The sequence below is a fragment of the Rhinatrema bivittatum genome, chromosome 19 (assembly GCF_901001135.1).
Source record: "Rhinatrema bivittatum chromosome 19, aRhiBiv1.1, whole genome shotgun sequence".
NCBI classification, from domain to species: Eukaryota; Metazoa; Chordata; class Amphibia; order Gymnophiona; family Rhinatrematidae; genus Rhinatrema; species Rhinatrema bivittatum.
Window position 1 is genome coordinate 40,343,501 of NC_042633.1, and position 59,046 is coordinate 40,402,546.

The following is a 59,046-nucleotide window of genomic DNA, read 5'->3' on the forward strand; positions in this document are numbered from 1 at the left end:
CCTCACATTCACAGACTCTAATCCCCTCTCTGTCACTCTCATATGTCAATGAGACTACTCCTCATATTCACAGGCTCTAATCCCCTCTCTGTCACTCTCATGTGTCACTGAGACCCCTCCTCACATTCACAGGCTGTAATCCCCTCTCTGTCACTCTCATGTGTCACTGAGACCCCTCCTCACATTCACAGGCTGTAATCCCCTCTCTGTCACTCTCATGTGTCACTGAGACCCCTCCTCACATTCACAGGCTCTAATCCCCTCTCTGTCACTCTCATGTGTCACCAAGTCTTTGATCTGGCTTCAGACGCACACCCTGGCCTTCTCCCTGGGGGTTAATCTCACTGGAGTCTACACTGGAAGTTATCTTAGGGTCCTATCACCTGCATGCACACAGGACTACCTCAGGGGCTTGCCCAATGTAAACACGGAGCCATTCATGCATACTGAGTCCATGCATCACACTTCTACATCTTTACCATAGAAGATTAATTTGAGCAATAAGAGGATAGAACAGAGAATAAATAAAATCTGATAACACAGAAGAGTTAATTGCAGAAAATGTATGTATTTCCAGCTTTTGTATTCTGTACACTTAGCAAAAATATGACCGGAACATGCAAAACACAAAAACACTAATAAAAGTACAATAAAAATATAATAAAATACATTAACTAGAGGAAGCCATTTACCCTAATCAGGGAAGAGAATACCTAATATATAGACAGATATGTATAGGTATTCTCTTCCCTAATCAGGAAAGATCTGGCAAACGGTAAGCGTTGTAGTTTCATGCTCTACTTCCTGCGTTAATTTTGTTTTCCAGATTTGTGGCTGCCTGAGAGGAGGGTTTGACCTATTGGCCATTCCTTTATTGTTTGGTGAAAAGAGCTTATGGCCCTCACCTTAGTTTGGCTCGGCCTGGAGTCCGTGTGAAGTGGCTCGGGCTCCGTGGGATGCGATGGAAGCAGCTCCTCCCTCTCGTGCGCTCCTCGCTATCCAAGTGGACGCCTCCGGAGGTTCTGCTCGTTCACCTGGGTGGCAACGACTCGGGGGACTGGTCCTGTCGTCAGCTGCTGGGCGCAGTCTGAAAGGATTTGGCTGTGCCGTCGTCGTCATGGTCGCCTAATATAACATTAATCTGGTCGGACTTTATCCCAAGGCCTGTCTGCATGGATCTGAGGATTCGCGGCTGCAGTCGGGTTAAACTGAATAAGCAGATTGGGTCCTGGTTGTTGGCGCACGGTGGGATTCATGTTACTCACATCTGGTCCTGGGATGTCTGTCCGGGCCTTTATGGCAGGGACGGTGTTCACCTGTCTAATGAGGACAATGATTTATTCCTTAACTCTATTCAGGAGGCCCTGGAGTCGTTTGTGGGGGGTGAGGGGGCTGTGAGGATTCTCCACCCGACCCCCTCCCTATGGTGGAGTTACCAGATCCCTGATTCTCGGCGGGCAGGGTTTAGAGCCAGGAATCTGCTTTTGTGACTCTGGCGTTAGTTGCATGTGACTTGGGGTTCAGGCTCGTGGTTGGGACCCCCTTGTTGGGCTGTGGTGGGGGTCCCGGTTAGCAGGGGGGGGATACTGCTGGATATTGCAGGTTTGGGGGCCTGTGAGGGGGTCATCTTGCTGGGCTGTGGTGGGGGTCCTGGTTAGCGGGGGGATACTGCTGGATATTGCAGGTCTGGTGGCCTGTGAGGGGGTCATCTTGCTGGGCTGTGGTGGGGGTCCTGGTTAGTGGGGGGGATACTGCTGGATATTGCAGGTCTGGTGGCCTGTGAGGGGGTCATCTTGCTGGGCTGTGGTGGGGGTCCCGGTTAGTGGGGGGGATACTGCTGGATATTGCAGGTCTGGTGGCCTGTGAGGGGGTCATCTTGCTGGGCTGTGGTGGGGGTCCTGGTTAGTGGAGGGGATACTGCTGGATATTGCAGGTCTGGTGGCCTGTGAGGGGGTCATCTTGCTGGGCTGTGGTGGGGGTCCCGGTTAGTGGGGGGGGATACTGCTGGATATTGCAGGTTTGGTGGCCTGTGAGGGGGTCATCTTGCTGGGCTGTGGTGGGGGTCCCGGTTAGCGGGGGGATACTGCTGGATATTGCAGGTTTGGGGGCCTGTGAGGGGGTCACCTTGCTGGGCTGTGGTGGGGGTCCCGGTTAGCGGGGGGATACTGCTGGATATTTCAGGTTTGGGGGGCCTGTGAGGGGCCCCCTTGGGCTGTGGTGGGGGTCCCGGTTAGCGGGGGGGATACTGCTGGATATTGCAGGTTTGGTGGCCTGTGAGGGGGTCATCTTGCTGGGCTGTGGTGGGGGTCCTGGTTAGCGGGGGGATACTGCTGGATATTGCAGGTTTGGGGGCCTGTGAAGGGTCACCTTGCTGGGCTGTGGTGGGGGTCCCGGTTAGCAGGGGGGGATACTGCTGGATATTGCAGGTTTGGGGGCCTGTGAGGGGGTCATCTTGCTGGGCTGTGGTGGGGGTCCCGGTTAGCGGGGGGATACTGCTGGATATTGCAGGTTTGGTGGCCTGTGAGGGGGTCATCTTGCTGGGCTGTGGTGGGGGTCCCTGTTAGCGGGGGGGGATACTGCTGGATATTGCAGGTTTGGTGGCCTGTGAGGGGGTCATCTTGCTGGGCTGTGGTGGGGGTCCCGGTTAGCTGCGGCCTTGTTTTAAACCCATTGATGTCTGGAGAGTATTATCTGTGGGACGGTTTCTGTAAGGAGCCACCAGTCCTGGCTGCCCCTAACCTGCAGGTGCTGTCCCTATCTCCCCGTCCCCAGAGGGCTCACAGCCTGGGGTAAAGGAGGGGGAAGGGACTTGCACAAGGTCACAGGGAGCAGCAGCAGGATCTGAGCCCTGGTTTGTAGCTGCTCTCACCCCTCGGTGACTCCTCCACTCCTCCTTAATGATTTGCTCCCCAGGTATTTTACTCTGATTGAGGTCCCTGTACAAACAAACAGCCTTGAGCAGGCACAGGCCTGGGCTAATCTCAGATGCTTATCTTTAGGGACATTTTCAGCCCCAAATTAATCATCTAAATCTATCCAGTTACATCCACTAACTCCCCCCAAGCAAGGAATCCTTCCCTCCCCTCCAACTGATTTTATTTAGGAAGGAAAGCCCCTCTCCCCCTCCTCTGTCCTGCGGCCCTCCCTGCAGACTCTCATTAGGAGGTAATTTCATTACCCCCTGGGTAACTGAGACCTCCCAGCCCCCAACTCCTCACCTCCCACCCTCTCAGGTCCTCTCCTGTTGCTGGGCAGTGATTTTTCATTCACAGGTTTAACACAAATCTGGAGCCTCCTTTCCCCCTTTCCCCCTCTCACCATCTCCCAGAGACCTCAGCTGATACCCCTGAGCCCCGCGCTCTCACTCCCACCCTGGCACTGGCCGGATCCTCAGAGGATCATCGAGGGTACAGAAGTAAGGCAGGAGAGGGTCAGAGAAGGTGTCAGAGAAGGTGAAGAGATGAGATTTATTCTCTGCATCGTAAAATGAAACTTCCCCTGCCTCATAGTCCAGGAAGATCCCCACAGCCCGGGGGCTCTCACTCAGGCGGAGCTTGGTCTCGGGGGAGGTGAGGGCACGGTATTTCCCTCCATACCACAGCTCCATTGCCCAGTATCCCTCCTCAGGTGATCGTGTGATCCTTCCCTTCCTCCTCACGGAGTCCCTGCACACCCCCAACTGCCATAACCTCCCGTCCCCCACCTCCACCTCCCAGTAATGTCTCCCCGAGGTGAAGCCCTCACGCCCCAGCACAAAGGGAAGAAAAACATCAAATCTCAGTAGATTGAACAGCAGGTCCTCTCCTATGCCTCCAGGTTTCACAGTTTTCCCCGCGTCAGTCAGGAGGAGCCAGGGATGAGCGGTTTCAGGATCCAGAGTCACATCCACTGCAGAGAGGAGAAACATTAATAAACATGAGCTCACACTTCTGATTGGCTCCTCACACACCCACATCTAACCGTTATTGGCTCCCTCCCCATCCCCTGGCCCTCATTGGCTCCTGTCATTGGTTAGGTCCTCAGCCATTCAGCCTATCAGAAGCTCTGCTCACTGGCAGGTTCTAGCAATCCTATTGGTCAGAGGCTCTCACTCCTGAGCTGCAGGACATAGGGCTTCAGACTGCCCCTCTCTTCTCCCAGTATCTTCTTGCTTTCAGCTGAGGGAGAGAACTTGCCCCCAGATGGGGAAGCTGATGCCCTCAATACTACAAATCCCAGCATGCACCACGATAAAGCCAGGACTGAATCAGACTGCTCACTAAGACATGGAGGCAGGTGACAGTGGCACAGGGCAGTAGCAGTGATGAGGGTCACAGGCACTGCCCTGCCTGTCCTGTACCCCCTGCACTCTCTCTGTACCTGGGCACTTCCTGATGAAGGCAGAAGGGCTTCTTTCAGGGACAGCGGAGGCAACGGGGAAAGCAAGACTGCAGGCCCCCAGGGTCCCGGTGCTGCTGCTGGTCCTGGAGGGCTTGAGCAGGGAGTGAGAGGCACTGCTAAGGAGTGAGAGAGAGAGCAGGGGTAGGAGAGGAATGTGAATGAGGGGAGGGGGCAGGGGAAATGAGTGAGCAAAAGACAGAGGGGAGGAGGCAGGAACAAAGGGTGTGGTAGAGAGAGAGATTTAAGTGTCCAGTGGTGAGGTGTGTGTGAGGAAAGGGTGAGCGAGTCTCTGGAAAAGAGAATAAGTGAGCAGCAGGGGGTAAAGGGAAGTGTGTGTGAGTGAGGAGGGACAGTGAGGGGAGGGAGGGAAGGATGGGTATGGAGGAGAGATATAAGTGAGGGGGGATGTGTTACGTTTCCCAGCGAGTAGACAGGTGAAGGATGGGTATGGAGGAGAGATATAAGTGAGGGGGGATGTGTTACGTTTCCTAGCGAGTAGACAGATGAAGGATGGGTATGGAGGAGAGATATAAGTGAGAGGGGAATGTGATACGTTTCCAAGCGAGGAGACAGGTGAAGGATGGGTATGGAGGAGAGATATAAGTGAGGGGGGATGTGTTACGTTTCCTAGCGAGTAGACAGGTGAAGGATGGGTATGGAGGAGAGATATAAGTGAGAGGGGATGTGTTACGTTTCCTAGCGAGTAGACAGGTGAAGGATGGGTATGGAGGAGAGATATAAGTGAGGGGGGATGTGTTACGTTTCCTAGCGAGTAGACAGGTGAAGGATGGGTATGGAGGAGAGATATAAGTGAGAGGGGGATGTGTTACGTTTCCTAGTGAGTAGACAGGTGAAGGATGGGTATGGAGGAGAGATATAAGTGAGGGGGGATGTGTTACGTTTCCTAGCGAGTAGACAGATGAAGGATGGGTATGGAGGAGAGATATAAGTGAGAGGGGGATGTGTTACGTTTCCTAGCGAGTAGACAGGTGAAGGATGGGTATGGAGGAGAGATATAAGTGAGGGGGGATGTGTTACGTTTCCCAGCGAGTAGACAGGTGAAGGATGGGTATGGAGGAGAGATATAAGTGAGGGGGGATGTGTTACGTTTCCTAGCGAGTAGACAGGTGAAGGATGGGTATGGAGGAGAGATATAAGTGAGGGGGATGTGTTACGTTTCCTAGCGAGTAGACAGGTGAAGGATGGGTATGGAGGAGAGATATAAGTGAGGGGGGATGTGTTATGTTTCCTAGCGAGTAGACAGGTGAAGGATGGGTATGGAGGAGAGATATAAGTGAGGGGGGATGTGTTACGTTTCCTAGCGAGTAGACAGGTGAAGGATGGGTATGGAGGAGAGATATAAGTGAGAGGGGATGTGTTACGTTTCCTAGCGAGTAGACAGGTGAAGGATGGGTATGGAGGAGAGATATAAGTGAGGGGGATGTGTTACGTTTCCTAGCGAGGAGACATGTGAAGGATGGGTATGGAGGAGAGATATAAGTGAGGGGGGATGTGTTACGTTTCCTAGCGAGTAGACAGGTGAAGGATGGGTATGGAGGAGAGATATAAGTGAGAGGGGAATGTGTTACGTTTCCTAGCGAGTAGACAGGTGAAGGATGGGTATGGAGGAGAGATATAAGTGAGGGGGGATGTGTTACGTTTCCTAGCGAGTAGACTGGTGAAGGATGGGTATGGAGGAGAGATATAAGTGAGGGGGGATGTGTTACGTTTCCTAGCGAGTAGATAGGTGAAGGATGGGTATGGAGGAGAGATATAAGTGAGGGGGGATGTGTTACGTTTCCTAGCGAGTAGACAGGTGAAGGATGGGTATGGAGGAGAGATATAAGTGAGGGGGGATGTGTTACGTTTCCTAGCAAGTAGACAGGTGAAGGATGGGTATGGAGGAGAGATATAAGTGAGAGGGGATGTGTTACATTTCCCAGCGAGTAGACAGGTGAAGGATGGGTATGGAGGAGAGATATAAGTGAGAGGGGGATGTGTTACGTTTCCCAGCGAGGAGACAGGTGAAGGATGGGTATGGAGGAGAGATATAAGTGAGAGGGAGGATGTGTTACATTTCCTAGCGAGTAGACAGGTGAAGGATGGGTATGGAGGAGAGATATAAGTGAGAGGGAGGATGTGTTACGTTTCCCAGCGAGTAGACTGGTGAAGGGTGGGTATGGAGGAGAGATATAAGTGAGGGGGGATGTGTTACGTTTCCTAGCGAGTAGACAGGTGAAGGATGGGTATGGAGGAGAGATATAAGTGAGAGGGGGATGTGTTACGTTTCCTAGCGAGTAGACAGGTGAAGGATGGGTATGGAGGAGAGATATAAGTGAGGGGGGATGTGTTATGTTTCCTGGCGAGTAGACAGGTGAAGGATGGGTATGGAGGAGAGATATAAGTGAGGGGGGATGTGTTATGTTTCCCAGTAAGTAGACAGATGGACTCGGGTGATGCTCCCCTGCCAGCAGATGCAGATATTTGCATAGTTGCTCTCATACAAGTTGCTTTATGCCTTTCCTCCGTGGTCCTTGCTGGGCAGGAGAGTTTGCAGGATTGAAGGCCACAGGGGGTTGGTACTTCTAGTGGCACCAGACTGGCCCACGCAACCGTGGTTTGAAGATCTATGAAGTCTCCTGGTGGAGATCCCGTTAGCCTTCCAACGCATGTGGATCTGTTGCGGCAGGGACCAGTTCTTCACGAGGATCCGACTCTGTTCTGTCTTGCGGTTTGGCCCTGGAGAGGGTTTGGCTGCTGAAGCGAGGATATTCTTCTGCGGTGATTGCCACCTTACTCCACGCTCGCACGCTCTCTACTTCCTTAGCCTGTGTGCGGGTTTGGAGAGCGTTTGAGGCCTGGTGTGAGGACCTCTGTATCCTTCCTCATTCAGTTAGGATCCTACTCCTTCTGGAATTCCTGCAGGATGGGATAAATAAAGGTTTGGCCCTTAATTCCTGGAAGGTGCAGGTTGTGACTTTTGCCTGTTTCAGAGGGCAGGTGAATGGAGCTTCCTTCTCATCTCATCTGGATGTGGCCCATGTTTTAAAGGAAGTGATGAATCTTCGGCCTCCATTGCGGTTCCCGGTTCCCTTGTGGACTCTTAATTTGGTGCTAGATTATTTGGCAGGCCCTGCGTTCTGACCTCTGCGTAGTCTTTCCTTGTGGTTATTAACCTTGAAGACAGTGTTCCTGGTTGTTATATGTTTTGCCATCGAGTTTCCGAGCTGCAGGCCTTGTCGTGCCGGTAGCCATTCCTTCAGTGACTCCAGGGGCAGAGAGCTCCATCCTGGTCCATCCTTCTAGCCTAAGGTGGCTTGGAATTAATTTAAATCAATCCATTTCCTTGTCACCTCCTGCATCCCTTGGGTGTAGAACGACTTGTTGTGTGGTATCTGGTGGTTTCTGAACATTTCTGAAAGATGGATCACCTGTTTGTCCTTCATGGTGGAAGGAAGCAGGGTGAACCAGCTTCGCGGGTTAAGGAGGTCACAGCTGCACATGTGGATGCTGAAAAGCCATTGCCTATTCAGGTTCAAGCTCATTCCACTAGGGCTCAGGCAGTGAAAAGAGGTTACACACGATATTAGACAATAATTATAATATATTCTCCCTGACCCTGCAGTGTATGATCAGGACACACACACACTCTTCTGTATCACAGCAGAGAAATATTCTGCCCTATTCTCTCCTTACCAGAGGGATCACTCCCTGACCCTGCAGTGTATGATCAGGACACACACACTCTTCTGTATCACAGCAGAGAAATATTCTGTCCCTGTTCTCTCCTTACCAGAGAGGGATCACTCCCTGACCCTGCAGTGTATGATCAGGACACACACACACTCTTCTCTATCACAGCAGAGAAATATTCTGTCCCTATTCTCTCCTTACCAGAGGGATCACTCCCTGACCCTGCAGTGTATGATCAGGAAACACACACACTCTTCTGTATCACAGCAGAGAAATATTCTGTCCCTATTCTCTCCTTACCAGAGGGATCACTCCCTGACCCTGCAGTGTATGACCAGGACACAAACAAACTCTTCTGTATCACAGCAGAGAAATATTCTGTCCCTGTTCTCTCCTTATCAGAGGGATCACTCCCTGCCCCTGCAGTGTATGATCAGGAAACACACACACTCTTCTCTATCACAGCAGAGAAATATTCTGTCCCTGTTCTCTCCTTACCAGAGGGATCACTCCCTGACCCTGCAGTGTATGATCAGGAAACACACACACTCTTCTCTATCACAGCAGAGAAATATTCTGTCCCTGTTCTCTCCTTACCAGAGGGATCACTCCCTGACCCTGCAGTGTATGATCAGGAAACACACACACTCTTTTGTATCGCAGTAGAGAAATATTCTGCCCCTGTTCTCTCCTTACCAGAGGGATCTCTCCCTGACCCTGCAGTGAATGATCAGGACACACACACACTCTTCTGTATCACAGCAGAGAAATATTCTGTCCCTGTTCTCTTCTTACCAGAGGGATCACTCCCTGACCCTGTAGTGTCTGATCAGGAGACACACACACTCTTCTGTATCACAGCAGAGAAATATTCTGTCCCTGTTCTCTTCTTACCAGAGGGATCACTCCCTGACCCTGCAGTGTATGATCAGGAATCACACACACTCTTCTGTGTCACAGCAGAGAAATATTCTGTCCCTATTCTCTCCTTACCAGAGGGATCACTCCCTGACCCTGCAGTGTATGATCAGGAGACACACACAGTCTTCTCTATCACAGCAGAGAAATATTCTGTCCCTATTCTCTCCTTACCAGAGGGATCACTCCCTGACCGTGCAGTGTATGATCAGGAAACACACACACTCTTCTGTATCACAGCTGAGAAATATTCTGTCCCCATTCTCTACTTATCAGAGGGATCACTCCCTGACCCTGCAGTGTATGATCAGGAAACACACACACTCTTCTCTATCACAGCAGAGAAATATTCTGTCCCTATTCTCTCCTTACCAGAGGGATCACTCCCTGACCCTGCAGTGTATGATCAGGAAACACACACACTCGTCTGTATCACAGCAGAGAAATATTTTGTTCCTGTTCTCTCCTTACCAGAGGGATCACTCCCTGACCCTGCAGTGTATGATCAGGAAACACACACACTCTTCTGTATCACAGCAGAGAAATATTTGTCCCTATTCACTCCTTACCAGAGGGATCACTCCCTGACCCTGCAGTGTATGATCAGGAAACACACACACTCGTCTGTATCACAGCAGAGAAATATTTTGTTCCTGTTCTCTCCTTACCAGAGGGATCACTCCCTGACCCTGCAGTGTATGATCAGGAAACACACACACTCTTCTGTATCACAGCAGATAAATATTCTCTCTCAATTATCTCCTTACCGGAGGGATCACTCCCTGACCCTGCAGTGTATGATCAGGAAACACACACACTCGTCTGTATCACAGCAGAGAAATATTCTGTCCCTGTTCTCTCCTTACCAGAGGGATCACTCCCTGACCCTGCAGTGAATGATCAGGACACACACACACTCTTCTGTATCACAGCAGAGAAATATTCTGTCCCTGTTCTCTTCTTACCAGAGGGATCACTCCCTGACCCTGCAGTGTATGATCAGGACACACACACACTCTTCTGTATCAGAGCAGAGAAATATTCTGTCCCTGTTCTCTTCTTACCAGAGGGATCACTCCCTGACCCTGCAGTGTATGATCAGGAAACACACACTCTTCTGTATCACAGCAGAGAAATATTCTGTTCCTGTTCTCTCCTTACCAGAGGGATCACTCCCTGACCCTGCAGTGTATGATCAGGAAACACACACACTCTTCGGTATCACAGCAGAGAAATATTCTCTCTCAATTATCTCCTTACCGGAGGGATCACTCCCTGACCCTGCAGTGTATGATCAGGAAACACACACACTCTTCTGTATCACAGCAGATAAATATTCTCTCTCAATTATCTCCTTACCGGAGGGATCACTCCCTGACCCTGCAGTGTATGATCAGGAAACACACACTCTTCTGTATCACAGCAGAGAAATATTCTGTCCCTATTCTCTCCTTACCAGAGGGATCACTCCCTGACCCTGCAGTGTATGATCAGGAGATACACACTCTTCTCTATCACAGCAGAGAAATATTCTGTCCCTGTTCTCTCCTTACCAGAGGGATCACTCCCTGACCCTGCAGTGCATGATCAGGAAACACTCACACTCTTCTGTATCACAGTAGAGAAATATTCTGCCCCTGTTCTCTCCTTACCAGAGGGATCTCTCCCTGACCCTACAGTGAATGATCAGGACACACACACACTCTTCTGTATCACAGCAGAGAAATATTCTATCCCTGTTCTCTTCTTACCAGAGGGATCACTCCCTGACCCTGTAGTGTATGATCAGGAGACACACACTCTTCTCTATCACAGCAGAGAAATATTCTGTCCCTATTCTCTCCTTACCAGAGGGATCACTCCCTGACCCTGCAGTGTATGATCAGGACACACACACACTCTTCTGTATCACAGCAGAGAAATATTCTGTCCCTGTTCTCTTCTTACCAGAGGGATCACTCCCTGACCCTGCAGTGTATGATCAGGAAACACACACACTCTTCTGTATCACAGCAGAGAAATATTTGTCCCTATTCACTCCTTACCAGAGGGATCACTCCCTGACCCTGCAGTGTATGATCAGGAAACACACACACTCTTCTGTATCACAGCAGAGAAATATTCTGTTCCTGTTCTCTCCTTACCAGAGGGATCACTCCCTGAACCTGCAGTGTATGATCAGGAAACACACACACTCTTCTGTATCACAGCAGATAAATATTCTCTCTCAATTATCTCCTTACCGGAGGGATCACTCCCTGACCCTGCAGTGTATGATCAGGAAACACACACACTCTTCTGTATCACAGCAGATAAATATTCTCTCTCAATTATCTCCTTACCGGAGGGATCACTCCCTGACCCTGCTGTGTATGATCAGGAAACACACACTCTTCTCTATCACAGCAGAGAAATATTCTGTCCCTGTTCTCTCCTTACCAGAGGGATCACTCCCTGACCCTGCAGTGTATGATCAGGAAACACACACTCTTCTGTATCACAGCAGAGAAATATTCTGTCCCTATTCTCTGCTTATCAGAGGGATCACTCCCTGACCCTGCAGTGTATGATCAGGAGACACACACACTCTTCTCTATCACAGCAGAGAAATATTCTGTCCCTGTTCTCTCCTTACCAGAGGGATCACTCCCTGACCCTGCAGTGTATGATCAGGACCCACACACACTCTTCTGTATCACAGCAGAGAAATATTCTCTCTCAATTATCTCCTTACCGGAGGGATCACTCCCTGACCGTGCAGTGTATGATCAGGAGTGGACACACACACAGTCTTCAGTATCACAGCAGAGAAATATTCTGTCCCTATTCTCTCCTTTCCAGAGGGATCACTCCCTGACCCTGCAGTGTAAGATCAGGAAACACACACACTCTTCTGTATCACAGCAGAGAAATATTCTGTCCCTATTCTCTCCTACCAGAGGGATCACTCCCTGACCCTGCAGTGTATGATCAGGAAACACACACTCTTCTGTATCACAGCAGAGAAATATTCTCTCTCAATTATCTCCTTACCGGAGGGATCACTCCCTGACCCTGCAGTGTATGATCAGGAAACACACACTCTTCTCTATCACAGCAGAGAAATATTCTGTCCCTGTTCTCTCCTTACCAGAGGGATCACTCCCTGACCCTGCAGTGTATGATCAGGAAACACACACTCTTCTCTATCACAGCAGAGAAATATTATGTCCCTATTCTCTCCTTACCAGAGGGATCACTCCCTTACCCTGCACTGTATGATCGGGACACACACTCTTCTCTATCACAGCAGAGAAATATTCTGTCCATATTAATATCTGTAGAAGGCTGTACTGAGATACGACACTGAGAGTAGTTGCATAAAGGAATACATTCACATTGAAGAGGTGAGGTTGTGTCAGATTGTGTTACCTGCATAACTACAGCATCTTCTCCACTCTTAAATGAAACAGAAAAGCACAACAGTCAAAGCTCAGAGAATTACAGACATTAATCATAGGAAGTAAAGTCTTTAATAAACACTTTGATGTATCTATGAATAAAACTTACCAAGTTCTGCAGAAAGGGATTCTGTATACAAAACAGAAATGGATACAAGTTAGAGCTGTTGGTTTATAAAACTATCCCTTACTTTACTATCATGAAGATCTGATTATAGCACAGCATCCTCATTTGTACGTAGTAAGATCGGGCGATTCGGCAATGATAAGATCCCCCTGAAGCAGGGTCTTCCTGAAACGTCAGCTGATGTCAGGGTCTGGGTTTACAATTGTTTGAAAGCTGCCTTTAGCCAAAGTGGTTGAGGAATGAATGGTTTGGTTATGAATCGCATACAGGATGGGGTTTACCTACATGTTAGACCCTTTCTCTTGCATTGTGAAAGGTATTTGGAAAACTCTGTTTGCAGTTCCTGGTTCCAGGGCAGATTCTGTACCATTTCTAGTCTAGGACCTAACTTCCCATGCACTGGATGTGGGGGTCCGGGCTACCTCTGTATTTAACAAGAGGTCGAGCAGCCGAGCCATGTAAAATGCATTTAGATAAGTCTCGCATGGCCTGATTGGTTTGGCTGCTGCTCTCTGTTTTTGCTTTGCGTTTACGTCCTTTGCCACATATATTCTGGGATGGCTTGCGCGCTCTCTGCCCGTCTCCCTCCCTTGCCCACTTTCTTCAGATGAAAAACACTGCTTTAAAATAAATTGTGCAGCCGTCTAATGCTTCTCTGTCTCTGACATGGGGTTGAGATCAATCTGGGAAAATCACAAGGGGTCCCTGTGCTAAGCTTTATGCAAGGGTCCCCTGGTGATAAGTGGTTAAAGCAGCCCCCGTCTAAGCTATTTATAAACTAGGAAATGTGGGGATAATGGGGCAAGACAGGAACTGGGATTCTTTCAGGCACAGTAAATAATTATAAAGTTACTTACTAACTTCTGCAGAAAGATTTGCTACAAGAAAACAGAAGAAGAGAGAATCAGTGCACACAGACAGTAACAGAGATCTGAACCTGCCTCCAGGACTTCCTCACCTGGATTTAAATGAATTATTTGCTTGTGGGTGGGGAGGGGCATCACAAGGTGAGCTCACACCTTGCTACCATCTCAGTCTCCTCTTCCCTCCCCTCACCCCACCCAGATGCAGTTTTCTCTCTCCATCTCCAATCCTTCCTCTGCAGCCCTCTCTCACCTCATCTACTGTCCCATCCCCTCTGCAGCTTTCTAAGCTCTTATTGGGGTCAAAGATGATCAAATCGACCCCCTCATGTGTCCTTGGACAGTGAAAGATACCTCCCAGCTCATCCTGGGGCCAGAGATGCTGCCTCCTGCTCTCAGGATCAATCCCAGGTGACTGGGATTGTTTGATTGTATGAACTGGGATTGTTTCAGGCACAGTAAATAATTATAAAGTTACTTACTAACTTCTGCAGAAAGATTTGCTACAAGAAAACACAAGAAGAGAGAATCAGTGCACACAGACAGTAACAGAGATCTGAACCTGCCTCCAGGACTTCCTCACCTGGATTTAAATGAATTATTTGCTTGTGGGTGGGGAGGGGGATTACAAGGTGAGTTCACACCTCGCTACCATCTCAGTCTCTTCTTCCCTCCCCTCACCCCAACCAGATGCAGTTTTCTCTCTCCATCGCCAATCCTTCCTCTGCAGCCCTCTCTCCCCTTTCCCTCCCCCCCCATCTACTGTCCCATCCCCTCTGCAGCTTTCTAGGCTCTTATTGGGGTCAAAGATGATCAAAAGATCAAAAGATGATCAAATACCCACTGTCTCCTCTCCCCCATCTTATAGCGTAGTTACTCAGCATTTTAGATATTGTACCTACCGTCTATTACAATTAGTAGCTCTTGTTGATTACTACTTATTGTTAACCATTACTGTTTATTACCATTTTAATACTGCTCATTACCTGTAACATTCCTGTGCTCCCTAACTGAATCCCCTTGTGGCTCTCCCCTACCTCACCTTCAGTGAACCCACTCCAGCTACCCCCATGGAGTCTTACCCTATACCGCGCATTCACACTCCTTTCCACAGACGCCTTCCCTTCAACTTTCTCCACCCCCTCCCACCTCGCAAATCCCTAATCCCCATTCTAATCTCTCCCCTGACCCAACTTCTTGGCCTCACCACCCTCTCCATAATACTCTTCAATGCTCAATCCCTATCCAAAAAGACACCCATCCTTAATGACCTTCTCATCGACTGCAAGCCTGACATCTGTGCAGTTACAGAGACTTGGCTTAAAGACACCGATACTGTCCTCTTGAACCAACTCCCCACCTCCTCATACGAATTCTTCTCAATCCACAGACCCAAAAAAAAGAGGAGGCCGCCTCCTGCTAGCGGCCCAGAAAAGTCTAAACCTCAAACCTATCCCTATAGCCACCCCACCCAGGCTAGAAATAGGCCTCTTCAGGTCAGCCACCTTGCAAATTTGTTTGATATATGCTCCTCCCACTTGCCTAGAAGCTAACCCTTCTCCCCTAATCGAATTCATCGTAGATTGGATAAAACCTGACATCCCCTCCTTTATCCTTGGAGATTTTAACCTCCATGTGGACTCCCTCCCTCAAACTGCTTCTTGTGAATCCTTACTACAATCCTTACATGCTTTAGGATTCCGGCAAATCATAACATCGCCCACACACAAAGCTGGATACACCTTAGACTTAATGTTTATCAACTCCGCTATCCAAGCCACCAACCAACCTACTTCCACCCCTATACCATGGTCTGACCACTTCCTGATAGAAGGCCTTTTCTCTATCAACACCCCTCCACCCAGCAACAACAACAGTAAGACCATAACATTCAGAAAATTATCCCCTAGCACTGACCTAGCGAATGCACTGGCCACGTCACTATCCAACCTAAATTGCTCAGATCCGGATACAGCACTTGCATCCTGGAACAACCTCACAGGCGACATCGCCAATAAACTCTGCCCATTCGCCAAAAAAGTTATAAGGAGCTCACCTAAACCTTCCAACCCATGGTACACTCCAGAACTTAGAAGCCTAAAAACGACTTTAAGGCAAAAGGAGAGACAATGGCGCAAAGACCAGACCCCTCAAAACTCCGCCATCTTCAAATCAGCTCTCCACAGCTACAGAATCTCCACCCAAAAACATAAACGAGATTATTATGCTAAAAAAATCCACGACCTCAGATTCAATCCCAATGTACTATTCTCATATGTCTCAAGTCTCACCACCCTTATCCTTCCCACTATTCCTGACCATGATGCCTCTGCCAAATGCGAGGAACTGGCCAACTACTTCTTCAACAAAATCGCAACCCTCCTAAAGAGATTCCCCCCCTCTTTGAACAGTCCTTCACCCATCCTGCCTGTTCCTCCCACCCCCACCCAACCAGCTATGCCCGCTCTTGAATTTACCTCCACCGTAGAAATCCATTCTATCCTCAAAAAGATCAAACCTTCTTCCCATCCTAAAGACCTTATACCTTCCAAAGCATTACTAGCTGTTCCTGACGCAATAGTCAAAGCCATAGCAGACATCATCAACTGCTCTATTGCACACGGATCTGTCCCAGATTCACTCAAGCACGCAGTAGTCAGACCTCTCCTCAAGAAACCTTCACTTGACCCTAAAGATCCTTCTAACTTCCGCCCAATCTCCAACCTCCCCTTCATTGCCAAACTATTGGAAAGAGTTGTCAACTCACAGCTCATGGATTATCTTGAAGAACATCTGATCCTCCACCCAGCACAATTTGGATTCCGGAAACACTTTAACACTGAATCCCTCCTCCTCTCCCTTTCTGACCATCTCCTCCGAGGCATGGGTCAAGGCCACAGCTACCTCCTTGCCCTCCTCGACATTTCATCAGCCTTCGACACCATTAGCCACCATCATCTACTAACACGCCTGGAAAACATTGGCATCTCGAATCTGGCTCTTGCCTGGTTTAAATCCTTCCTCTCTAACAGAAAATTCTCTGTTAAAATCGGGAACTCTACATCCACCCCACAGCCCCTCCAGCAGGGAGTCCCCCAAGGCTCTTCACTCTCTTCCACCCTCTTCAACATCTACATCACCCCTCTATGCCACCTCCTCTATGACCTCAAACTTAAGTTCTACCTTTACGCTGATGACGTCCAGATCATCATCCCTATACAGAACTCTATCTCTGATGCCCTAGAACATTGGGAGAAATGCCTCACAGCTATTAACTCCCTCCTCTCTAACCTCCATCTTGCCCTCAATACGAACAAAACTGAGATTCTGCTCATCTCCCCCCACTCATCCTCTTCCCCCCTCCTGTCTAATACTACCAAACTCAACCTTCCCTCAACACAACCCTTTGTGAAAGACCTTGGAGTTATCCTTGACCACCAATTAAGTATGAAGAACTATGTAAACTCCATACTCAAAGCCTGCTTTTTCAAACTTAATGTGCTTAAAAAACTCAGACCTCTCTTACACACCCAAGATTTCCGTACTGTTATCCAGGCCACCATCACATCCAAAATAGACTACTGCAATGCTTTACTCATAGGGCTCCCCCACTCTACCATTAAACCTCTTCAAATGTTGCAACATGCGGCAGCGAGGCTCATTGCAAACTCCTGCAAATATGATCACATCACCCCTATCCTCAGAGACTTACACTGGCTCCCCATAGCATCACGCATTATCTACAAAACCCTCACCATAATCCACAAAGCAATTCACACTCACAACTCCAACTGGTTAGATTTCCCATTTACAACTCCTAAGGCCAATCGACCCACCAGAACGGCCAACTCAGGCACCCTACTTGTGCCCTCCCTGAAAACAGCCCATCTCTCCTCCACACGCGATCGTGCCCTTTCGATTGCAGGTCCTACTCATTGGAACACGCTACCGCCCGACATACGCCTTGAACCATGTATGAACAACTTCAAAAAGAAATTAAAACATGGTTATTCAACCAAGCCTACCCAGAATAAAAAGCTATCCCTCCGTGCCAAAGTAGACCACAATACTTCTACTCCTTTCCTCATCTTGAGGAACCATGTTTTGTTATCCTATCTTTTCTCAGCTATCTTTCACTATCCCCTCTCCCAGTTTGACTTCCCTGTTAAAATGTAATTTCCAAGCTTAACCCGTTTATTGTAAACCGACATGATGTCCACAACTAATGCCGGTATATAAAAATGTTTAAATAAGATAAATAAATAAATAAACCAACCCCTTCATGTGTCCTTGGACAGGGAAAGATACCTCCCAGCTCATACTGGGGCCAAAGATGGTGCCTCCTGCTCTCAGGATCATCCCAGGTGACTGGGATTGTTTGATTGTATGAACTGGGATTGTTTCAGGCACAGTGAATAATTATAAAGTTACTTACTAACTTCTGCAGAAAGATTTGCTACAAGAAAACACAAGAAGAGAGAATCAGTGCACACAGACAGTAACAGAGATCTGAACCTGCCTCCAGGACTTCCTCACCTGGATTTAAATGAATTATTTGCTTGTGGGTGGGGAGGGGCATCACAAGGTGAGTTCACACCTTGCTAGCCTCTCAGCCTCCGCTTCCCTCCCCTCACCCCAACCAGATGCAGTTTTCTCTCTCCATCTCCAGTCCTTCCTCTGCAGCCCTCTCTCCCCTTTCCCTTCCCCCATCTACTGTCCCATCCCCTCTGCAGCTTTCTAGGCTCTTATTGGGGTCAAAGATGATCAAATTGACCCCTCATGTGTCCTTGGACAGGGAAGATACCTCCCAGCTCATCCTGGGGCCAAAGATGCTGCCTCCTGCTCTCAGGATCATCCCAGGTGACCGGGGGAGTGGATTTTCGAAATCCTGGAGGCAAAACAAAACGAGACAGAGCAGTCGTGTTAGACTGATGATATTTATTCGCACATTTACCCTGATAAAAGAGCCCAACTCTGGCTGAGTTTCCACAACGGCTGCTTCAGGGGAACTGCATCGGAGATTGACTCTGCTGGAATCTTATCATCCTTTTATCTTACCAGAATCTGCACTTTCAGAGATTGAAATAGTGAAGCAAAACCTTCTTTTAAAAGCCCCTGAAGCAGCCGTTGTGGAAACTCGGCCAGAGTTGGTCTCTTATCAGGGTAAATGTGCGAATAAATATCATCAATCTAAGACGACTGGTCTGTCTCATTTTGTTTTGTCTTCCGGTCTGTTTCTTGGGACCCAGTGATATTTATTTCTTCTGCTGTAATCAGATTAAAACCAGAAAAAGCAATCAGTATTTTTGTTTCATCTTTTCATTGGTTCTAATCATCCTTCTTTTGCAGTATTGGATTTCCCTTTCTGGCCCTTGTGCTGGTGGGATTTTGCTACCCCCAAAATGTTGGCCCTGTAGGCAACCGCCTACTTTGCCTTAATAGAAGCAGTGGCCCTGACTCCCAGGGTTCGGGTCTCCATTACCTTTCTCTTTGCGTTCCTTCCTTGAGTGGTAAAGAACCAACGCAACCAGCAAACCACAGATGGTCAGCCCAGACCCCAGAATGATGGAGAGAGAGACCACCCAACGGGAGACCCGCTGGAAAAATGCATCTGAAAATGAAAGGAGACAGAGGATGTGAACTTTCAGTTATTCCTGGATTACATAATGAATATTTGAGTCTTTTAATCTGACAATGTCAAATGGATTTATAGAGAAGACTGTTAGATTCAGGGAAGAGAAGGTGCGGGACAGGAGGACAAAGAGAAGATGGATCTGAAATAAACATCAGGAGCTTCTAAGAGATCCTGATACTGAGGGAGGAATGAATGTGGTGCATCTTCATGGAGGGAGAGCACCAGTCCTGGAAGGCTACAACAGATCCAGTGCTCAGACTCTCCCCAATGAATGCACTTCCCCCAGGCAGAAAGGATGCAAATTTCACAGAGAACATGAACCTGCCTTCATTCAATCTGATTTCCACTTGTGTAAAATAGTTTCTAAGCCCTCTCCCTGATGGATTTCTAAAGATAAACTATTCCCACAAACTGGGGACAGGACTGAGGAAGCCCCAGCTCTACATCTCAATAACTGGAGGAAATGTCAAGGAACAAACTGGAGAGGAGCGAGGCTCTCTTATGGGGGCAGAGTGACCGATCTCGCTGCCAGTTCTGGACGACCCCATCAGACTTTTATTCTGAGCTCTGAGTATAAAAGTGAGCGCAAGGCTGGCAGATTGGTTCAGCTTCTCTATGGTAGAACTGATATCTTTTGATTTAAATGGTTTATACTTCTTATAATTTAATTTTATACGTTTTTAGCTCAGGCGTGTTTGATTGTAACTCCCTTAGGACTCACGTATCTAATATCCTAAATATTTTAAATAGATAAATAAAATAAATGCAGAATCTTAAAAGTCAGCATCAAGAACTTAAATTTGGCTCTTTCCACCATCAGAAGCCAATGAGGAGAGAGACATCGCTGGCTCTTCTACAACCTCCTGACGCTACCCTCGCTGTCTGTAGCTTATGGATTGATATAGTAAGCAGAGCATTTACATGGGGGTAACCTGCAGGGAGCGGCAGTTACTGCCCTTAACAGAAACATGGGGGTAACCTGCATGGAGCGGCAGTTACTGCCCTGAACAGAAACATGGGGGTAACCTGCACGGAGCGGCAGTTACTGCCCTTAACAGAAACATGGGGGTAACCTGCATGGAGCGGCAGTTACTGCCCTTAACAGAAACACGTGGGTAACCTGCACGGAGCAGCAGTTACTGCCCTCAACGGAAACATGGGGGTAACCTGCACAGAGCGGCAGTTACTGCCCTGAACAGAAACATGGGGGTAACCTGCACAGAGCAGCAGTTACTGCCCTTAACAGAACATGGGGGTAACCTGCACGGAGCGGCAGTTACTGCCCTTAACAGAAACATGGGGGTAACTTGCACAGAGCAGCAGTTACTGCCCTTAACAGAACATGGGGGTAACCTGCATGGAGTGGCAGTTACTGCCCTTAACAGAAACATTGGGGTAACCTGCAAGGAGCAGCAGTTACTGCCCTTAACAGAAACATGGGGGTAACCTGCACGGAGCGGCAGTTACTGCCCTTAACAGAAACATGGGGGTAACCTGCATTGTGCGGCAGTTACAGCCCTTAACAGATACATGGGGTAACCTGCACGGAGCGGCAGTTACTGCCCTTAACAGAAACATGGGGGTAACCTGCACAGAGCGGCACTTACTGCCCTTAACACAAACATGGGGGTAACCTGCATGGAGCAGCAGTTACTACCCTTAACAGAAACATGGAGGTAACCTGCACGGAGTGGCACTTACTGCCCTTAACAGAAACATTGGGGTAACCTGCACGGAGCGGCACTTACTGCCCTTAACAGAAACATTGGGGTAAACTGCACGGAGCAGCAGTTACTACCCTTAACAGAAACATGGAGGTAACCTGCATGGAGCGGCAGTTACTGCCCTTAACAGAAACATGGGGGTAACCTGCACGGAGCGGCACTTACTGCCCTTAAGAGAAACATGGGGGTAACCTGCACGGAGCGGTAGTTACTGCCCTTAACAGAAACATGGGGGTAACTTGCACAGAGCGGTAGTTACTGCCCTTAACAGAAAGTATGGGGTAACCTGCACGGAGCAGCAGTTACTGCCCTTAACAGAAACATGGGGGTAACCTGCACGGAGCGGCAGTTACTGCCCTTAAGAGAAACATGGGGGTAACCTGCACGGAGCGGTAGTTACTGCCCTTAACAGAAACATGGGGGTAACCTGCACAGAGCGGCAGTTACTGCCCTTAACAGAAACATGGGGGTAACCTGCACGGAGCGGCAGTTACTACCCTTAACAGAAGGCATGGGGGTAACCTGCACGGAGCAGCAGTTACTGCCCTTAACAGAAACATGGGGGTAACCTGCACGGAGCAGCACTTACTGCCCTTAACAGAAACATGGGGGTAACCTGCTCAAAGCAGCAGTTACTGCCCTTAACAGAAACATGGGGGTAACCTGCACGGAGCAGCACTTACTGCCCTTAACAGAAACATGGGGGTAACCTGCACAAAGCAGCAGTTACTGCCCTTAACAGAAACATGGGGGTAATCTGCACAAAGCAGCAGTTACTGCCCTTAACAGAAACATGGGGGTAACCTGCACGGAGCAGCACTTACTGCCCTTAAGAGAAACATGGGGGTAACCTGCACAAAGCAGCAGTTACTGCCCTTAACAGAAACATGGGGGTAACCTGCACGGAGCAGCAGTTACTGCCCTTAAGAGAAACATGGGGGTAACCTGCATAGAGTGGCAGTTACTACCCTTAACAGAAACAAGGGGGTAAACCTTCACACTGCATTTGAGGTTTTCAATAATTTTCTGCCCCTTTCACCAGAAAACCCAATCAGCTATTCCCTCCCATCTTTCTTCAGATATAATAGGGAAATGCTTTTAGAAATAATTTTTAAGATTCATTTTAATCAGCGCCCTTAGCACATTTCCCAGATTGATTTAACTGTTTTGCTCTGCATCTCCCTCCTGCATTATGGGACATGAGTTTGTAGGAATAACTGTGAAAGCTGCACAGACCTTAGCAATCCTCTGATACTGAGAGTGGAGATACAGCAGAGGAAGGATGTGCAGGGAGTGAGGGAAGACGAGTTAAGGACCTTCTCTGGATCTGATTCCAGGAAGCCCTCCCTGCTGCCGGGTTAGGGTCTCCCTCACATGAACACTTTCTATCACCGAGGCTGCTCTCTGCGACCGTCACTCACCTGATATAGAAATCACTGATTCTCTCTCTGATACTGAGAGTGGAGATACAGCAGAGGAAGGATGTGCAGGGGGTGAGGGAAGACGAGTTAGGGACCTTCTCTGGATCTGATTCCAGGAAGCCCTCCCTGCTGCCGGGTTAGGGTCTCCCTCACATGAACACTTTCTATCACCGAGGCTGCTCTCTGCGTCACTCACCTGATACAGAAATCACTGATTCTCTCTCTGATACTGAGAGTGGAGGTACAGCAGAGGAAGGATGTGCAGGGAGTGAGGGAAGACGAGTTAAGGACCTTCTCTGGATCTGATTCCAGGAAGCCCTCCCTGGTGCCGGGTTAGGGTCTCCCTCACATGAACACTTTCTATCACCGAGGCTGCTCTCTGCGTCACTCACCTGATATAGAAATCACTGATTCTCTCTCTGATACTGAGAGTGGAGATACAGCAGAGGAAGGATGTGCAGGGGGTGAGGGAAGACGAGTTAAGGATCTTCTCTGGATCTGATTCCAGGAAGCCCTCCCTGCTGCCGGGTTAGGGTCTCCCTCACATGAACACTTTCTATCACCGAGGCTGCTCTCTGCGTCACTCACCTGATACAGAAATCACTGATTCTCTCTCTGATACTGAGAGTGGAGGTACAGCAGAGGAAGGATGTGCAGGGGGTCAGGGAAGATGAGTTAAGGATCTTCTCTGGATCTGATTCCAGGAAGCCCTCCCTGCTGCCGGGTTAGGGTCTCCCTCACATGAACACTTTCTATCACCGAGGCTGCTCTCTGCGACCGTCACTCACCTGATATAGGAATCACTGTTTCTCTCTCTTCGCTCAGGATGATATTTCTGATACGACAGGAAATCTTGCCATACTTATTTGTTCTCATCAGGAGGGAGGTTTTGATGTTGAACAGACCGTTGTGCTCTTGTGTTTCTGTCTCAGATAATGATGTCAGGCTCTGTCCATCTTCTTGTCTCCAGGTCACTTCAGGCTCTGGGTACCATCCTGTAGATTCACACACAGCCCTGATTCCTCTGTCCTGATGGTCATTGAAAGAGATGACAGGAGCAGTGCCCAGAGCTAATGATAAAATAACATCCATCTGTCAGAATATGAGAGAAATTCATTCTCTTCTAGTGCCAGGATGATCTGCCTTTACATCCTAATATTAAGCATGAGGGGGATTTTACCTCCTGCATCTGATGGAGAACAGGCCCTGAGATCCTGATCACCAGCAGAACTGCAGAGTGGTTTCTCCTGGACTTGCTCCCTGCTGACAAAAATAATGCAGAGCAGGGCCAGATTTAAAACAAGGGTGGGGGAGGGGAGGTTTCCCTGGGTCCTCTCAGTAATCAAAAGGTGGAGCATGGGGGGGGGGGTGTCTCACCCAGAAGTCAGAGGTGTGAGGAGACCTCACCCCCTCACCAGTATAACATTGCTATTACCTCCTCCCAGATCTTCCCCTCTCCCACTGGTCCTATAGAGAGGCCCCGGTACCTCAGCGTGGGGTCTGAAAACCTTGCACTGAAATGGGGAAATATCTGGAGGCAGAACTTGAAGTCTGGGAGAAAATGGGGGAGGTGGAACAACAGTGAGCAGAACTAAAAGGAGCAATTACAAAGGCAAGAAATCTGTATGTTAGAAAAGTAAACAAAAGTAAGAGAAATAAGAATCCGATCTGGTTCACAAAGGAGGTGGATGATGTAATAAAAGCAAAAAAAGCAGCTTTTAAGAAATATAAAGAATCCCAAAACGTGGAACACAGGGAGGATTATCTGGCGAAGGGAGACAGAGACAGAGGGAGATGAAAAAAGTAATCAAGAAAGCAAAAAGTCAGGCAGAGGAAAGGATTGCCAAGGAGATAAAGCGAGGTGACAAAACATTTGTCAGATACATCAGAGAAAGGAGAAAGGTCCAGAGTGGGAAAATGAAACTGAAAGGGGATAAGGATCAATGGGTGGAGAGAGATGATGAATTAGCAGAAATATTAAACAAATACTTCAGTTCTGTGTTCACTAAGGAAGACCCTGGAGAAGGACCCTCGCTAGTTAACAAGAAACTGGAGGGGAGGGGAGTAGATGTAACTCCGTTTACAGCAGAGAATGTATGGGAAGAGCTGGGGAAACTGAATGTGGACAAAGCCATGGGGGCTGACGAGGTTCATCCCAGGATACTGAGGGAGCTCAGAGATGTGCTGGCGGGTCCACTGAGGACCTGTACAAGGGGATAATCACTTCCCTTTTCTTACTCGATATTCCTCTCTCTATGCAGCCCAGTATTCTTCTGGCTTTAGCTATCGCCTTGTCGCATTGTTTCTCCGACTTCAGCTCATTAGACACTATCACCCCAAGGTCTCTCTCCTGCTCCGTGCACATCAGCCCTTCACCCCCCAATGCATACAGTTCTTTTGCATTTCTACACCCCAGATGCACGTCTCTGCACTTCTTGGCATTGAATCTCAGCTGCCAGATCTTCAACCACTCTTCCAGCTTCCTTAAATCTCATCTCATTCTCTCCACTCCTTCCGGCGTGTCCACTCTGTTGCAGATCTTAGTATCATCCGCAAATAGACAAACTTTACCTTCCATCCCTTCAGCAATGTCACTCATGAAGATGTTGAACAGAACCGGTCCCAACACCGATCCCTGTGGCTCTCCACTTAACACCGCTCTCTCTTCAGAGCAGGTTCCATTAACCATCACCCGTTGTCTTCTGTCCATCAACCAGTTTGTAATCCACACCAACGCCTTGGAGCTGACTCCCAAGCTTCTCATTTTGTTGATGAGACTTCTGTGTGGGACCGTATCAAAAGCTTTACTAAAATCCAAGTAAATTACATCGCGCGCTCTTCCCTGATCCAGTTCTCTAGTCACCCACTCAAAGAAATCAATCAGATTAATCTGACAGGACCTTCCCCTGGTGAATCTGTGCTGCTTCTGATCGAGCAGCCCACTGGATTGTAGATTGTGTGATTATCCTTTCCTTCAGCAGAGTCTCCATTCATTTTCCCACCACCTAGGTGAGGCTAACTGGCCTGTAGTTTCCAGCCTCTGCTCTCATTCTTGTGAAGCGGGACCACCACCGCTCTTCTCACTCGGCACAGAGCATACACGGTCTCCGACTCTCTGCTTGCCTGCCTCAAATACCAGGGAGGATGGTCCCACCAGGACCTGACAACCCACCCCCCCTTCCCGGGAGGCTAGAAGCCTAATCCTGTATCCTGCTGGTCTTCTTTTTTCATCTTTTTTTTTGTATCTCAGACTGCATGATTTTGCACCTCCACCATCTGCTGGAGACAGAGAAATACTGAGGGACTGCAGGAGGCACACTGGGTTATGTACAGTGTCAGTGAGACTCTCTCTGTCTCCATCTGCTGGCAGGGAGGTAAAAACCAGGAGTCTGGACTGATCTGGGTACATACAGGGAACTGCTGGAGACAGAGAAATACTGAGGGAGTGCAGGAGGCACACTGGGTTATGTACAGTGTCAGGGAGACTCTCTCTGTCTCCATCTGCTGGCAGGGAGGTAAAACCCAGGAGTATGGACTGATCTGGGTACATACAGGGAACTGCTGGAGACAGAGAAATACTGAGGGACTGCAGGAGGCACACTGGGTTATGTACAGTGTCAGTGAGACTCTCTCTGTCTCCATCTGCTGGCAGGGAGGTAAAACCCAGGAGTCTGGACTGATCTGGGTATGTACAGGGAACTGCTGGAGACAGAGAAATACTGAGGGACTGCAGGAGGCACACTGGGTTATGTACAGTGTCAGTGAGACTCTCTCTGTCTCCATCTGCTGGCAGGGAGGCAAAACCCAGGAGTCTGGCCTGATCTGGGTACATACAGGGAACTGCTGGAGACAGAGAAATACTGAGGGAGTGCAGGAGGCACACTGGGTTATGTACAGTGTCAGTGAGACTCTCTCTGTCTCCATCTGCTGGCAGGAAGGTAAAACCCAGGAGTCTGGACTGATCTGGGTACATACAGGGAACTGCTGGAGACAGAGATTACTGAGGGAGTGCAGGAGGCACACTGGGTTATGTACAGTGTCAGTGAGACTCTCTCTGTCTCCATCTGCTGGAGGGGAGGCATAACCCAGGAGTCTGGACTGATCTGGGTACGTACAGGGAAACTTTGCTTGAAAAAAGACTCATAGAAAGTTGGATCTGGAAGAGATCTCAGGACATCATCCAGTCCATCCCCGCCTCAAGTCAAGATCCAGTTTACGCAAGCCAAAATGAAATACCCATGTAGACTTTACTTGTCCACATTCCCCTCACCCATGGCTACACCCATTTTACCATAAGGAAAAATATGCAGCTAGATTGCTAATGCTGTTCATTCAAACGTTTGAGCATTGCTTGTGTGCTTGGTCCCTCCTGACGCAGAGGATGAAACACGCTCCATGTCGGGGGACCATGTCCGCAATTGAAAAAGCAAAAATACTCAGCTCTTTATTGCAATCATTAAATGCTTCAGATTGCCTGCACATTAAATTCCTTGCCGTATCTTTTCCATTTCTCCATGGGACTGGTGAGATTGCCTTCCACCTCCTGCTGTGTGCTAGGTTGCTTTCAATGTTATCCTGTAAGAGGAGGTTCAAACACCTAGAGTTGGATCCCTCAAAGTTAAACCCCCCTACCCCCGTCTCGACAGATACATTTAGGGAACTAAATCCATGAGGTACCTACATTTAGGGAGCTAAAGATGTGAGGGAGGCAGTAAGTGGATTTAAGTTGAGGGAGAAATTTTAGGTGCCCAATGTATTCGGCCAAAATTAGATGCAGAGACAGCTCATCTAGATGCAGGTGCGAGCCCATCTGCCCCAAAATAAGAGAAAAGCCCCCGCAGCCCAGCCATCCCCCGCCTGCTCCCCAGAATCCTCCTGGAGGACTCGCTCTCGCCTCTTACTGTCCTGGCGTCCTTCATTGCTCTGATGCTAGAGATGCGGTGGACACGGGGCCGATAAGACGAGAGACGCCGGCGCAGCTTGGGAATCCTCGCGGGAGGTCTCTTATCTGATACTGGAACGACTGGGAGGGGAATCCCCAGGCTGGGCAGGATCCTGGGGCTGCAGGGAGATTTCCTTTTTCTCTGATATCGGTGCAGAGGCATCGCTGGCTTAGGGAAGCACAGAGCCTGCTGAATTTAGGCTGAGGGCCCAAATCTAGGCTGCCATATTTCACTTTAGGAGAAGTTTCAGCCAAAAATCTAGGCCCCTAGGTTCCACAGAAAATTCTGCTCGGCATTTTTAGGAAGATTATCTGTTCAGCTAGCCAGGAATATCTCAGCAGGAGAAATATCAGTGCAGCTCTTAGTGGGGAGCATTTTCCTAACTATTTCTATGATTTTGATTTTGTACAATTCCTATTGTTTTTGCTGTGGCCCTCCCTGAAAACGTTTCTGCAGGGCTGTGGTGGGAGGATGGTTAGGGTCACCGGGCTGAAAGGAAGACACCCATTCCCTTAACTCATCCATGTGTAATATCTATCTTTTTATGCTAAAGATTGTAAACACCGGTCACATATTCTTAGCTCTATCCAAAAATCCAGCTGGGACTTACCTTCCACCGATGTCGCCTGACCCTTATAACCCTGCTTCCAAGTCACTACACTGGGGCCCCATCTGCTTCCATCCACAGCTCAAGCTCCTCACTCGGCAGTTCCTCTCTGCCTCCCCTGTCTTACCTCTCCCTACAGCCCTCTGGCAAGTCCCTCTCATCTGTGCTTTCCACCTCGCTGCCTCATACACCTGGAACAGACTTTCTGACTTGGGGCATCCTGCTCCCTCTCTTGCCTTATTCAAATCCAGCCTAAGAAGAACATCTTATCCCCTGACTATCCCACTCACAGCCTTACTGAGTACAATAAAAGATAAACTAGTGCAACTTAAAACTCTCGTTGAACACCAAAAACACAGAAATAATTTGACTGAGCAGAAATCCACACCACCAGGTATAGAGCTGGGAAAGTGGCAAATAATCCCATCAACTCAAGTAAGTGATTTAGGTGTTCAAATCGACCAAAACTTAACAATGAAAACCCATATTAGTAAACTGATTAAATCAGGTTACAACAAGTTGTGGAGTCTGAGCTGACTGAAGCCATTACTAACCACAACGGATTTCAGAAACGTGCTACAAACACTAATATTCTCTCAAGGCTCGACTACTGCAACTCCTTACTTCTAGGTCTTCCGGCAATTCACATAAAACCACTTCAACTACTACAAAATGCCGCGGCAAGACTGCTGTCTGGAGCTCCTCACTCCTACACTGCTGGCTCTGCCCTGGCTCCCAATGCAATCAAGAATATATTATAGATCTAACGATTATATTCAATAACACTAACTCAGACAAGAGTGACACTGAAACCACACAATCCCCACCACCGAACTCTCAGACCACAAAACAAGCAGACCCCACCATAAGAAATTCTCAGCTGACACAAAGCAGAGATAGAGGATTATCAATTGCTGGCCTGAAACGCTGCAATCCCCTGCCTGAAGAGCTACGAATAACAACAGACAGAAAAGACATTTCAGAAATGCCTAAGGAATGACATAAACTTCCAGAATACCAGGTCTCAGAAAACCAAATTAGGACTTGAAAAATAATTCTACCTCGCAATCCCTCTATATTCATTTTGCTTATGTATTCGGATGTCTGCCATTGTACTGAGGATTATAATTGTGAATGTTTCACTGTAAACCGTTGTGATCTAGTGATTCTCACATGGAACGAGAGGATATAAAACCTCTAAACAAACAAAGAAATATTGACTTGTAACCATTCTCTCTTTTGCCCTGTTTGCTTGTCCTGATTAGACCGTAAGCTCTTTGGAGCAGGGACTGTCCCTTCTGTGAATTTGTACAGAGCTGCATACACTGAGTGGCTCTATAGAAGTGAGCAGTAGGAGTAGAAAGTTACAGAGAAGGATGAGTGGATTAAATAACATCTGCTTTCTTCTATACCAAACTAAGGAGAGCTTAAACTCTATGCAAGCTGAACCTGTAACTATGGTGGATGCAAGCTCCCAGCAAGGGCTACAGAAGAGAAATCATATCTGATAGGATAAGGCGGGAGCTTGTAAAGGGATGGTGCCTGCCTAACCTGGACAGTAAGTGAGCCCTGATAAGAGCCTTATAGAGGGGCAGTAGGAGATCTTTCTCCCCTGCTTCCACCTCTAACATGAGTCTTCCCTGGGTTTCTGCTTCATTCACTCACTCCCCGCTCACCACCCTACAACATGGTCAGGTCCAATTCCTGGTTAGTATTATTTATTCCAGTAATTTATTACTAATCACCACCCTATTCAGTTTGTCGCTGTCTATTCTTGTACCCTGAGCTTATTCTCCATATCCAATCTCTCCTATCCCTCCTCTGCCTATTTCATTATCAATATCTCTGTAATATCAGGGAGTTCGGCAGTGCAGCTACAATATGGCACCGTGTGTCTCCTGCACTAAAGGCTCCTTATGTCATTCAGTCAGGGTCAGAATAAACAGAGAAAGGGTGCAAAGTCAGAAGAGGATTAAAGCTGCCACTTACCTGCTACTTTCAGCTCCAGCGTTGCTTCTTCATAGTAAGGATCAGACCAAAAGAAACAATTGTAACTTCCCTCATCTCTCAGCTCGACACTGTGTATCCTCAGCGAGACGCTGCCATTGGAGATGTGACTCTTGATGAGCTCCGTCCTGCCTCGGTACTCCGGGATCTGTCCCTTGTTCTGATCCATCCCGTTCTCATACAGGTGCACATGAGAATCAAATCTGGATCGGTACCACCTCACCTGCATGTGCTCTGCGCTGAGGGGTGGGGAGAGGCGGCAGGGTAACTCAGCATCTCCACCCAGAACAGTCACCACGGGCCCATCAGGGCCGATGACTTTAAATCCTTCTGCTAATTATGTGACACAAAACAAAGGGAATGACATCAGTCAGAAACGGAGAATATGGGACCGACAGCTGAGAAATCTAAAGACAGGGCTCTTATTCTGCCTGTGTTTCTTTCCATGCATGGGATCCTGGGAGATGAGAGGAGGCAGGGGCTGAATTAAGGAGAGGATTAGCTCTTTCTTGCTCTGCTCTGCCCACTCCAGCTTCACCCCTTCCCCTCCTGCTCTCTGCAGGCTGCCTGGGAAGGGAGGGGCTAGAGTAGGAAGCAGAGGGTTGGTCTTAGCTGAGTGAGAGGTGGGGCACAGGCCGATAGAGTTAGGGGATACACCCTGTGAACCATATTGGGTGGGGTGGGGGTAATTTTCATCCCCACAGACCTTGCCTCCTAGCAGCCCTTGCCAACATCGCCAATGACCTGTTCTTGGCAAAAGCCAAAGGCCTTCACTCAATCCTTATTGTCCTTGACTTATCCACTGCTTCTGACACTGCTGACCCCCACCTACTCTTGGATACTCCTAGATCCTACTGAAAAATGTCTTCCACCCATCCTTGCTGGATAAGAGCAGATGAAACCTGGGAAGATCTCATGGGTCAGACCTCGATCTGACACTCATCCTCCCATGGCAAGGATCACTCTTCCATCGCTCAACTGCAGTCCTGAAATTTGAAAACCCTTCCAACTCTCCGCACATCTTGAGAAATAAATTCTCCCTGCTGCATAAACCCAAAACCTGTATCATTCCTGTGGCTGTGGGAGGGAGCACAGGTAGCTGGGAGAGCTCTTCTATTGGTCAGAAGGTGTGGCAGGGAGCACAAGCAACTGAGAGAGCTCTTCTATTGGTCAGAGGGTGTGGCAGGGAGCACAAGCAACTGAGAGAGCTCTTCTATTGGTCAGAGGCTGTGGGAAGGAGCACAGGCAGCTCGGAGAGCTCTGCTATTGGCCAGAGGCTGTGGGAGGGCGCACAGGCAGCTGGGAGAGCTCTGCTATTGGCCAGAGGCTGTGGGAGGGAGCACAGGAGGCTGGGAGACTTTTTTTTATCAGTCAGAGGCTGTGGGAGTAGAAATCATTTCTACATTTCTTACATTTAAGATTTACAGTACAGCCTCGTTTTTACTCTAACAGAGTTGGATTTCAGACTTAATTGCGCATCTTTTCCAAAATCCGAGCTCTAGGACAGTTACAATTCAGGTTCTTCAGTTATTTCCCTGCCCATGAGGACTCAGAGTCTTTGTTGTACCTGAGGAGATGCAGGGGGAGGTGAGAAGCAGGATTTGACCCTGGCATCCCAGGTCCTCTGCCTCCTCCTCTAACCACTGCTTGCAGACGGGAAAGTCTGAGTCTCGGAGGATTTTATCACCTCAGATATAATTTTATTCCTGCCATTGCAAACAGCAGTTTCTGGTCCTTTTCTCTTAACTCCATGACACAGCTGTGTACAGAGAATAAGAGAAAGTCTGGATAAAATGCCGGCAGTTAATAATGATAAAAAGGCACAGGAAATTAAGAGACGTCTCACCTGCATTTACAGTCTGGAAGTGATGAGAAATCACCAGAAGGGAGCAGAGAGCTCTTACCATGGGGGGATCAGGAAACTGCATCTTCAGTGCCTCTGAAAAAAATAAAGTCATGCAACCTAGAACAAACTGAAATGAAGTTACTCCCACACCCAGAGCCGCAGCTCGGCTATTTGGCAGCTATGGCCAAGTATAATAGGGCGCCCTGACCCTGAATATAACACACGACCCCACGAGCCAGGACTCGCTGATCTATGGGGCTTTCACTTTCATTCTTATTCTGACCCAGCAGCTTCCTCCTGCCCCTATGGGCTGCCAGCTCAATCAGAACCAGTACGGGGATCCTGGCACCATCATGAGCCTTCATTCAAAAACTGAACTGGAAACCCCAAGAAAGCAGACTCTGCATGCCCTGCAACACCAGAGAAGCAGAAACACATTTCCTCCTGCACTGAGCAAAATAAGAGATCCTGAGCTGCTCATTCCCAAAGTCCACAGAGTCCATCCACTAAACTGAATATAAAATGCTCTTTTCTACTCTGGCTGTCCGGACTTTTATTTTTCTAATCACGTTGGTCCTCACCTCTTTATACTGCTCTCCTAACTCCTTTACAGGGTCTCCTGTTCATGTTCTGTTTCATCTCTCTCCTGTCTCCTCAGTATCTCCCTATGCCTCGGTCTAATATCAATCTTTCCCTTTTATTCTCTCTCTTTGCCTCGGCCTCTCTATTCACTCATCTAGATTTCATCCCCTTTCTCCCCCTCCACTTCTGTGCCAGTCCTACACCTCCCCAGATCTCCCTCTATTGACCCCCCCCCCCTCAGTGTGTAGGGATGTATGAGTGAGGGGTGGGTGTAGGGATTAAGCACCCCAGCCTTGCACCCACCTCCTCCCCATACACAATTCACAATTATGCATTTATAATAACAGATTTTACATGAGGAAGGACTGTGGGGTAAAAATAATCACTTCTGGGTGTATATTCTATGCACAGGTACTGCTGTGGTGCCAACCAGAAACCCTGCAAAAGGAATTTAGAAAAAGTCCCTTGGAGCCCATACGATATTAAGCCTGGGGTAATGCAGGCTGGGTGAGGGATTGGCCCTGGGAAAGCCGTGTATTGAATCACAATTACAATATTGCAAACCTCCCATATCAAAAGAGCCCTAACTGCCATCACTCAAACAGTAAATATCCTACTTATGAAAAGGCAGCGCTGTAAATATTACGCCAGGTCCTAAAACACCAATACGCCTCCTACTAGGAAATGTGAACAAGCCCGGCTGTTATAGATCCCGACACAGAAAATACAGGCTAGCAGAATACTTCACTTCCATCACATAGACAGAGCTCACTAAATACAGAATAAAGAGACCATAAATTATAGACACAAACGTGCAGACAAATACTGAACTGGAAACCACAAAAAGCCACACTCTGTGCAGACTCCAGAAGCTGGTACAGCAGCTCTTCTCCCCCTAGCAGCTGAGCTCTTCAGACACCAAGTCTCTATCGGTAGGGGGGAGGCTGGCAGATTGTGAGGGTACCCATGACCAAGGCCATGTCGGACATAGGCTAGCTATGCCTCAGCCAACAGCAAAAGATGTCAAGGCTCAGGGACAGGAGAATGTTTCCAGCAGGGCAGAAGCCAGAGCTGAATGAGGGTCTCAGTACTGGAATAGCAGGGGGTGCTGCAGGGCAGGAGTGAGGTGCATTGGCAGAGCTGTGTGTGAGGGTCTCAGTACTGGAATAGCAGGAGGTGCTGCAGGGCAGGAGTGAGGTGCATTGGTAGAGCTGTGTGTGAGGGTCTCAGTACTGGAATAGCAGGGGGTGCTGCAGGGCAGGAGTGAGGTGCATTGGCAGAGCTGTGTGTGAGGGTCTCAGTACTGGAATAGCAGGTGGTGCTGCAGGGCAGGAGTGAGGTGCATTGGCAGAGCTGTGTGTGAGGGTCTCAGTACTGGAATAGCAGGAGGTGCTGCAGGGCAGGAGTGAGGTGCATTGGTAGAGCTGTGTGTGAGGGTCTCAGTACTGGAATAGCAGGGGGTGCTGCAGGGCAGGAGCTGTGTGTGAGGGTCTCAGTACTGGAATAGCAGGGGGTGCTGCAGGGCAGGAGTGAGGTGCATTGGTAGAGCTGTGTGTGAGGGTCTCAGTACTGGAATAGCAGGGGGTGCTGCAGGGCAGGAGTGAGGTGCATTGGTAGAGCTGTGTGTGAGGGTCTCAGTACTGGAATAGCAGGAGGTGCTGCAGGGCAGGAGTGAGGTGCATTGGTAGAGCTGTGTGTGAGGGTCTCAGTACTGGAATAGCAGGGGGTGCTGCAGGGCAGGAGTGAGGTGCATTGGTAGAGCTGTGTGTGAGGGTCTCAGTACTGGAATAGCAGGGGGTGCTGCAGGGCAGGAGTGAGGTGCATTGGCAGAGCTGTGTGTGAAGGTCTCAGTACTGGAATAGCAGGGGGTGCTCCAGGGCAGGAGTGAGGTGCATTGGCAGAGCTGTGTGTGTGTGTGTGAGGGTCTCAATACTGGAATAGCAGGAGGTGCTGCAGGGCAGGAGTGAGGTGCATTGGCAGAGCTGTGTGTGAGGGTCTCAGTACTGGAATAGCAGAGGGTGCTGCAGGGCAGGAGTGAGGTGCATTGGCAGAGCTGTGTGTGTGTGTGAGGGTCTCAGTACTGGAATAGCAGGAGGTGTTGCAGGGCAGGAGTGAGGTGCATTGGCAGAGCTGTGTGTGAGGGTCTCAGTACTGGAATAGCAGGGGGTGCTGCAGGGCAAGAGTGAGGTGCATTGCCAGAGCTGTGTGTGAGGGTCTCAGTACTGGAATAGCAGGGGCTGCTGCAGGGCAGGAGTGAGGTGCATTGGCAGAGCTGTGTGTGTGGGGGTCTCAGTACTGGAATAGCAGGAGGTGCTGCAGGGCAGGAGTGAGGTGCATTGGCAGAGCTGTGTGTGAGGGTCTCAGTACTGGAATAGCAGGAGGTGCTGCAGGGTGGGACTGAGGTGCATTTGCAGAGCTGTGTGTCAGGGTCTCAGTACTGGAATAGCAGGAGGTGCTGCAGGACAGGAGTGAGGTGCATTGGCAGAGCTGTGTGTGAGGGTCTCAGTACTGGAATAGCAGGAGGTGCTGCAGGGTGGGACTGAGGTGCATTGGCAGAGCTGTGTGTGAGGGTCTCAGTACTGGAATAGCAGAGGGTGCTGCAGGGCAGGAGTGAGGTGCATTGGCAGAGCTGTGTGTGTGTGAGGGTCTCAGTACTGGAATAGCAGGAGGTGCTGCAGGGTGGGACTGAGGTGCATTGGCAGAGCTGTGTGTCAGGGTCTCAGTACTGGAATAGCAGGAGGTGCTGCAGGGCAGGAGTGAGGTGCAAAGGCAGAGCTGTGTGTGTGGGGGTCTCAGTACTGGAATAGGAGGAGGTGCTGCAGGGCAGGAGTGAGGTGCATTGGCAGAGCTGTGTGTGTGGGGGTCTCAGTACTGGAAGAACAGGAGGTGCTGCAGGGCAGGAGTGAGGTGCATTGGTAGAGCTGTGTGTGAGGATCTCAGGACTGGAATAGCAGGAGGTGCTGCAGGGCAGGAGTGAGGTGCATTGGCAGAGCTGTGTGTGAGGGTCTCAGTACTGGAATAGCAGGGGGTGCTGCAGGGCAGGAGTGAGGTGCATTGGCAGAGCTGTGTGTGAGGGTCTCAGTACTGGAATAGCAGGGGGTGCTGCAGGGTAGGAGTGAGGTGCATTGGCAGAGCTGTGTGTGAGGGTCTCAGTACTGGAATAGCAGGAGTGAGGAGCATTGGGAGAGCTGTGTGTGAGGGTCTCAGTACTGGAATAGCAGGAGTGAGGAGCATTGGCAGAGCTGTGTGTGAGGGTCTCAGTACTGGAATAACAGGAGGTGCTGCAGGGCAGGAGTGAGGTGCATTGGCAGAGCTGTGTGTGAGGGTCTCAGTACTGGAGTAGCAGGAGGTGCTGCAGGGCAGGAGTGAGGTGCATTGGCAGAGCTGTGTGTGAGGGTCTCAGTACTGGAATAACAGGAGGTGCTGTAGGGCAGGAGTGAGGTGCAAAGGCAGAGCTGTGTGAGGGTCTCAGTACTGGAATAACAGGAGGTGCTGCAGGGCAGGAGTGAGGTGCATTGGCAGAGCTGTGTGTGAGGGTCTCAGTACTGGAATAGCAGGGGGTGCTGCAGGGCAGGAGTGAGGTGCATTGGCAGAGCTGTGTGTGAGGGTCTCAGTACTGGAATAGCAGGAGGTGCTGCAGGGCAGGAGTGAGGTGCATTGGCAGAGCTGTGTGTGAGGGTCTCAGTACTGGAATAGCAGGGGGTGCTGCAGGGCAGGAGTGAGGTGCATTGGCAGAGCTGTGTGTGAGGGTCTCAGTACTGGAATAGCAGGGGGTGCTGCAGGGCAGGAGTGAGGTGCATTGGCAGAGCTGGGTGTGGGACTCAGTACCAGCATTCTTGGGTTCAGTATTCAATATTTTTGCTCTAAGCAGATGTGGTTTTATAAAAAGGCAGTTTATGCTCAGGCTGGGTCAGGGAAATGTATATTAATTCTTAATAAACTTTGATAAAATGGTAACTTCTTTATAAATACTATTGAGTCACTGAAGCAGAGATGGCAGATCACATCCGAGCACAGCCCTGCACCACTACCATGTCCCCTCTGTATGTATAGCACTTCCTCCTGACTTTCAGATCCTTTCATTGCAGCGTATCACTAACATCACAGACACTTAATTTTACACCTTCTTAATCGCAATTTGATCTTAACATAGACAAATCATATAATATATAATTGTATTCTTGTATAATGTTTGGTAGCCCGGTTGTCGCTACTATAGTTCTTTGTAAAAAGTTGAACACACGTTCTGTTTAATGTTAAATGTTAATTTATTTTATTATGGTCACTTTTCAATGTTCCTTGTAATAAGCCCCGGCTGGACTGTCCCAACCAGGGCAACTTATTGTTTAATGTAAACCGGATTGATTTGTATTGTATACAGGAATTCCGGTATATAAAAATTAAAAATAAAATAAATAAATAGCAAGGGGCTCTGTGGGGCCGCAGCTCTGAGATCTCACTGAAAAGATGTGAGAGGGTGTTCAGAGGGGAGACGATCTCTCCTCCCTCCCCACCTCGGGCACCCTCACACCCATTCACTCCCAGTAGCAAAACCCCTCCCCTTCTACAGCTCTACTGAGGGGCTCCTGGGCGAGGGATCGGGGAGTTTGGGGGTCTCTTACCTCTCGAGCTCAATCTTCCCAGTGAGAGAATCTCTGAGGTTACAGATGTGCAGCTCCCTCAGGACGTGTCCGGTCTCCCTTCCTCTCCTTCACATCGCAGCAATTTGGAAATATTTAAACAGGAATATATTTGTCCATTTAAAGGTATAAATATCAAAGCTTTCTAAAGGGAAGGAGTTCAGTCACCATCTTCCTCTCCTTTTAGAGCATAAGATTAACTTTCCTTGAAACCTGCCTCCTCCTCCTCCTCTTCAGTCTGGGTGAGAGTGAAAGTAACTGAGGGGACCTGTGGGATTGGGCAGACTTTGTGCTGCTGTACCACAGGTGCAGTTTCTGCCTGGAAATCCCTCCCCACCCTGCTAAGACATCATCTAATTCTTATAATGATTAATGTGGCCTCTGGAGCATGAGGACAAGGGTCAGCGTCTGACGCTCCCAGGGAAAGAGGGTCACAGCGCTGGAGGTGCAGCTCACGTTGCATCTATTACCCTGGCTTGCATGAAAATCTGCCTCCCAGTATTCCAGGGTCCTCTTTTACAGGCACAGACCGAGTCTAAAAACGTCCCCTTCCACTGCCCCGTGAAGTGGCCTCAGTGACAAAATATTGTAATCATTGATCCCATGTTCAGGCACCACCCCCTCCCCTAAAAACCCTCCATGTATGAAAAAATAACCCCCGGGCCTCCAAATATTCAAAATGGCACTGGCCACCTGCATAGGAAATATTAGTCCATTCCTTAAATTCACAGGCTCTAATCCCCTCTCTGTCCCTCTCACCCTGTGACTGAGCTCCCTCCTCACATTCACAGGCTCTAATCCCCTCTCTGTCCCTCTCACCCTGTGACTGAGACCTCTCCTCACATTCACAGGCTCTAATCCCCTCTCTGTCACTCTCATGTGTCACTGAGACCCCTCCTCGCATTCACAGGCTCTAATCCCCTCTCTGTCACTCATGTGTCACTGAGACCCCTCCTCACATTCACAGGCTCTAATCCCCTCTCTGTCCCTCTCACCCTGTGACTGAGACCTCTCCTCACATTCACAGGCTCTAATCCCCTCTCTGTCACTCATGTGTCACTGAGCCCCCTCCTCACATTCACAGGCTCTAATCCCCTCTCTGTCACTCATGTGTCACTGAGCCCCCTCCTCACATTCACAGGTCCTAATCCCATCTCTGTCACTTGTGTCACTGAGACCCTCTCCTCAAATTCACAGGCTCTAATCCCCTCTCTGTCCCTCTCACCCTGTGACTGAGACCCCTCCTCACATTCACAGGCTCTAATCCCCTCTCTGTCACTCTCATGTGTCACTGAGCCCCCTCCTCACATTCACAGGCTCTAATCCCCTCTCTGTCACTCTCATGTGTCACTGAGACCCCTCCTCACATTCACAGGCTCTAATCCCACCTCCATCTTTCTGTTTCACCAAGTCTTTGTTCTGGGTTCAGACGCACACCCTGGCCTTCTAATCTCACTGGAGTCTACACTGGAAGTTATCTTAGGGTCCTATCACCTGCATGCACACAGGACTACCTCAGGGGCTTGCCCAATGTAAACACGGAGCCATTCCTGCACACTCTGAGTCCATGCATCACACTTCCATGTCTTTACCATAGCAGATTAATTTGAGCAATAAGAGGATAGAACAGAGAATAAATACAATCTGATATCACAGAAGAGTTAATTGCAGATAATTTATGTATTTCCAACTTTTGTATTCTGTACACAGCAAAAAGATGACCTGAACTTGCAAAACACAAATAAACACTAATAAAAGTACAATAAAAATATAATAAAATACATTAACTAGAGGAAGCCATTTACCCTAATCAGGAAAGAGAATACCTAATATATAGATAGATAGACAGATATGTATAGGTATTCTCTTCCCTAATCAGGAAAGATCTGGCAAACGGTAGACAGATAGATATGTATTCTCTTTCCTGATTAGGGTATATGGCTTCCTGTACATATATATATATATAAAGAAAAAAACACTCCAAGAGAAGTGGGGAAAAGCACTTATGAGATTGAGCGGATACAAGTTTCAATGTAGTTTTAACCTATAATTCTGTATTAAAGTCTATTCACATCTACAAATGTGAAAAAAAACAATTAAACCTGACAGAAGATTATTCTGATAAAATGTGCAGCCAGGACTGGTGGCTCCTTACAGTCATGAAATGATTCTCTGAAACAGCATCTGGAAGTAAAATAAGGCCGCAGCTTTATTAGTCATTCAGACACCAGAGCCAACGTCAGCACAAATACCCACCCTAAGGAATCATCCGCCTGACCCCAGCGAGATGATCCCTTCGCAGGCCACCAAACCTGCAATATCCAGCAATATCCCCCCTGCTAACCGGGACCCCCCACCACAGCCCAGCCACGTGCCTGAACCCCGTCACATGCAACTAATGCCTGAGTCACGAAAGCAGATTCCCAGCTCTAAACCCTGCCCCACAAGAATCAGGGCTCTGGTAACTCCACCACAGGGAGGGGGTCGGGTGGAGAATCCACACAGCCCCCTCACCCCCCACATTAAAGATAAACGAGGTGAAAAGCAGACTCCAAGGCCTCCTGAATAGAACTGAGGAGTAGATCATTACCTACATTAGAAAGGTGAACACCGTCCCTGCCGTAAAGGCTGGGACAGGCACCCCCAAGACCAAATGTGTGTATCGTGAACCCCCCCATGCATGACCAACCAGGACCTTATCTGTGTTCAATTTGACCCTACTACGACCCCAAATCAGCGCAGACAGGCCTAAGAGCAATGTCTGACCAAATTAAGGGGCGGATGCAATAATCTTCGCTTTCTTAACGCACGCATGGCGCCTGCAAGGGGGGGGGCACCATGCAATATGTAAATTAGGTGGTCACACTGGGGTCGCTTGCCGGGCTGCCGGTTATGAAGTCTGACGCCGGTAAACTCAGCCTGGGTTTGCATAACCTGCCTGTCTGCCAGTCTGTGCAACAGACCATGCTCTATAAGCAAAAAACAAACAAACACAAAAGCAAAAACTGCTCAACATCGCATAGAAATGGAGGAAACAGAGGTGGATTGTGGGAAAATATCAGCCCGGGGGATTTTTTCAAAACCCAGCCCTCGGGGTATCTTATTCCCTCTCTCTGCAGCACCTGCATCAACAGGCCAAGTCCTCTCTGAACCCTGCAGAATTAAGCCAAATATCTCCAAAGGAAATGTCACATTTTCCCTAAATAACTAAGAAATAGAGCCTACTCCGACCAGCAGTGAGTAAGCAAAGCTGCAGGACCCCCCCATTCCATCCATGCAAATTGGTTGGGGCCACCCCACAAGTCTGCTTAGCAGAAGACCTCACCTTAGTGGCACCTGCAGAACACAGACAGACCCTCGCCAAATACAAAATGAATAAATACTAAAGTATAACTAGAAACACGCAGACAAAATCTGAACTTGAAACCGAAACATGCCAGACTGTGTGGAATGGAAAAACATATTCCTCACTAAACATCAAGAAATATAAAGCATCGTAATAGTAAAACCAAACTCATAGAAAGAATAAATATTTCATAATAACTGATGAAAAGAACATCTAATGATTACAAACTTATAACTGCTTGGGAAATTGAAAAAACAAACATCGATAAACTATTTCAAAATAAATCAGCAAATATCACCCAATAATTAAAATTAAAGCTAAAATAAATCCCCTGCTCTCCGTATCCAGGAACTTTAGATTCCAGTCCCCCTGAGATGGTCATGGATTAGTAAGGGGTGGGAGATATGCACAGACTTTCTTCTCCATCATTCATTCATTCTCACACCTATGCTCACCAGAGCACATGTTTTCTCACAGACATGCTCACTGTGTCACACACTCATGCTCAGTTGCTCTTTTATACTCACACACAGGCCCACTGGCTCAAACATGTACTCATTGGCTCACTCGTTCTCTCTCGCTCTCAAACATGCTCTAATAACCATAACAGGCCCGACTGTATTATGCAGTGCAACAATGGAAAAACAGAAACAAATACTACTCACACAACTCATCAAGCAATAAAATCAAGAGATATAAGACATCATTCATAATATTAAAAGAAGAGAATGAATATCTCAACAGCCGACAAACATAGGGGACCCAATATTCAAAGCGTGCTCAGCGCTACTTAGCCAGATAAGTAGGACTTGTGTGGTTAAGTAGCGGCTGCTGAACATTAATGGCTGCTTAGCCACCTAAATCCCTTATATGTCTAAAAAGTTAGCTGCATAAGTTGTGGGCGGAGTGACTTATCTGCATAACTTATGCAACTAAGTAGCAATATTCTGTCTTAGCCACATAAAAGTTTACCAGCTGCGTTAGATGGTTATAACCGATACAGCTAAGCACAAATATATATGCGTATGGTCAGCGACACAGCCGTGCCACTGAATACACCGTGTAATTTAGCAGGATAAGCTATTTCCAGCCAAGTCACTTAAAAGGGCCATCTTTCAATACTGGGCCCCTAAGGATTTAAAAAGTCTCATAAATTTGTTCTAATATTTCCCCAAACACCAAAAACATTTTCAAAACAGCAGACACATGAAATAACACCCCAAAATTTAAAATAAAAAAAAATTAGATAATTAAATATCCAGCTCTCCGTACCATTAAATAAACACCCAGCATCTTTTGATTTCCCAGAGATTGTCGTGGCTTTGGGTGAAGGCGGCCACACAATCTTTATCCTCTCTCATGCACACATGCAAGTTCTCTCTTTCTCACACATACACAAACCTCTCAGGCGTCGTCCTCTCTTCTGGACCTTGGCTCAGCCCGCGCTGCTCATTTACTGCCGGAGGGGGAGGAAGCGGCCCTGCAACCACCAGATGCCTCCTGTTGCCGAGCCCGTAGGCCTTTCTTTGAGCTGCGTCAGCTTGGGCATCGTCGCGGCCCCGCCGAGACTTCCTTCCAGCCGTGTCGGGTTCTGCGGCCATCCCTCATCAGGAGCAGAGATAACCACGTGACCAGTGCCACCGGCCCAATCTGCCCTGGGAGGAAAACAATTTTGGAACATCAGGATTCAGTGGCAAGTGCACACCGCGGGAGGAGCGTGTGGAATGGAAAGGGATCAGAGAGCTGAAGATTTTCTCTGCAGCAGGATGAGCAGAGCTCCAAAGAATGAATCTGACACATGGAGAGGCTTGAGATTTGCCAAGAAGGCAGGCACATCACATTTTATAAAAATCAGAGGAAAAGAGCGTGTGTGTGAGTAACAGAGAGAGTGCATGTTTGTGAGAGAGAGAGGACGTGTGTGAGTAAGCATGTGGTTTAGAGAATGAATGTGTGTTACAGATTGTGCATATATATGAGAGAGAGAGAGAGAGGGTGTGTGTGAGTAAGCATGTGGTTTAGAGAATGAATGTGTGTTACAGATTGTGCATATATATGAGAGAGAGAGAAAGAGAGAGTGTGTGTGAGTAAGCATGTGGTTTAGAGAATGAATGTGTGTTACAGATTGTGCATATATATGAGAGAGAGAGAGAGAGAGGACGTGTGTGAGTAAGCATGTGGTTTAGAGAATGAATGTGTGTTACAGATTGTGCATATATATGAGAGAGAGAGAGAGAGAGGGTGTGTGTGAGTAAGCATGTGGTTTAGAGAATGAATGTGTGTTACAGATTGTGCATATATATGAGAGAGAGAGAAAGAGAGAGTGTGTGTGAGTAAGCATGTGGTTTAGAGAATGAATGTGTGTTACAGATTGTGCATATATATGAGAGAGAGAGAAAGAGAGAGTGTGTGTGAGTAAGCATGTGGTTTAGAGAATGAATGTGTGTTACAGATTGTGCATATATATGAGAGAGAGAGAGAAAGAGAGAGTGTGTGTGAGTAAGCATGTGGTTTAGAGAATGAATGTGTGTTACAGATTGTGCATATATGAGAGAGAGAGAAGAGAAAGTCTGTATATACCTCTCACCCTCCTCCATCCAATCATGGGCTGGAAGGGTGTCAGGTTTTTTTAAATTTGTTTATAAAGAACTTTCTACAATAGCATTACAAATGCAATTAAAGAAAAGCAAGCACAATTCAAAAATATAAAAAATACACAGGAATACATAAAACAAAAAAGAAAGGATTATTCTGAAGGGGAGGGGGGGTGTAGTTGGCTTAGCAATACAAGGAAACTGTAAAACACAGACAATCAATACTTACCCATGAACACAAATCTCTATTTAAAGTTTAGAACACTGGTGGGAACTAAGTTTTGTTTGTTTTTGTTTTTTTTAACAGGCCGGGAAGACTGAATGAATTGAAGGTGGAGGAAAGCACAGTAAATGTTCCCACAGGGCAGAAAAAAGCTAGCACCAGGGACAGCTCAAGGCAATCTGCTGCCTGAGGCAAGGGATAACAGGGCACCCCCTGCCCCAAAAGCACAAGAGGTCAAATTGAGAGAGTGATGGGAGGCAGAGGCCCTTCTGGTGATTTCAAATGCCACTGAAAGGGGAAAGCAAAGGTCAGAATCCCCAAAGAAGTGGCAGAAAGTGCATCACTGATAATATTACCTGGAAGCTGGCAACCCTACTACACTCCCAGAAACACAACAAGCTGCCTCCTGGAGAAGTGGGAATTGATGAATGGGGGGAGGGCTGTGTGTGGCACACTCTCTCCAGATTGCACCAGGCACACTTTACGCACTAACGTGCACAATGCACAATGAAAACAACTTTTCATGTACAATCCCTTATTATAAATGCACAGATGTTAATAGCATTCAGAGGTAAAAATATCACAGCAGCAGGTATATTACTTTTACATGCACTGCACTGATGCCAACAAGAAAACCCTGCAAAAAGGACATTGGGTATTAGGCCTATTGTAAAGTACATTTGATGTGGCCTCGGCCCTCAGAAAGCCCTGAGTAAACTGAATAACAACGATCATGAGGTAAACCTATTATGATGAATGTTTATATTGTAATCTGCTTAGTACAAAATGTTTGCTATAAGCAGCCTAGAAATATTTTAAATAAACCTCTCCTAATAGAACAGCACTAAATGCACGGGGGAAGGCTGCTCTCGGGTGAACAAAACCAGGAGCACAGACCATTTACTAATTTCAGAGAGGCCCGAGATCCAGCGGGAGCTGCCGAGAGGAAGGACCCCACTGTAATTTAAAGGGAAGACTCGCGGAGGAAGGGCGCCAATTGTAAGTGGCCAATCAGGGAGGAGTCACATGATGTAAACCCACCAATACTGACAAAGAGGGGGCGGAACCTATGAACGGGAATCTGAAGACCATGACATGGATAAAGCGGACGTGAAAGAGAACCTAAGGACGATTGGCTGCTTAAGGACTTAAAGGAATATAAGGACATGAGCTGCCCCTGCCGACCTGAAAGAGAACTTAAAGCTAGGAGATAGGAGAAAACAGACCTGAAAGAGAACTGATGAAGAAAACGTAAATGGGCGCGTGAGCCAAAAAGAGGACTTAGGGATTAAAAAAGACGCGTTTAAAACTGGTAATTTTTCACCGGTTTATGGCATTCCCACGTTTTTGCCGTCTGCTTTTGGGATGTATTCCATATCCTTTTCATGAATATTTGGCTTTCTTACCCCGCGATCTCTAAAGCGCACTGCTTTTAACTAATGTAGCGCATGGGGCGCGTCTTTCCGAATTCCTAAAGCTCACTCTCCCCCTTTACGTTTTCTTAATCGGTCCTTTTTCAGGTCTCGTTTTCAAATATCTCATTATGCTTTAGTTCTCTTTCAGGTCCACCAAGCCTCGGATTTAAATTCTATTTTATGTCTGTGTTAAACAGTTCATTATCCTTGAGTTCTCTTTCAGGTCCATCAGGGGGGAATAAAAGAAGAACACAGACCATTTACTAATTTCAGAGAGGCCCGAGATCCAGCGGGAGCTGCCGAGAGGAAGGACCCCACTGTAATTTAAAGGGAAGACTAGCGGAGGAAGGGCGCCAAAAGTAAGTGGCCAATCAGGGAGGAGTCACATGATGTAAACCCACCAATACTGACAAAGAGGGGGAGGAACCTATGAATGGGAATCTGAAGACCATGACATGGATAAAGCGGACCTGAAAGAGAACCTATGGACATTTGGCTGCTTAAGGACGTGAAAGGAATATAAGGAGATGAGCTGCCCCAGCCGACCTGAAAGAGAACTTAATGCTAGGAGATAGGAGAAAACAGACCTGAAAGAGAACTTAAGGACAATTGGCAACTTAAGACGAACTTGAAATAGAATATAAGGATAGGAGCTGTCTCAAGCGGACCTGAAAGAGAACTTAAGGTTGGGAGATAATAAAAAAACAGACCTGAAAGAAATCTGATGAAGAAAACGTAAATGGGCGCGTGAGCCAAAAAGAGGATTTAAGGATTCAAAAAGACGCTTAAAGCAATGTGCATTACAGATCGTCCATCTAACTATGTATTCGCGGGCTAGGAAACTAAACATTCATAAAACGGATATAGAATACGTCCCAAAAGCAGACGGCAAAAACGTGTGAATGCCATAAACCTCTCTGTTGCTCCGGTTGCCTATTTATAATTTTTATACTATTTATCAAGTTTCCGAAGCCGTTGGACACCGGTTTATCGCTTTCACACGTTTTTGCCATCTGCTTTTGGGACGTATTCCATATCCTTTTTATGAATATTTAGCTTTCTTACCCCGCGATCTCTAAAGCGCACTGCTTTTAACTAATGTAGCGCATGGGGCGCGTCTTTCCGAACTCCTAAAGCTCACTCTCCCCCTTTACGTTTTCTTAATCGGTCCTTTTTCAGGTCTGGTTTTCAAATATCTCATTATGCTTTAGTTCTCTTTCAGGTCCACCAAGCCTCGGATTTAAATTCTATTTTATGTCTGTGTTAAACAGTTCATTATCCTTGCGATCACTTTCAGGTCCATCTTTACCCCATAATCAGATCCTTGAGTTCTCTTTCAGGTCCGCTTTCATGCATTTCATATCTTTAAGTTTCCTATCAGGTCGCTTTGCTCCCCCTCATAGGTTTTCTGTCTCTGTCAGGATTGGCGGATTTATTTCACGTGACTCCTCCATGATTGGCCACTTTCTTTTGGTGGCTTCCTCTGCCTCTCTTCCCTTTAAATGACAGTGGCCTCCCTGCTCGCAGCAGCTTTTCGGTCGATCTTGGGCTTCTTTGAAATTACTAAGTGGCTGTGTGGTCTTGGTTTTTATTCACGCCAGTGCAGCCTTCCACGCTGCATCTTTTCCTAAGGATTAATTCCAGAATTACACAATTTTGAGCTGTATCTCTTCAGACGTTGTTTCCGCCTGTACCAATGGTTTCTGGTATGCACAATATGCAATACACGCTTTTTTATGTAAAGTTTTATGCATTTCCCTTATATGCTTGCCAGAAATCTGTGTTCTCTGTGCTTCTTGCTTTTATTGTTTTCTCCCACCATTGGGAAACTCAGAATGCGTTTGCTGCAGGAGCACAAGAAGACACTAAATGGTCCAGAAAGGACAGATCTGCTGGGAAACACAGAGCTGCAATCTAAAAAAATACCACGAGATGGCGCTAAATGGTGCACAAAGGACAGATCAGCTGGGAAACACAGAGCTGCAATCTACAAAATACCACGAGATGGCGCTAAATGGTGCACAAAGGACAGATCAGCTGGGAAACACAGAGCTGCAATCTAAAAAAATACCACGAGATGGCGCTAAATGGTGCATAAAGGACAGATCTGCTGGGAAACGCAGAGCTCATCTCACAGACAAAGTAAGTGACTGTGGAAGCAGCCAATGAGATTGGAAAAAAAAAAGGCGCAAAACTGCAGCTTTCCAAAGGAATCTTGTACCTACCGGAAGAGACACTGCTCAAAATAGTGCGAGTCTGTAATGAATCCGTAGGAAGGCTGCTCTCGGGTGAATAAAACCAAGAGCACAGACCATTTAGTAATTTCAGAGAGGCCCAAGATCCAGCGGGAGCTGCCGAGAGGAAGGACCCCACTGTAATTTAAAGGGAAGACTAGCGGAGTGGCCAATCAGGGAGGAGTCACATGATGTAAAACTACCAATACTGACAAAGAGGGGGGGGGGGAATCTATGAACGGGAATCTGAAGACCATGACATGGATATGCGGACCTGGAAGAGAACTTAAGGACAATTGGATGCTTAAGGACTTGAGAGGAATATAAGGAGATGAGCTGCCGCTGCCGACCTGAAAGAGAACTTAAAGCTAGGAGATAGGAGAAAACAGACCTGAAAGAGAACTTAAGGACAATTGGCAACTTAAGACGAACTTGAAATAGAATATAAGGATAGGAGCTGTCTAAAGCGGAGCTGAAAGAGAACTTAAGGACAATTGGATGCTTAAGGACTTGAGAGGAATATAAGGAGATGAGCTGCCGCTGCCGACCTGAAAGAGAACTTAAAGCTAGGAGATAGGAGGAAACGGACCTGAAAGAGAACTTAAGGACAATTGGCAACTTAAGACGAACTTGAAATAGAATATAAGGATAGGAGCTGCCCCTGCCGACCTGAAAGAGAACTTAAAGCTAGGAGATAGGAGAAAACAGACCTGAAAGAGAACTTAAGGACAATTGGCAACTTAAGACGAACTTGAAATAGAATATAAGGATAGGAGCTGCCTCATGCGGAGCTGAAAGAGAACTTAAGCCTAGGAGATAAAAAACAGACCTGAAAGAAATCTGATTAAGAAAACGTAAATGGGCGCGTGAGCCAAAAAGAGGATTTAAGGATTCAAAAAGACGCTTAAAGCAATGTACATTAGAGATCGTCCATCTAACTATGTATTCGCGGGCTAGGAAACTAAACATTCATAAAACGGATATAGAATACGCCCCAAAAGCAGACGGCAAAAACGTGTGAAAGCGATAAACCGGTGTCCAATGGCTTCGGAAACTTGATATAGAGTAGAAAAATTATAAATAGGCAACCGGAGCAACAGAGAGGTTTATGGCATTCACACGTTTTTGCCATCTGCTTTTGGGACGTATTCTATATCCTTTTCATGAATATTTGGCTTTCTTACCCCGCGATCTCTAAAGCGCACTGCTTTTAACTAATGTAGCGCATGGGGCGCGTCTTTCCGAATTCCTAAAGCTCACTCTCCCCCTTTACGTTTTCTTAATCGGACCTTTTTCAGGTTTCGTTTTCAAATATCTCATTATGCTTTAGTTCTCTTTCAGGTCCACCAAGCCTCGTTTTTAAATTCTATTTTATGTCTGTGTTAAACAGTTCATTATCCTTGTGATCTCTTTCAGGTCCATCTTTACCCCATAATCAAATCCTTGAGTTCTCTTTCAGGTCCATCTTTACCCCATAATCAGATCCTTTAGTTCTCTTTCAGGTCCGCTTTCATGCATTTCATATCTTTAAGTTTCCTATCAGGTCGCTTGGCTCCCCCCCTCATAGGTTTTCTGTCTCTGTCAGTATTGGCGGATTTATTTCACGTGACTCCTCCATGATTGGCCACTTTCTTTTGGTGGCTTCCTCTGCCTCTTTTCCCTTTAAATGACAGTGGCCTCCCTGCCCGCAGCAGCTTTCCAGTCGATCTTGGGCTTCTTTGAAATTACTAAGTGGATGTGTGGTCTTGGTTTTTATTCACGCCAGTGCCGCCTTCCACGGTGCATCTTTTCCTACGGATTAATTACAGAATTACACAATTTTGAGCTGTATCTCCTCAAACGTTGCTTCCGCCTGTACCAAATTGTTTCTGTTATGCACAATATGCAATACACGCTTTTTTAAAATATGTTTTATGCATTTCCCTTATATGCTTGCCAGAAATCTGTGTTCTCTGTGCTTATTGATTTTATTGTTTTCTCCCACCATTGGGAAACTCAGAATGCGTTTGCTGCACGACCACAAGACGGCGCTAAATGGTGCAGAAAGGACAGATCTGCTGGGAAACACAGCTGCAATCTACAAAATACCACGAGATGGCGCTAAATGGTCCAGAAAGGACAGATCTGCAGGGAAACACAGAGCTGCAATCTACAAAATACCACGAGATGGCGCCACTCTATATGCGATTGAAACTTCCCTCCAGCGCTTGCCCGCCCCGCCTCCTCGCCCCCTGCCGTCCAATCGCAGCAGCAGAAAAGGGCGGGGCTGCAGCAGGGCTCTCCTGTGATAGGCTCCCACCCTGCCTGTCTCGCCCTCACAGCCATGGCGGAGCTGTAGCTTCCGGTCGGTGACTGAGAGCCCGGCCGTGCGCTCCGAGAGCGGGCAGCTGCCGCCCTGCCGGGAAAAGCCGCTTAGCACGGAAGGAGCAATGGGGGCTAAGGCTGGCGCTGGTTTAAAACCAATGCCGGGTTTATCGGCGTCGGTTTTCGGGACCGGAGTACGGCAGTCACGAAAACCCCGTCTGGGTTTGCGTTAGCAAAGATGCGCTAAGGGTCCTAGCGCATCCTTTCTAACGCGACCCCTAATTTAAATATTGCGTCTGCCCAGAATCAGATTTGCTGTATTTTAGACCCTATAACAGGCAACTGAATATTACTCAAGATTAAAAGCAGCAAAATCTGCTAAATTATCTTTGGATTTCCCCTCACCCAATGCCAATAGTATATTAATGGCACTAAATGAGATCCTGTTATCATTATAAGAGGGGTTACTCATCTCACCCAATGCCAATAGTATATTAATGGGGCTGAATGAGATCCTATTACAAGAGGGGTTACTAATCTCACCCAATGCCAATAGTATATTAATGGCACTGAATGAGATCCTGTTATCATTATAAGAAGGGTTACTCATCTCACCCAATGCCAATAGTATATTAATGGGACTGAATGAGATCCTGTTATCATTATAAGAGGGGTTACTCATCTCACCCAATGCCAATAGTATATTAATGGGGCTGAATGAGATCCTGTTATCATAAGAGGGGTTACTCATCTCACCCAATGCCAATAGTATATTAATGGCACTGAATGAGATCCTGTTATCATTATAAGAGCACTGTTACTCATCTCACCCAATGCCAATAGTATATTAATGGGACTGAATGAGATCCTGTTATTATAAGAGGGGTTACTCATCTCACCCAATGCCAATAGTATATTAATGGCACTGAATGAGATCCTGTTATTATAAGAGGGGTTACTCATCTCACCCAATGCCAATAGTATATTAATGGGGCTGAATGAGATCCTGTTATCATTATAAGAGGAGTTACTCATCTCACCCAATGCCAATAGTATATTAATGGGACTGAATGAGATCCTGTTATCATTATAAGAGCGCTGTTACTCATCTCACCCAATGCCAATAGTATATTAATGGGACTGAATGAGATCCTGTTATTATAAGAGGGGTTACTCATCTCACCCACTGCCAATAGTATATTAATGGGCCTGAATGAGATCCTGTTATTATAAGAGGGGTTACTCATCTCACCCAATGCCAATAGTATATTAATGGGGCTGAATGAGATCCTGTTATCATTATAAGAGGAGTTACTCATCTCACCCAATGCCAATAGTATATTAATGGCGCTGAATGAGATCCTGTTATCATTATAAGAGGGGTTACTCACCTCACCCAATGCCAATAGTATATTAATGGGACTGAATGAGATCCTGTTATCATTATAAGAGGGGTTACTCATCTCACCCAATGGCAATAGTATATTAATGGCACTGAATGAGATCCTGTTATCATTATAAGAGAGGTTACTCATCTCTCCCAATGCCAATAGTACATTAATGGGACTGAATGAGATCCTGTTATCATTATAAGAGGGGTTACTCATCTCACCCAATGGCAATAGTATATTAATGGCACTGAATGAGATCCTGTTATCATTATAAGAGGGGTTACTCATCTCACCCAATGGCAATAGTACATTAATGGCACTGAATGAGATCCTATTATCATTATAAGAGGGGTTACTCATCTCTCCCAATGCCAATAGTACATTAATGGCACTGAATGAGATCTTGTTATCATTATAAGAGGGGTTACTCATCTCACCCAATGGCAATAGTATATTAATGGCACTGAATGAGATCCTGTTATCATTATAAGAGGGGTTACTCATCTCACCCAATGCCAATAGTACATTAATGGCACTGAATGAGATCCTGTTATCATTATAAGAGGGGTTACTCATCTCACCCAATGCCAATAGTACATTAATGGGCCTGAATGAGATCCTGTTATCATTATAAGAGCACTGTTACTCATCTCACCCAATGCCAATAGTACATTAATGGCACTGAATGAGATCCTGTTATTATAAGAGGGGTTACTCATCTCACCCAATGCCAATAGTATATTAATGGGACTGATTGAGATCCTGTTATTATAAGAGCGCTGTTACTCATCTCCCCCAATGCCAATAGTATATTAATGGGACTGAATGAGATCCTGTTATCAGTATAAGAGCGCTGTTAATCATCTCACCCAATGCCAATAGTATATTAATGGCACTGAATGAGATCCTGTTATTATAAGAGGGGTTACTCATCTCACCCAATGCCAATAGTATATTAATGGCACTGAATGAGATCCTATTATAAGAGAGGTTACTCATCTCACCCAATGCCAATAGTATATTAATGGCACCGAATGAGATCCTGTTATTATAAGAGGGGTTACTCATCTCACCCAATGCCAATAGTATATTAATGGCCCTGAATGAGATCCTGTTATTATAAGAGCGCTGTTACTCATCTCACCCAATGCCAATAGTATATTAATGGGACTGAATGAGATCCTGTTATTATAAGAGAGGTTACTCATCTCACCCAATGCCAATAGTATATTAATGGCACTGAATGAGATCCTGTTATTATAAGAGCGCTGTTACTCATCTCACCCAATGCCAATAGTATATTAATGGCACTGAATGAGATCCTGTTATAAGAGCGCTGTTACTCATCTCACCCAATGCCAATAGTATATTAATGGGACTGAATGAGATCCTGTTATTATAAGAGGGGTTACTCACCTCACCCAATGCCAATAGTATATTAATGGGACTGAATGAGATCCTGTTATTATAAGAGGGGTTACTCATCTCACCCAATGCCAATAGTATATTAATGGCACTGAATGAGATCCTGTTATTATAAGAGGGGTCACTCATCTCACCCAATGCCAATAGTATATTAATGGGGCTGAATGAGATCCTGTTATTATAAGAGCGCTGTTACTCATCTCACCCAATGCCAATAGTATATTAATACTTAGCTCAAAAGGAACATCAATGTAACTTTGTTGTTAGGATGTGACACCTCATATTTTGTGTGGAGCCTCTCAATATTTTTCAGAGGGTGCTCTCGTCAAGTCTTTTTTCAAGCGTTAACCATGATATGTGGACTCGGTTATACGCTGTATGGACTTGTTGATTTTATACAGTTCATCTTTAAATTAATAGTATATTAATGGGACTGAATGAGATCCTGTTATCATTATAAGAGGGGTTACTCATCTCACCCAATGCCAATAGTATATTAATGGGGCTGAATGAGATCCTATTATAAGAGGGGTTACTAATCTCACCCAATGCCAATAGTATATTAATGGGCCTGAATGAGATCCTGTTATTATAAGAGGGGTTACTCATCTCACCCAATGCCAATAATATATTAATGGCACTGAATGAGATCCTGTTATCATTATAAGAGGGGTTACTCATCTCACCCAATGCCAATAGTATATTAATGGGACTGAATGAGATCCTGTTATCATTATAAGAGGGGTTACTCATCTCACCCAATGCCAATAGTATATTAATGGGGCTGAATGAGATCCTGTTATCATAAGAGGGGTTACTCATCTCACCCAATGCCAATAGTATATTAATGGCACTGAATGAGATCCTGTTATCATTATAAGAGCACTGTTACTCATCTCACCCAATGCCAATAGTATATTAATGGGACTGAATGAGATCCTGTTATTATAAGAGGGGTTACTCATCTCACCCAATGCCAATAGTATATTAATGGCACTGAATGAGATCCTGTTATTATAAGAGGGGTTACTCATCTCACCCAATGCCAATAGTATATTAATGGGGCTGAATGAGATCCTGTTATCATTATAAGAGGAGTTACTCATCTCACCCAATGCCAATAGTATATTAATGGGACTGAATGAGATCCTGTTATCATTATAAGAGCGCTGTTACTCATCTCACCCAATGCCAATAGTATATTAATGGGACTGAATGAGATCCTGTTATTATAAGAGGGATTACTCATCTCACCCACTGCCAATAGTATATTAATGGGCCTGAATGAGATCCTGTTATTATAAGAGGGGTTACTCATCTCACCCAATGCCAATAGTATATTAATGGGGCTGAATGAGATCCTGTTATCATTATAAGAGGAGTTACTCATCTCACCCAATGCCAATAGTATATTAATGGCGCTGAATGAGATCCTGTTATCATTATAAGAGGGGTTACTCACCTCACCCAATGCCAATAGTATATTAATGGGACTGAATGAGATCCTGTTATTATAAGAGGGGTTACTCATCTCACCCAATGCCAATAGTATATTAATGGCACTGAATGAGATCCTGTTATTATAAGAGCGCTGTTACTCATCTCACCCAATGCCAATAGTATATTAATGGCACTGAATGAGATCCTGTTATAAGAGCGCTGTTACTCATCTCACCCAATGCCAATAGTATATTAATGGGACTGAATGAGATCCTGTTATTATAAGAGGGGTTACTCACCTCACCCAATGCCAATAGTATATTAATGGGACTGAATGAGATCCTGTTATTATAAGAGGGGTTACTCATCTCACCCAATGCCAATAGTATATTAATGGGACTGAATGAGATCCTGTTATTATAAGAGGGGTTACTCACCTCACCCAATGCCACTAGTATATTAATGGCACTGAATGAGATCCTGTTATTATAAGAGGGGTTACTCATCTCACCCAATGCCAATAGTATATTAATGGCACTGAATGAGATCCTGTTATTATAAGAGCACTGTTACTCATCTCACCCAATGCCAATAGTATATTAATGGGACTGAATGAGATCCTGTTATTATAAGAGGGGTTACTCATCTCACCCAATGCCAATAGTATATTAATGGGGCTGAATGAGATCCTATTATAAGAGCGCTGTTACTCATCTCACCCAATGCCAATAGTATATTAATGGGGCTGAATGAGATCCTGTTATTATAAGAGCGCTGTTACTCATCTCACCCAATGCCAATAGTATATTAATGGGCCTGAATGAGATCCTGTTATTATAAGAGGGGTTACTCATCTCACCCAATGCCAATAGTATATTAATGGCACTGAATGAGATCCTGTTATTATAAGAGCGCTGTTACTCATCTCACCCAATGCCAATAGTATATTAATGGGCCTGAATGAGATCCTGTTATTATAAGAGGGGTTACTCATCTCACCCAATGCCAATAGTATATTAATGGCACTGAATGAGATCCTGTTATCATTATAAGAGGGGTTACTCATCTCACCCAATGCCAATAGTATATTAATGGGACTGAATGAGATCCTGTTATTATAAGAGTGGTTACTCATCTCACCCAATGCCAATAGTATATTAATGGGTCTGAATGAGATCCTGTTATTAGAAGAGGGGTTACTCATCTCACCCAATGCCAATAGTATATTAATGGGACTGAATGAGATCCTGTTATTAGAAGAGGGGTTACTCATCTCACCCAATGCCAATAGTATATTAATGGGACTGAATGAAATCCTGTTATTGAGTGCTGTCACTGTGCTCTGAGTCACTGGCCCCAACTGACCAGATGCCTCATAATCAGCCGTTTCAGTAAAATACATGGGAGAGCTACTCCTGGGGGAATTCTGCAGAATTTTAAATTTTGCGCCAACTTTGTATTGGTCAAAACAACAATTTACATGACAATATTTAAGTAATTACATTTTAAATCATTACAGAAAAGTTACAGAAATGTAAGTATTTTGAACATAATTTCCCTGGAAATTCCCTGTGAGCATGTCCTTTCCACATACACACCTCCTGCTATAGGCTCCCTCTCTTGCACTCATCCGCACATACAGGGCCCTCTCTTTCATTCTCACCCACACAAAGCTGCCTTGCTCTTTCACACAGGCTCCCCCTGTCTCTCAGGCAGCCCCTTCACTCCAGCTCTGTCTCACACATACACAATCCCTTTACTCAGGCCAGCACCCTCCCATACACACTACCCCTCTCTCATACACACGAGCTCCCACCATCTCACACATACGCACTCCTTCACAATCTCCTTATATAGGCTCCCTCTGAAAACCCCCACTCCCCCCCTCACACATCACCCCCCCCCCCCATGCTCTCTTCACAGTCCTGCTCTCACCCTCCCACACATTCCTTGTTACTGGCATTGCCACAGGACCCAAGCCCTTTGTGTCCAGGATTAAGGGGCCAGGCGCCCCATGCGGACCTTCCATGAGCAGAAAACAGCAGCCGAGACCCCGGGACGCCATGAACAGAGCTCATCTTGTGCACGCGCTCCGCCTATGGTGAGGACAAAGGGCCAGGCCCGCTGATCGCGGCACACGGGGGCCTTCCCTTTTCTCTGCAAACATTGCACTGTGCCTTCATCTTCGCCGTGGAGCCTGTGCCGCGGGATGTGCCCCCTTCTTGGCAGGCCAGGGTCTCAGGCCCTCTGCACGTGCAGCTTCTCACTCCTTTATTAGTTTACTGCTCTGTACTTAGCCCCGCCGGCCACTCAAAGAAAAATGTGTAACTTTGGTTCTGAAGAGCCACAAATGGGCCTAGTTTTTAGGAAAAGCCACAATGAGTACGCACGAGGGAGATTTGCAGGCAAAAAATCTCCTACGTATTTATGTGGATATCCCTGAAAACCCAAACATCTTTGTGGCTGCTGAGGTCCAGAGCTGGGCCCCCCCTTGCGCTACAGATTCTCTGGGACCAGTTTATTAAGGTGCATTCAGCAGGGCACAGTTTAACCCACAACTTTGTACACTTTTTTTTGCAGCACAGAGAAAATGTGCACATAAAACTGCGTCCTGCTTAGTGCCCCTAGCATGGAAATCGCCTGCGAACCAGGGCATTACCTTTTACCTTCCCCTGCAAAGGGATGCGCTGGCTTAACTGCCCTTGCCTTAAATTTCCAGTGTTAAGTCCTGATCAGAGCTGAAGTAAAATTAGCTCCTTCCACCTCCAATAGGAGTTACATTTCCAATCTGGCAAATTATAACATTGAAATCTCGTGGAATGCACATAAGCAATGTTTTCTGCTGCCCTGACCTCTCCCCAGTGATTTGACAAAGCTGCTGGTGCTGTCCCTCTTCCTCTTGGATTATGCCCCATGTGCTCTCTTCCCCCCCATGTTTACTGCATCAGGAATTACATTTTTTTTTACTGCAAGCATTAAGATTAATGCAGGGCTTACTACATTGACCCTTGTTTGCTGCGGCAGCTGCTAGTGTCACCAGCATTCGGTGCCCAGGCTGAAGGATCAATGCATGAGAATCAGTGAGAAGGAGCCCAATCACTTAACTCAGACCATGCATTTCACTGATGCACGGAGCAGCACAGACTGGGGGGAGCCCGAGCCCTGACATTCCCCGTCATCTTTCTACTAGAAAGAGATAACATACAAGGTGCACACATCATGCGTGTACACACGCCCCCCCTCCAGCCCAGCACAATACATGCTACAAACCCAGACTCTGCCCTAGGGCAGCACAATGCAAGCTGCACACACAGGTAATGCAAACTTCTCTCCTCCACACACAGCAGCTTTGCTCTGTGCTGACTACAAGTGAGGAGAGGGCAGTGAGGCAGCGCTCACACTCAATCTGTACTGTACACTGCTGGTTTTATAAACCGTGTGCGAGAGGGAGACCTGGTGACCACACCTCAGTGAGCTCCTGTCACACACTGTACCCAGATATTATTCACCAGGGGGAGGAGGGGATACAGTCTATACCCATCATAAAGCAGGCAGAACGGACAGAGAGGGTCCCTCTCCCTAGTGGGGAATGGAGGAGAAGGCAGCAGTAATAACCTGAGATTAGGAGGGCTCAGAGCCCAGGTGCCTGGTGGGTTAGGATAGGCACAGGCAGGCCCTGGTCTCAGCCTCAGTCTCTCATAACACAGGGAGTCAGGACATGCGCTCGCTCATCCCCCCCCCCCCAATAAATCAGGACAATTTTATTTTGGTATAAAGAGATCACAGTTTATTGAACCTAACCCGAGCCCCCAACAATACAACATGGAAACCTTAACGATAACAAACCAGTTTGCTTATTCACTCGGGAACGCCCGACTTCCATAAAACCCTCAGCCTTGCACCAAAGTCGCACAATTATGTCCGAGCAGCCTAATGTGATTCTCAGCCAACGAATGAATATTTGAGACAAATCCTTCTTGACGCAGGTCACCCACTCCCTGCAAGACTTCCCCCCCCATAGGTGAATCACCAGAATATCCGGCACCCCCTCCCCACCCCCAAGAACAGTAACAGCTCCTCCTCTACCCTTCCTCGTTTGCTGAACCAGGACCACATTCACATTATTTTTTTTATTTGTGTGTTTTTAAACACCGAAGTCTGGTGCAAGCCTTCCCTCCGGTTTACAAATGCAACAACTTCTTACAACGCACGTTATAACAAACTTTAACATCACTACTCACGGTAACAGGGTAAATATTTCCTTTTACTGATGCTGGGATGGTCCTATTTAACTTTACTAACTGGTAAGGTAAGTATTGGTTACTGTTCGACAATGGTAAATATGCATTTGTCCGAATTGTTTGGTGCATAGGTTTATCATCTTGACGCGAAGGGTTGAGGGTTTTGTTAACCGATGCCTTCTTTGTAGGTTTGTTGAAATAGCCAGGTTTTAAGTTGTTTTTTGAATAAGTTGGTGTCATCTTGAAGCATTAGGTTTTCAGGTACCGAGCTCCATAGGCGAGGTCCGGCTACTGAAGCTGCTCCCTCTGATTGTAGTGAGGCTCGTAGTTGTTACTTTTGGGAGGGCGAGCAGAGCTTTAGTGGTTGATCTGGTGTTGTGGGATATGGTTTTGGAATATCGTATTTAAACATTCCAGCTCTCCAGGTCGAGGTGCGCGACCTATGGCCGTCTCAGTGCCCAATGAATGGAAGAACAGCCCAGAGTTCAGATGCAGCCTCGCCTCCTAGGCCACCCTGAAGAGCTCTGCAATAGAAGAAAATACCAATCAATAACCCTTCACCCCAGCGTTTCCCTCGTGCCCTTTAGATTGTCGCAGGCTGGTGCTCGTATTTATTATTTTCCTTTTTTTGTTTTTAAACCCTCACATAAGACAGAAATGCCTTGGACTTCCACCTCCCTCTATCCTGTACGCCCGCACCGGATATACCACATCCCGCGGCCGAGACTGCTGCCCCGATGCTGAAAGAACATGAACGATAATCTTTGGCTTCCCTCCCCGGCGCGCTCACCCCCATACAGAGCCCTCTGGGGAAAAACTGAAACCGGGTTAAAGGGCACCCGTTCCCAGGAACCAGAAAGGACCCGAGAACTAACGGGCACCTCCTCAGGTACTGCTTCAGAGTACGGACCGGGCAAACCCATACAGGGGTAGTGGAGAAGGAGCCTGACGAGCCGCCCTTTACCTTTCTGATCCGTTTCCAGTTGATAAGAGCAACAAGTTGTGGGCAATGCGCCATTGTCTGCGACAGCTTGGAAACCATGTCAGCTGTAGAGGAGCATCCTCAATACACCAATCTCATTACAGGCAAGGTTGAGAGCCCGGACACAGTGGAAGGGACAGCTCGGGGACATCCCATATCACTAACTTCCCCATTTGTTTCATAATATCAAATCCCCGGCGGGCTTATCCAAGAACGCCTTCACTACGTGGAAATCTCTGGCTAGGATACTAACGGGGCAATTTATGCAGCAGGGGAACATTAAGTCTCTAGACAATACAGGAATCACATCTCTCCATCTCCTTTAAACTTTTGGAATGTGCCCAAATTTAATGTTTTCTGCGTATGCACTTACCTTCATATATGGTGGAGTTGTCCGGTAGTTAACTTATATTGGGACAGAACGGTGGAGTGGATCACCCAACGTTTTGGAGCACAAACTACTCCAGACTTTCAGAACGTGCTTTTAGGGGAACCTTTGAGGGGACTGACAGCTCACTAGCAACGATTATGTCAACAAATACATAGAGCGGCTCGTTTATAACTCGCCTGCAAAAGGAAAGTCCAGACCCCCGTTCCCTGCAAATTATACGTCAACTACATAACCATA

The 59,046-nt window shown here is 47.1% G+C and overlaps 1 protein-coding gene across 2 annotated transcripts; it reads right to left on the reverse strand.

The window, feature by feature from the left end:
- Positions 1 to 2,457: 2,457 nt before the first annotated feature.
- On the reverse strand, positions 2,458 to 37,057 carry LOC115080171 (butyrophilin subfamily 1 member A1-like). Of its 2 annotated transcripts, none has more exons than XM_029584270.1 (11): positions 36,809 to 37,057; positions 31,605 to 31,697; positions 29,741 to 30,091; positions 22,990 to 23,271; positions 18,904 to 19,032; positions 17,857 to 17,877; positions 13,904 to 13,924; positions 13,416 to 13,436; positions 12,541 to 12,561; positions 12,403 to 12,429; positions 2,458 to 3,888 (listed from the first exon to the last, which is right to left on the reverse strand). In XM_029584270.1, the coding sequence occupies exons 2-11, from the start codon at positions 31,684 to 31,686 to the stop codon at positions 3,362 to 3,364; spliced, it is 1,482 nt and encodes a 493-aa protein (XP_029440130.1). In that variant the 5' UTR covers positions 31,687 to 31,697; positions 36,809 to 37,057; the 3' UTR covers positions 2,458 to 3,361. The 2 variants fall into 2 exon arrangements, with proteins under 2 accessions (XP_029440130.1, XP_029440131.1); XM_029584271.1 differs by having other exon boundaries at positions 2,462 to 3,888; positions 29,741 to 30,088.
- Positions 37,058 to 59,046: the final 21,989 nt, after the last annotated feature.

Bases quoted from the DNA above. Each gene is read 5' to 3' on its own strand.
- LOC115080171 (XM_029584270.1), bottom strand. From the start codon at position 31,686: ATGCAGTTTCCTGATCCCCCCATGGTAAGAGCTCTCTGCTCCCTTCTG. The intron at 13,437-13,903 runs GTAAGTAACTTT...GTTTTCTTGTAG, and splicing joins AAATCTTTCTGCAGAAGTTA to CAAATCTTTCTGCAGAAGTT. The intron at 3,889-12,402 runs GTAACACAATCT...TCCTCTCTGCAG, and splicing joins AAGATGCTGTAGTTATGCAG to TGGATGTGACTCTGGATCCT.